The sequence below is a fragment of the Mastacembelus armatus genome, chromosome 6, assembly GCF_900324485.2.
Source record: "Mastacembelus armatus chromosome 6, fMasArm1.2, whole genome shotgun sequence".
Taxonomy (NCBI): Eukaryota; Metazoa; Chordata; class Actinopteri; order Synbranchiformes; family Mastacembelidae; genus Mastacembelus; species Mastacembelus armatus.
The window spans coordinates 19,072,743-19,144,831 of record NC_046638.1 but is presented as its reverse complement, the minus strand read 5'-3'; the positions used below and the strand labels follow the sequence as shown (position 1 = coordinate 19,144,831).

The following is a 72,089-nucleotide window of genomic DNA, read 5'->3' as shown; positions in this document are numbered from 1 at the left end:
AGATGTTTTGGAGAAAAAGCCAGGGAAGCCAGATTGAGATGGTTTGGACATGTTCAGAGGAGGGACAGTGAATACATTGGTAAAAGGATGCTGAGGTTAGAGCTGCCAGGAAGGAGGCCTAGAGGAAGACCACAGAGGAGGTTCTTGGATGTAGTGAAGGAGGACATGAGGATAGTTGTTGTGGGTGAGGAGGATACAGAGGATAGGGTTAAATGGAGGCAGATGATTTGCTGTGGTGACCCCTGAAGGGAGCAGCTGAAAGGAAAAGAAGAAGCTGTCCAATTTCTGTTTTACACTTTAGAACCTCCAAAGAGCTGGGTTTTCCATTAGTTGTTTTAGAGCACAGACAGACTCCTGATAGCATAATAACAGTAGAAATAGCCACAGTACACACCCACAGTGCCTGGCCAAATGACCTAAACAGATACTGATTTACTGCAACATGACAAATTAGGAATGTAAAGTTCTCAGCTAAAAATATTGCCAGGTTAAATGGTAAGACCAGAACTGGGGAGCAATGCAATGATTCTTTGGTGGTGAAGGCAGAGGTCCTGTAGTTAGTTTAATTATACAGCCGGTGTCTACACAGTGAAGTTTTCACAGCCTAACTCCTGCTTCATTATGTCTCACAAATGCTACTGAGTAAAGCCCCAAGGATCCCTTCCACCCATCTATTATCTATACCTGCTTATTTCTATTTAGGGTCATGGGGATCTGCTGGAGCTATAGATCCCAGATATTTTATTAGAAAAATAAAACATGCAGTCACAGAGGGTTAAGGCATGGTCACAACAGAAACTGGCACACTGAAGTTAATATGTTTGCTGACGTAGTGACTACACTCACATGGTGACCTAATGTGGCTGAAGAGCCAACTGCAAACACTCCAGCAAGCCCAGCTAGCGCTAGTCATTTGCAACAGCTCTGTGAGCTATTCTCCATATTTTTTATACTATGGTGGTATGTTTGCCATGATCAATAGATGTTTCAAACTTCAGTCATTCTCCTCTGCTAAATTCTCTTCCACTTTCCCTCTGCCTAACAAAAAGGTGCCATTCTCCCCTCAAACTTGGCAAAAGCTCACATTTATATGTGCACTTCTTGTGGCGCCCATCAGAGCAACCAAGAAATGGAAAGGGAAAATGAATACACTGTTAGCAGGAGGAATACACCATAAGCAGGTGAAGCTGAGGTGGCCTTCAATAGTGGCCAAACCAATCAGCTCCTCTCACCCCTCTAACTCCCTCCCTGCCATAACAAACTGACAGTTTTGTAATAAGCTGGTAGCCGGTTTCTCCTACAAGGAAATGCTCTTTCAGGCAGGCAGAGTCTCAAATGCAAATACTGTGCAATCAGAAATTTTGGCAAGCATGAATGATGTCTCTTTTGAAGTTGAATTCATGTTTTAGGTGACACTAAAATCCCTGTCACCATGTTTTCTGTGCATATAAACAATGACAATTCTTTTTGTGCTGTGAGACTATAGCTGCAGCACAAGAAATATGTTTCATTTCTGTCTGCTTGAACTATTTATATGATTGCATTAAGTGACAGTTCCCCATTCCCCATAATGCAGTAATGCTATTCACAGTAACATTCTGATTACCCTGAGAAACTGTTTTTGCTTCTGTCATGGCAGTCTGACCCACCCTATAAACACCTATTGTATTTCTTATGGTTTATGCTGCTTGAAAAATGGGATCTGCCAAACATGAAATTACCTTTGGTAATAATGGTCTGTTAAACTATAGGAGCACTGTGGCTTGCATCTGCACAATAAATTACACTTCTACTTGTCCTGGACGACTCGGCTTACCGTGCTGCAGAACAGAATGATACAGGAGATCCTTAATCTTCACTGCATTCAGGCTATACAACACTGCAGCTAGATGACTAATCAACATGAAATTGCAACTGGACTTATTTCTTTTCACTACAAAACTACCTGAATTTCCCTTCAGAGGTTAATTAAGTTTATCTTATCTCATCTCTCATCTCATCGCTCTTGTCTGTCGCTCTGGTCTGTTTACAAGGGTGATGTTACAGTGATTTTACAATTAAAAATGAAAACAGGTGACCTAGAAAGCTACATGTTTGAGAGATTTTCATCTGTGCTACATTCTTGTCAGTTTGACTTATGCTGTAAGAAATAAGTGTGTATATATATATATATATATATATATACAGTGGGTACGGAAAGTATTCAGACCCCTTTAAATTTTTCACTGTCTCATTGCAGCCATTTGCCAAAAACAAAAAAGTTCATTTTATTTCTCATTAATGTACACTCAGCACCCCATCTTGACAGAAAAAACCAGAAATGTAGAAATTTTTGCAAATTTATTAAAAAAGAAAAACTGAAATATCACATGGTCATAAGTATTCAGACCCTTTGCAGTGACACTCATATTTAACTCACATGCTGTCCATTACTTCTGATCCTCCTTGAGATGGTTCTGCTCCTTCATTGGAGTCCAGCTGTGTTTAATTAAACTGATTGGACTTGATTAGGAAAGGCACACACCTGTCTATATAAGACCTTACAGCTCACAGTGCATGTCAGAGCAAATGAGAATCATGAGGTCGAAGGAGCTGCCCAAGGAGCTCAGAGACAGAATTGTGGCAAGGCACAGGTTACAAAAGAATTTCTGCAGAACTCAAGGTTCCTAAGAGCACAGTGGCCTCCATAATCCTCAAATGGAAAAAGTTTGGGACGACCAGAACTCTTCCTAGACCTGGCCGTCCAGCCAAACTGAGCAATCGTGGGAGAAGAGCCTTGGTGAGAGAGGTAAAGAAGAACCCAAAGATCACTGTGGCTGAGCTCCAGAGATGCAGTAGGGAGATGGGAGAAAGTTCCACAAAGTCAACTATCACTGCAGCCCTCCACCAGTCGGGGCTTTATGGCAGAGTGGCCCGACGGAGACCTCTCCTCAGTGCAAGACACATGAAAGCCCGCATAGAGTTTGTCAAAAAACACATGAAGGACTCCCAGATTATGAGAAATAAGATTCTCTGGTCTGATGAGACCAAGATTTAACTTTTTGGCGTTAATTCTAAGCGGTATGTGTGGAGAAAACCAGGCACTGCTCATCACCTGCCCAATACAATCCCTACAGTGAAACATGGTGGTGGGAGCATCATGTTGTGGGGGTGTTTTTCAGCTGCAGGGACAGGACGACTGGTTGCAACTGAAGGAAAGATGAATGTGGCCAAGTACAGAGATATCCTGGAAGAAAACCTCTTCCAGAGTGCTCAGGACCTCAGACTGAGCCGAAGGTTCACCTTTCAACAGGACAATGACCCTAAGCACACAGCTAAAATAACAAAGGAGTGGCTTCGGAACCGTTCTTGACTGGCCCAGCCAGAGCCCTGACCTAAACCCAATTGAGCATCTCTGGAGAGACCTGAAAATGGCTGTCCACCAACGTTCACCATCCAACCTGACAGAACTGGAGAGGATCTGCAAGGAAGAATGGCAGAGGATCCCCAAATCCAGGTGTGAAAAACTTGTTGCATCATTCCCAAGAAGACTCATGGCTGTACTAGCTCAAAAGGGTGCTTCTACTCAATACTGAGCACAGGGTCTGAATACTTATGACCATGTGATATTTCAGTTTTTCTTTTTTAATAAATTTGCAAAAATTTCTACATTTCTGTTTTTTTCTGTCAAGATGGGGTGCTGAGTGTACATTAATGAGAAATAAAATGAACTTTTTTGATTTTGGCAAATGGCTGCAATGACACAAAGAGTGAAAAATTTAAAGGGGTCTGAATACTTTCCGTACCCACTGTATATATAATGTTAGAAGAAAATCGAAATATTTGGAAAACCTTACAAAATAAAAGAAAATGAATGAAGAAATGTGGTACCTCATGTTCTGAACCATTTATGTTTCAGCATGTTGTATTGTTTTTAGCTATGCAGAAGAAAATGACTTATCACTGGTGGTGACTTATCACTGGTGATAAGTTATTTCAAATTTATATTTAAAGTACCTACTATTCAAAATGCATCTGATATTGTGCAAATGTCTAAATCATTTGCTTGGAAACTTCTGTAAAACTGAAAGACACAAATCGTGCTGATAGAGAGAACGCAATAATTACTGCACTAATCATCTCCCAGACTCTTTGGCTCACTGTCATCCTAATGTCAACACTAAGTGATTGACTGATTAAGCACATCATTAACAATTAGTACAATTTGCCAAACTCTTTGTCAGCACATTTTTGTTCTGCCAGGATAAACTGTATATTCATTTTCTCAGTGTGGGACACTGGAATCACAAGCCTAATATGATATATGATGACCATGTAAACATTATACATATTGTATGAGTTTGAAAAAATACAAGGGAACAGAGATGTGCATATTGCTTTAAAAATATTGAAAGTGTAACTGCATGTATGCAGGTTTGTTTGTATATATCAAAAGTGCCGTACACAGTATGTGCTCTCTCTCTCTGCGCTCTCTCTCTCTCTCTGTACCTTCTGCAGTTCCTGGAGCTGTATATTGCTGATGTACATTTACTGACCCCACCAATTTGTAGTGTTTATTTGTTGTTTATTGTTGTTGTTCTTTTCTCTCTCCTCTAGCCACTCACCCCAGCTGGTCGAGGCAGATGGCCGCCCAAACGGAGCCCGGTACTACTGGAGGTTTCTTCTGTTACAGGGAGTTTTTCCTCTCCAATGTTGCCAAGTGGTTGCTAATAAGGGATTTGTTTTTGTAAAGGAGCCTTGAGATGATTGTATTGTGATTTGGCGCTATACAAATAAATGAAATTGAATTGAATTGAATTAATTATGATATGGGTTAGCCTTTCCTCATTGTAATTTAGTGTAGAAAAGAACACTGAGCAGTAATGTTTGCATTAAGCAGGACACTGGAGCTAATTTCCATTGAACAGCTACACAGTTTTCACCTCAGGACACAGCAGATGTCGCACAACAGATTCAAATCAAGACACTTCTGGCACACATGAGCAGACCCAGCTGGATTTGGATTCATGTGTATTTACAGTATGCACCAACTAACTGACTAACTGACTAACTGACTAACTGAATAACTCTAAAGTAGCACATGTACTGAGATGTAGAAATATGACACATTGTTTGCTATTAAGAGAAGTGAACTCTCACAGTAATCTAGCAGGATACTAAATTCTCAACTAAATACAGTTTTATTATTATTTAAACTTAATGAAATTGCAATTTTCATCTACAAGTCTAAAAAACAGCCTGAGTTTAAAACTTCTTGATGATTACAATCAGCTGGTTACAGCAACATGAAGATAACATTCATGTTATGAGTCAATATCAGATAACTGTCTGACAAAGCTCTGTTCACTGACAATACCATCAATCACTCATATGAGTAAATGGTTTTCATTCATCAAATGTTAATAAATGCATGAAACAAATATCAAAAATGTGATTAAAAAAGTCCAAGCATAATACTGATATGTCAACATTACCCATAGGTCAGTGACCACACCAAGTATATAATTAGATTAGTAAGTGAAAACATTCTGACTGCGCAAAATGAGTTATACCACTTGTAATTTGTTAGTGCATTGTATTCAGTCATATCAATATTCATATATCGTAAAACATGTTCTCCAATTTTATACTTTTGTCCTTTGCTTGTGCTATTTTTCAAGCTATGATCCATATTTTCAGAAAGTGGGCCCCCAGGTCCCATGGCAATACAGAGGGAGCAATAACCAGGTGACACACAGAGCTCAATGTATATTCTCTCTTGCATTAGCATCTGGCTGCAGGGAGGAACGTTTAATGAGCTTTTGGTGTTTCACGTTTGTCTATTAACTCTTCTCTTCATTTGGTTCTTGATGCATCTCTGACCGGATAGATGCAGGTACAACACTACAACACTACAAGATTACAGTGCTTTAGTTTAAAGGAAAGTTTGGTGAATTTTATGGGTCTCCTGTAAATGCACTGTGTATGACTCTGACAACAAGCATGTGAGTAAATCCAGTTAAACCCTGTTTAATCTCATAAATCCACTTTTAGGATCTCATTACTATTATTGTGGCAGATTATAGTTTTAACAGCCACACAATAGAACATGACAACAACAATCAACAATAAAACTCTAATGAGCCACTGGTAAATGTGGCAAGTTGGTCAATAAGAGTCCTAGAATGATTGTCTACGGCAGAGTATATGAACTGCTTAGACTGCAGCGTTGTGGGAGACAAAAAGTGGCATTTTATTTATTAAAGTATTTAAATTCCAATTACAGAGTCTAATTATCAGCTCCTGCTGGAGTAGGATTAATGAAGCTGCTCAGCTCCCATCTGCTGGTGACAGTGATGCTACATTTGCACCTGCATCTACACAAATTTGTATGTCTTTAACAGTGGTAGCTTAGAGACAAAGCCAAGCATAGGGAGGCAGAAATAGCATACTTCCTTCCCCCGCACAGTCGTCCATAGTCATACCACCCCCTCCACATGCTCTCTTCCATGTGGGAGCCATCAACACAAAAATGCAAACACATAAACTCGACATGTCTTAACATTGATTATCAGTTAGAACTGCAAGCAACACTGCAAGCAAAAAATCTATTTCTCTTCTTGCTGCCATCCCCCACAGCATCTATTACTGACAAGTAGTTTCATATCCACAGTCTCACTTGTTAAAAGTTTAAATAGATCATTAGGATGTGCTGAACAACAGAGAGACCTTTTAATGGATCCATGTAAGCTGAGGAGGTTTGATAACAAACAACAGAGACACCAGCCAGAGCACACACTATTTACATCAACCTGATGAATCAGTTTGCATGGAGCCAAATGGGAGCAATTGTCTTCCAAGTGTAGTCTTTCTATTAACACACCTTCAGCCAAAAAGGCCTCACTACCCATGTTGGTGGAACGAGATATGAAAAAAACTCAGAGATATTATTAATCAAAAAATATGAGCTAATCTGTGCTTCGGTCTTTATTCAAGATTAAGGTAGATGCGAAAAGTGATGCCATAGTTGTGTCTGTGCACTATGGAGACCAAGCCAATTACTCAAAGTTGAACAATTTGTTTAAAATGATTATTCAGACTTGTATCCAAAGTGCCTGATTAAAAGCCCATTTGGATTATGGAATAACCAACAAAAGATTGTATGTGACTGCTCCACTGTTTTTATTTTAAAATGCATCATCTGAACTTACTGCGTATATGGAGCACTGAGACTGGCTTCAGAGTAAAACACCCAGCATTCTTTTAATTATTATGTTTACTTTCTGTCTGTGACTGATTGGACCCTTCTATGGTGTGGAGCACAACGGTAACGTTCCTGTTTATTAAGAGGCAGAAAACTGCCTGTGTTTCTTGTTAGCTTCAAGTGACACTTAACATTAAGTGTCAGCTGCTCTGCTGGGCAACAAATGTGAGTCTAGTCCATTTTTCTTTCTGTTATTAGCAGTGTTTGTGATATTTGAGTTGATGTGACTGATTATGTAACCCTACACCTTGGCTAAATTACTGCAATCCATCTTCAGATGTATTCATTTATTTCAAGGGCACAACTGGCTGCAAACTATATCTACAAAGAATGTTAACATATTGATGTCTCTATAGGCTTCTAAAGAAAGTGGTCATTGAAACTTGGCTTTAACGTAAAATTTTTTCTTAGGTTTTATTTAAATCTGTGTAATGTCTGATGTATTTACCTCGACCCAGTCTTGAAAACAGCAGGACTGTTTTGACCTGGCCTTGTGAAATGCCTCCAGCAGCCTTGGATGGGATCAGCTATTGAAATGGCAATCAAAAGTCAGAAGTAAACTTTTTCTTCTAACTTAGTTCCCCTGGTTACTTGGCCTTAGGCTTTATCCTAATGAAACATTTAATAGACCATAGTAGTTTTACAGGCTTTGTTAAGAATTCATATAGAAGAATGCACTGTCCAGTATATTTTCAATGGAATTTTAACATCATAAAAATTCAGTAAATGTTGCCAACTTAGTGTAAAGGAATTTGAGAATTAATGTTCTATATAATAATTCATTTAATCATGTAAGTACAGTAGTGGAATTGTAGAACAGGAAGGTTTTATAATACTCAGTAAGACTTGAGTAAGTCTCAACTGGCAAACAGATCATTAATCTCCATTTGAGCACCTTAAACACTAAAAGAACAACTTTGTTTTTACATGCAGATTTTTTTTTTAAACTTTTATTTATTTTGGTACAAAGAAGCTCCATTGATGTGATGAATGAAGACAAAGAAGGTACATAAATGTCAGCCTGTGTACTGTGTCATAGCTCTACAGTCAAACCAGATTGCCCACGGCTAAGTGTTGAAGACCAGATGGCTTCATTTTAATGTCCTTGACAGAGGAAAAAAATAGCAGTAAACAATGAGAAAGTCCATTATCCTTATTTTCCCAGAAAATCACCATGTGTAGATATAAAAACATGACACTGTACAGTATGAGATTGCAATGTTTTCCATTACATGTTTTTCTTGTGTTTACAGTTTCTTTTTTATGTTGCACTGTCAAACAAACATTTAACATCATTACACTTTGCAAATGTTATTTTACATGTTTTTAGTTTTTATAATCAACCAGTCATCAGTGGCATATACATTAGAATGCATTAACTCTATTTGTTGGTGCATACAGGCAGAAAGTAAGCTGAATAATTAACACGATATTAACATAATATGGCATATACAGGGTAGGAATGTCCCCATATGAGAAAACATATCCTCCCTGTCTGACAGTATAGGTCTGGCTGTGCATGCGTGTGAGTGATGGTAAACCTCGGCTGTAGAGAAGTCTACTACTCCTGTAAGTGATACTGGGCCAGCAGGTTCAACAGCTTGTGATGACAGAGCTACAGCTCTGAGGGTCTCTGGTAACAAAGACTTCTGGACCCGAAGTTGTTTTCTCAGCCCTTGCTTTGTCTGCTCCCTGGGTCCACCTTTGCTCTCACTCACTCTCCCCAACACCATCTAGCCCTTCAGTCTCTACAACGAGCCACATCAGCCACTCTCTCCTCCAGTGCACAGTCTTCGTCTTTTTCTTGCTCTTTCTCTCATTTTCTTTCTTGCAACATTTATGGTTCCCTTTCACAGTATTAACCACAGAGAAATCTGCTCCTTGTCAGACAAAATGCTGTGAGACAGTCCCAGTTTTCAAATTTCCTGACATGAATGCTGATGACTGCTTTGTGTAGCGACTCACCAGGCTGTAGATAAAAAAAACCTTGAACCAGTGCATGGTTGCAAAAATTACATTGCTTCTCATTGTTATTTGGCCCTGAAATTAAAAAGTGACTGACAGGCAATGGGATTTTGCCACAGAGTGGGGGCGAGGTTAAATCTCCTTAATTTTAAGTAGTCTGACTCATATCACCTGGGTAATAACAGAGGCTGTATAAAGCAAAATGACTGCTCAGAGATGTGAGTAAATCTCATATCTCAAGCAGGGCCATGGCCTGGATACAGGCAGACACCTTTATTGTAAGATCACTGTAACATCAGCCAAGGTGGTGTTAGTTCAAAACCAAAACACAGAAGACATATTTATCAACAATGAAGTGCATATTCCAGCAGGGTAAGAGGTTTGTGGATTTAATGTTTCAATCTGTCTACAGCTATAAAGAAAACCTAATCTGCATAGTACTAGAAAGTGATTTAACATACATTGACTGAGTGCAAAAAGATCACCTGTGATGCAAAAGTAATTGTGCCTAGTTTCAGTGATATATGATCTGACAAACACAAAAAAGTACTACAGAGGAAAGGTCCTCAAGGGCCTAATAAGGAGGTGTGCTGAAGAATAGAGTGTTACAACCTGTAGCAAGTAAAGTCAAAACAGTCCAGTTCAACATGTCAGCCATCTCATGATGAGCCACATGGGACATGGTTAACCTTAGCTTACAATTCACTAACCACATCTGTAGTTTTGCCATGTGTTTGTGTTTCTTTATGGTCATATGTCTATGTATCCAGCGTTCAGTCCAGTATATATTTCCATAGCTTTGTTGTCATGTCAGTCAAAGGGCCTCTGTTCACTGAGAACATTCGGCACAATGTTAGACTTGAAAATTCTTTTACAATCTATATTAAAGTTATGACAATATACTGTAGGCTTTCTCTCACTCCAGTATTCTAATTGTCATCAGTCAAACATAACAAAGCACAACACTCTATAATCAGCATTGTGGTCCCCAATATTGTTATATTCAGTACATACAATGAGATTGTTGGATGGAGATCAGGTTTTTGTTACATTCTCACACTACACACAGTCCTCTGTGAGGGCGTTAATGTCAGTATGCTAAATGCTCGAAATGACAATGCTAACATGATCATGTTGAGCAGCTACAGTACAATAACTAAGTGCTGGCCAGCTTAGCTTAAAGTGTTAACATGCAATCATTTTCTAATTAGCACTAGCACAATCATTTGCAGCAATCTATATGTGTGTGTGTATGTGTGTGTGTGTGATTTGGTGCTATATAGTGTAATGGAAAAATGAGTTCCAATGATTGATTATTGTTACTGATTATGATTTTGACTGTTTCTTACTGTATTCTTGGTTTTTCAGGTTTCACAGGTTTCCATTTACAGGTTGATTCATAGAGTTCACCAAGGCTCATGTGTTTTCCATAATCATATCTGACGTTTATGTTTTTATGTGTTGACATAGTATAGTCTGACACTAAGGGACACAGTGTTCTCAAGGATGTTGGTGAGGAGTATCTAGGAGAAAGGTTCCTTAGGACACTATGTGTGAGGAAGGGACAAGTATAACAGAGCATGCTTGTTTGTAGAACAATAGGGAAGTACAGACTTAATTATCTGATTATGTGAATGGTTATTTGCATTTACTGTGCATGTCTGTATAAGTAGCGGCCTCAGCCTAATAGGAGCTGAGCAACTGGGGAACAACTGGGGAAGACTCTGATCGATTGTGTTTTATTCTGTTTTGCTCCTTTCTTGCAAGAAATATATTCTGAAAAGACAATCTGTCTGCACGCTCTTTATTGCTCATCCAACATTTTTTGCCACAACAATAGATAAACCAAACTAAAATTGAATTAAACAATGAATGTTTGTGCATATGTCCATGGTTTTCCATCCAATGTTTGACCAACCAAAGATATAATAACACAGTCCATACCCACTGTAAGGTTGTACTGCAGCCTAGAATTGTTGCTTATATTTAGTGACATCTTTTCCGCTTGCAGCCATGACATTCCAAATTAAGATGTGGCCTCTGCCCCCCACCTCAAACCGGACACTAGCTCAATGAAAATACCAGTCACACTTCCTTCCTCCTATCTACTGAACTACTAAACCACAGCCAGCCTCTCTGAAAGTACAGTTTATTATACAGTATAAACAAAAGCACCAACACTCTGACTATGTGTGAGGCCAGAAGCTGGAGAGATGAGCAGACAAAACAAACTATAATTTCCTGTCACTCACCACATGCTCACATCCTATAAGAAAAAAAAAAATCATCCAAAATTACCAACACTTGAGACTACAACGTGTCCTAAAACATACCAAGTACTGTATGCAGTATCTAGAAGGAAGTTGGCACTTTTTGAATGGGATTCAGTTGAAACCCAGACTTACTGGAACTATCACCTTGTGGCCAGTCCACTACAATATACTCACACACACGCGCGCGTTTATAGACAATATATGATGGACTGCATAGTTAATTAAAGGGAGCAAAGTGATGGTATAGAAGCACTAATTCTAGAGCTGATTAGCAAAATCTGCGAGTTAAACTGTGAGGAAAACGGGGAGACAGGTCTCTTCACAGACACTGCATTTTAACTTTATCCTCCTGTTCCATAATAACAGCACTTCACTGTCTTTGAAAGAACTGTTCTCCCCAGAGGCTTAATGTGAAAATCTGTGCAATACATTTAAGGCTCATAGTGCTTTCAATAAAGACACAGCTTTGAGCTACAGAGAGAGCTGTTCACAGCACACCACTGTATTGATAAATATTTCATTGAACTCATTTACTGAATTCCTGCGGCACATGACTAGAGTTTGATTCCAAAATGTATTCGCCATTTAAAGTAACAGTTTTATTCTTGACTTTCAGACAGATGAGGTTCTTCCAGACAATGCAGACTTTTCCATGTGTAGCTGTATACAAAATTATAACTGGCTTAGTTGTCTTCAGGCTAAAATGTACATATACACCTCTAACAGCTTCTTGGTAGTATGCATTACAGCGATGTGTTTTAAACCTTCAGTTGCATCTAATTTTTGGAGTCTTATGTTAAATTCCAATCCAAGTTGGTGGAGTTAAAAAAATGGCATGCCACATACTTGGCATTTTAAGCTACAGCACAAGCCCTGCCCAAAAAATGTCAGAGAGATGCGAGGGTAGGAATGGAAACAGGGAGAGGCACAGAGATATATCAGGGGCTTAGTGGCAAGAGAAAGAGGAAGGAGAAAGGCAAGGGGAGACAGTCGCAGAAAACAGGGAGAGGCTCGGGGAGATGCTTGGCATTGCAACTTCTCATCTGCAGTTGCCCTGGCAGTGACCCACTGGAGCACTGACTGCTATATTTACCAAACAGCTGATATTGGAAGGCATAGAAAACCAAGCAGTTCCAGTTAAGCTTGGAGCAAGTCAAACAATGTGAAACTAGAAGCACAAATACAACCAGACTGCATGGCTCTGAATTTGTTTCTACTGAGCCAGCTCCCCAGCACTGCAGAAAGAAAGATGGATGTCTCAATTTGTATCCATAAGATTCACTACAGGAACATTTAAAATGACACGCTGCTCAAATCGGTCTTTTAGAGTGAGAAACACTCCCTAGACTTGAAAAATGGCTCTAAAGCTTGTTTTTTTTCAGGGAGAACAGAATTTCAATAATGACAGGTTAGTTTTAAATGTGGAAAAAAGCCTTAAAACTTCCCTAGCTGTATTCCCTAGTTTCTTGGGATGGAATAGTCAGTCAGTCCGCTGCTTTAGTCTAGATTGAAATATCTTAAAAACCATTGGATTTATTGCCATGACAGTTGACGCAGTCAGAGGATAATTCTTACTGATGATCCCCTGACTTTCCATGTATTTCCACCACCAGCACGTAGACATATGTGCTTTTAAGCAAAAGGTCTCAACAACAATTGAATGGATAGCTATCAAATTAGGTACACACATTCATGTCCTCCTCAAAAGTCAATTGATGCTTCAGTGTCAAATATACAGAGACTAGGCCATAGGTAAAGCATAGCAGAATGCAAGAACTGTGATTCCACTCAATCTAAAATATTCATCCTCCTTCTGCCTCAGTAGGTCCAGACCATCTCCTCCAACTTATTCTGTCTTATTTGCAATAATTGAAAATAACTCGTATTCACCTGCTCCAAATCAAACATGTTCCACTTACATTCACTTGCCATTGTTTGTAATATTATACACCCCAGACACCCCACTGCCAACTAGTGTTTTGACAGTGGAATTGCAGTGTGATGCAGATGCAGTGGATAAATGGACTTTAAGTCTGGTTGAATTACCGCTGCAGTATCTCAATCTCCACTATTCATCTTTATGAATGCTATGTTCCAGTTACATTTTTCCCCAAATATGGTGAAATCCATTGTTCCTGTCTCAAAGCACCAAAGCACCTGCAGAATTTTACACACTGGAGCATGCTTTAGTGGATACACACGATTACTCTCCTTTTTCATTTTCAACTGTGTAGATTTAATTTGAAATTAATTTATATTTACATTGTCATGTTTGCAGACACAGATGTTACAGTGGCATAATTGCCATTCCTATAGATTTATGGGCTATTCATAATTGTCATACAGAAAACATTTCATCTGAGACAGAAGAATACATAATACAGCTCTTCCAGCAGATCATTCAATTCAATTCAATTTTTTTTGTATAGCACCAAATCACAATACAAATCATTTCAAGGCACTTTACAAAAATCAGTGCTTTGATTTCTGACACACGTTAATGCAAGACTCTTTAGATGGAGTCCCATAACACATCATAAATGAAGTAGGTCCTAAACTGCTGAGTAGGCTCTTATTCTAGACTGAACCTATCCCCTGGCAGTTCACTTTGTATTGTGCTTCGGGCCTGAGCTTCAGTCACAGCATCTAATATACAAATACCACTGCAGGATTCCTCTTTACCCCAGTATACTTTTACTTTTGGCCTTTTTAAAACTTTTGGTAATATCTCCCTTGGTGAGAACTGCTGTATATATGCATTTTGTGGATGTCAGTAGCAATCAGCTGAGTCCAAGGTGTATCCATCTGGAACTAAAAAGCAGATGGCCTCATTTACACTGGTTGTTGTTTTTAAAATTGCCACTTTTCCATTTAAATTCCTAGCGTTTTCGTTTCCATTGTACCAATTAGACCTCTCTCCAGATAACCTTTGAGCGAGTCGCAGAGAGGCAGCCAGCCAGCACACAGGAAATGAAAACAGCTGATAAACCAGCAGCCTAAGATCATTACATTACAAATGTGTGAAATGTTAAGTACAAGTTCAATAAATCCTCCGTTCTGTATGACTATGAGTTTATCTGTATGTGCATCAAATATCAATTATAAATTCATTCCAGTGTAACTAACAACATTTTGTACATAATAATGTCCAATAAAACAAATCCTACAACTTGTCTGTCATTATTTGAGGGAGAAAAAAAAACACCCTCCTGTTCCCTCCTCTTCTCAGCCACCTTCAGTGACACATGGCACCATCATTCACCATCAAGTGAATTGTATCAGAGATCCAGATCCCTGGATTAGTATTTCATCCCACGTTCCAGACAGAGAGAAGACAGCCTGAATAAACAGCAAATGGAGAACTCACCAAGGAAACAGAGAGAGGAAGAGACAGGAGTGGCAATGAGAATGGAAACAGAAAGGATAAAGGACAGCTTTAATCACAATGTGTTTCCACTTGGCTACCAGGTGGTGCTAAAGGGAACAGGCATGGGAAGATGATGGGTCTTGGATTGGTTGCGAGGGAAACTAAGAAAGAATTATATTCTTCTCTCTGTCCTGGGTATGAGCTCCCTAGGTGCTACACAGGAATGGGTTTTTGAAAACAATAATATACTGTGTTTTAGTTTCCAAATGCACAGCTGTCCAACACAATCATTAAAGTATATAATGTATAGTATGTTACTCACATCTAAGAGCACACTGATGCTGAGCCACAGTGGTCCTCCAGTCTACATACCTACTAACATTTTTTAATGGAAAGATGTGTGGAAAGTCCAGTCTATCTGTGGGCTGATTCACACTGTGGTCACCCTCTGTTAAGCTGGCAGCCTGTACACCACTACACTACACCAGCACAACAGCACCAACACAAGCCTCTGCTGGACTTTCAGACCTTTTTGTTTTTTTGTGGACTTTGGCAGTTCATTTAGATTTGATCAAAACACCCAAAGCTGGAAAAAAAAGAGATTGAGACATTTGTTTTAGTTCCAACTATCTGATCAGATGTACAGACAGCTTTTACTTGGAAACGCTCTGTGGGAGCACTCACTTATTTGGGATCCTTACTTATCTCTATCCATTTCTACTGCAGCACAATGTCAAAGGTTTCACCAGCCACTTACTGGAAATTTCCAGCTTTTCCCTTCGGAATAAAAAATTAAAGGATTCTTTAAATCTCCTCATTTAGATGTCTGTGTCACAGAAAAGAAGCATAAACACAATGTGGTTATTATAATTAATAATTAGACTCATGTTATCATAAGTCACAAAGGAAGCAAGCACAGTTTGCTAGTGGGGAATATGAATCAAATTGTTAACATTTAATCTGTCAAACAAAGAAGTGTTTGTAATACGTCCTGGTAATAGTTGAGAACGCTGAAAGGAAAAATGTATTTCACACCTCAAAGTATTAATATAGTAGAGTACCATGTAAACAATTATCTTTTTCCATTACTGTGAAGTATTAAGGCAGTAGTAATACTGTAGTGTACAAAAACATTAAATAAAACGCAGCTAGATTCTAGTTGATAACAGAAAGCCATGAACAAACACAAAGTTTAAAGCTGATATGATTAACACAGTCACAGTCTATTATAGTTTCTAAGAACCTGTTTTCAAATCTTAAGTATTTCTCTGTAACTTTAAATATTACAGTCTAAATAAGCAAAAGTGTTTTATTACTGCTGCGTGTGGTTTGAACTGATTTGACAGTGCTTGCAACATAAGCAAACATATCAGCTGTCATTTCAATTTGTTGTTGCCAGTTCATCATAATATGCAGCTACATTGTTTTCCAGTGGAGCCCTACCCATGTCATATGTCAATACTTTCATAATAATAATAGTTTTAACAGTAATTGTTGTGTTTATGTAATGCCTCATCAGATATACTGTAGTATTTTCTTAAATAAGAACATTTTTTTCAGGGCCTTTAATATAAAAATATTGATTTGTGCCACTGTAGCTGTTTTGAATGCAAAACATAATCTACACACAGAAATGCATGACCTTGTCCTTGCGCTGTAAAAAGATCCATCCCTCAGGGATGATAGAAACACTTTGAGAAATTAATTTGTGCTTCATTCAGGTTCGTTAGAGCATGAGGCTGTTTGTTGTTTGTGTAGCTCCAGACTGTGGCACTTTGACAGGTTACTGCATTGAACAACAGACCACAACCTTGTGTACTCTGACAGCTAAATACACACATAAGAACAATAAGAACAATAAGAAAGGCTGCCAGTTATTCAAACACACGTGATTAAGTTAAAGGTTCAAATTTGTGGTAAAACTAGCCCTACATATGTTACTCCAAACTTATGCCATGGCCCAACCGAGTCTTAACTGCATGACAAATTGTGGCGACGAAATGGGGCTATGGAGGGCAGTGGACACGGACTTCTGTCAACAGGTTGAAGCTCTCTGCTCTCACCATGAATAGGAAACAAGACTGTATTGTAAAAGCCTGCATGATAGATGTTGTGGAAGCATTAAGTTCATTTGATACCAACATAAATTTATCCTGACCTCTCCATGTTGCAATAAGAAAGCCTTTTAAAAAGATTTGTTCACCTTTGTCTCTGAGTGCTAGACGATGGAGACTCACTTTTAAGATGCACTGGAGGCCAAGGATGAAGATCGTGTGTTATTTACTGCTAATGTGGCTGCAGCACTGGGTGTCCAGGAAATTTAAGCCTACATAGGCTGACTGGGGCCTCGTTACTCATTATGGTCTAACAGAAACCTCTGGAAAGTATCTGAAAGCATGTAGTGAACAATAAAAAAAGTCACAGTATGGAGGAAAGTCACTCCTGTCCTAATTAAACCTACACATATTGTCAAATGTTAGATCCTTGGTGCCCTGCCATTTAACGATAATCTTCTATGTCACAGCAAAGTGAATCAATTGTGTAATGTGTAATCATCTAACAAAGATTTAGTGATGACAAAGAAAGACACCTTCTGGTAAAAAGCATTTGATAAATTTTGTTTTCTGCTAACAAAACAAATGTGCTTTGCAGCTAATCACACACAATGTAGTAATACTAGAAAAATGCACAAAAATGCTTTATAAGAATAGAGAACTGTCAAGGAGGTCTTTTTTAATTACCCATCATGGAAGATAACAGACCTAACTACTATTTTTTGTAATATTACTGCACATACACGCAACAAAACACACTGAAGAAAATTAGAATTCAACTAGACAGGAAGAGTAATACTGCCAATGCTCAGCTGGAGTTATTGTGGAACAAGAGATAGAGACAATTAGTTTAAAAATAATTGAAAAGCAACATCTCTAATGACTATCCACAGTTATCTGTCTGCTTTTTTAATGGTATGCCATACCTTCATCTCCCTTTTCCTTTTTATTATTCCCTGTTTTCTTTCACCTTTATGTATTAACCTTTTCTTCTTTCATGCTGCCCCTCACCTTTTCCCTTCCTCTATCTTAAGCTCAATCCCTATCTCACACCTGTCTCCCTCTTTACCTCCCTCAGCCTTCTTCTCACTCTTGCAGCCTCTCAGACTAATGGAGCACATTACAGGCTTACTAAAAATAGCCTTGCTGCAAAGTCAATTCATTTTTTTCCTGCTCCCTTTTCTAATGCTCCTATTTTTTCTGTTTTCTGTACCTCCCTCAGGAGGGAAATGAGTAACGTGGAGAAGGCTTGTCAGCTCATTTATCAGCTGGCAGCCTGTGTGCAGCACTCTATGCTATCAGGGCTTTGCGGCTGAGGCTATGGGACCCAGGGCCTGGGACCAGGGCCCTGGCTGTCTGTCAGTGTTCCTGCTATATGGCCATGGAGCTTGGGGGACTGGCTGGAAATGAATGAGTAGCCAATGTTTATGGGGAGCTGTAGACATGACCTTCTGGTCAGGCCAGTGGTCTTAAATCTCTGGGCAAAGCTGCAGGCAGACACCATGCTAAGAGGATATATCATGAGGTGAGAATGGATGAGACCCACTGGAGGAGAAAAGCCTCAGGCAGATGCATGAATAAGACGACAACATAAAATCTGTCCTATCCTGCGTGCAAACAAACAAACAAACAAACAAAAAAACAAGAATAATATTAGATCTAGCATAGTGGGTTCGAAGTATAACTTAATTAAAATCTTTTATGAATCGTTTATGATTTTATAAATCCTTGATTGATTTGCTGACACAGTATATAATAATATTTCATTGACTTTTTTATTTGTAGAGATCTGTGTTATGGGACTGGAGGTTTCAAACACACAAGTTAGGTAGGTTGACTTACTTGGAGAAGAACTATTCTGTTGAGTCAAATTCCATGTTTTATGTGTGTATGTGTATAATATTCCTGTGCATTAAGGTGCTGTAAGCAACATTTCAGAACTAACTTCTAAAAGTGATTCAGATAAACTGCCTATGATGCAACTGTAACTGTATAACTGTATTGTAACTTGTTAGGGCCTGAGGTACGAATCCCATTGTTTCTATAAGGATTATTATTATTTTTGAACTGTTTCCCATTGGTGAAAACTCACAAAATTTACCACAGACATCTGTTACCACTGTGAGCAGTCACAGACAAAGTCTAAGCCATGGGTCTGGCCCAGGGACTCCATGGCACGCCCTTATGTCATTGAGTCTTGTTGTTTGGCATGAAGTTTCAGCTACACACACCAAATTTGGTAGGTATATGGAACTCCCCAGTACGAACATTTTTTTATATATACATTACTATAGCCATGGCCAACAGAAAGTGAGGTATTTAGGATTTTGTGTGTTTTCACACAACAGAATTTAACATACTTCTCTTACAGCTTTCATGAGATTCATGTCAAATTTGGTATATGTGAGGTCAGCGTATTGCAGATGTCCGATTGTTGAGCATTTTTTTAATATGATGAAATATCACAATATAGGGTTATGATAAATTAACATATCTCGCCAAATAAACAGGAAATTGACTAGCACCAAACATCAGTGGTTACTGAGAATGACTATAACGATATACATGTGCAATGTGGCAGACTGACATAGAGCCACAGTGTGGTAAGCTAGCAATTAGTACTTCCTGTGTCTAAAGGTTGTGAAATTTGTCACACACTCAGTAGTTCTGTACATTTGAAAAAAAAAACAAACAAAACTGTGAAAACTGTCTTTCCAATGCAAAAAACTCATGGCCATAATGCTGCAGAAGCCCAGAGAAGCAACAGAAGCAGCAGAGGTTAATGATGCTAATCACTGAGCGATGGCTGTCTCATTACAACTGTCATCCAACTGTCACTAATGATGCAAGGAGTAAACAGAAATGGATGCACAGACACACAACACACCAGCACAGATGTACACACAAATAGCGAAAAAAAAAAGCCTTTCTGATGTAGTAGTACTCCAGCTCAGTCCAACACATTAACTTCTGTCTTGGGTCAGTGGTGAAAGAGTTTCTGTTTTATTGCATAAACCACCAGTGGCTGAGACCACAGAGCAAGCAAATACTCCATGACAGCAGAATAAGAGCACGTAGCTTCTCGATGTAATGAGAAAAAAATCTGCTCATGTTCATACAATGAAAGACACACACACACACACACACACATGCACACACACACACACACACAGTTTCTAGTTATATATTGCAATAAATTCAAATTATTTAAAAGAGTAAAGGAGAAATAGTTGGAAATAGCTTACAGAAATAGCTACAGAAGATTGAAATTTCCTTCTCTTCTTGATGGCAAACATTAAAAAAAGCACCTTGTAAGATAAAAGTTGATTGTTACTCTTGAGACAAATGCTCAGTCTTTGTAAAACTACAGTACAGTCTTGGTACTAATAGTCTTAACTTGTTAACTTGTGTTTTTTTCTGTGTGTACTGTGAAAGTATTTTAAACAATCTTTTTGTTTGTTTGCTTGAGGATAGTTGTAAAATATCTTTATTCATTTACTTCATGAGTGCATTACTGACTCCTGTTGACCTTATTATGAAATCATCCTGTGATGGTGCCACTCTGACAAACAGACATAACTGTCAGCAGCAAATGAGTCAGTGTCATTCCTTGCTCTACTTCTGTCTGATGGATTTGTTCAACTTAGCAAGAGTAATAGGAACAGCGGCGATGGAGGCAGAGGGAAATCTGTGTGTGTGTGTGTGTGTGTGTGTGTGTGTGCGTGTGTGTGTGTGTGTATGTGTGTGAGGCAGTCCTCCCAGTTAGGAGGTTAGAGAACATCTGCAGTGCCCTAACTGTGTCTCCTGGCAGATGGCGGCTGTGTCCTGTGAAACGATGCATCAACATGGAGATGACATGGCAAACATTATGTCCATCACCACTGGGACTTCTGAGCCACCTGCCTTCCTCATACCCAGTGGCATCCGACAGATGCTGCAGTGGTCAAAATGCTGCAGATGCACATCACAATAGTGAAACACATTCATGTGCTGAACCTTTCAGAGGTTTTTCAAAAGAAGGGTATTTAAAGGAACAGTTTGGGGAATTATCTTCTTTTGCCTTTTTTTGTTTGTTTGTTTGTTTGTTTGTTTTTTTCTTGATGTAACTCTCATGTCTGTACCCCAAATATGAAGCTACAGCCAGCAGGCTGAATTCTAAATTTAGCAAAAGGACAGGAAAATAGGGGGAAATTGCTAATGTGGGAGCATCCATAGATAAGATAATGTGATTAGCAGCAACACTATAGCTCAATCACCATGTTATATCTGGTTTGTTCAATGAGAATCTTTTTTTTCCTTTTTTAGAAACAGTCTAAGCAAATCTGTTACCCTCCTTCCAGTCTTTTGTCTCCTGGCTCTAGTTTTACATTTGATTGCCACATATTGTATAAGAGTGGTATTTACCTCCTCGTTAAGGACACTTCTTAAAATGTTAAATTATCTTTTTTAAATAAGATGTGTGATGAGTGTTCGTACATAGTCACAATATAGTTTGTAGCTACTATAATTAATGAGAATTAAATTGCTTCTCTCAGACATCAGCCTCTAAGAGTGCACTAAAAGCTAACCTAATAACAACAGCTCTGCAGACTGCTATGCCTATTCTCATAGAATAAGGGATTACAATGCACCAAACCAATGATCCTGTTGCATAAGAGGTAGGCTGAAGATAAGTAATGATTTCAGTGACTAAACTAAATATTTAAATGGATGTTCTGTGTGGTTAATTTCCTGACTCTCACTAACGGATGTCTTACATCTTCAGGAGTATATATAGGATTAACTTCACTTTGAGCGATGAGCTCAACAGTTTTGTGAAATATTCAGTAAACATTTAGGGCCTACTGAAACACAGAGGTCCTCTCCACACCTGGATGTATTTTCTCCAACCTAAGAATGAATCCAGATGCAGCTTCAAAGCTTTTCCCTGAGCTTTAATCACATTACAAGGAACGGGTTATCTTCAGCAGGTATAGAGAAGGAAGTGGAAGCAGCCAGTCTGAGTGCTTTGTCTGAGAGAAACCACAAGCTCATAGTGCATCGTCCCCTCACAGTCAGATAGAGTTAAACCTGATTAGAGAAAATTGGTAAGATTGGTTAGGAGCGACTGATGGAGAAAGAGTCCTCTGAGCTCCTCTTTCCCCATCGGCACCACTTTGTAATTAACTTACAGGAACCTGTGTGTTTTTCTGTGTTTGTGTTGTTGTTTGCCTGTAGATTGTGAGGACCACTTAGAGTCTTATGTTATGTCAGTGAGGCCATTTTGACAAGGTGAGATATAGGTTGTTTTGTGTAGCAGCTGTTGAGGTTAGGGTAATGGGCTAGGGAATGCATTTTGTCAATGAGTGTCATCACAAAGAGAGCTGTATGTGTCTGTCTGTGTCTAGGATCAGCAGGGTGGGGTTTGGAGCCTCATTCTTTAGATTAGACTTGGTCTAGACTCTAGACCAAGACCAAAGATTCACTGGGTCACTGACAAACTAGGATTTTGTCTGTCTGTATGTACATGCTTGTACCCTATCCAAATAAGACCCATGCTAGTGTGTGTGTATGCATGTGTTATGTTTCTGTTCTACCTTGTGTGTCTGATAATAAGCCTAACAGCAAGTAGCTACTTCCAGTTGAAAAGCCATAGACTACAGAAAATCCCATACCAGCATGTTCCTGTGTATATTGAGGATTAATGGGAAGCCCAGAATGACCAACACACTTTATGACTTAACTTTCTCATCACCATCTCAGATACACTGGCAAGAATCTCTCACATAAAATACTTGAATTAAATAAATCTGCAAGTAGCAGCACATCACCTGTTCCATTTTATAAAGAAAAAAACAAAGTATGATTGCTCTTCAAACACAATAGGTACAGTAACACACTTGAGAAATGAACAATGCCCAATCAGAACAAGCCATTTCACAGTCTGGCTTTGAATGCCTCTTTTACATCGTTTGGACATGAAATGTGAATGAGGAAAAATACAAAGAGGTTGTTTCCATTAACAGGTAATATGACTGATGACTGTAATTGACCATTCAATATTCCCAATCCTCTGACATTACTGTTGCTAAGCTCTCTATTTTTGCACTCTTCTATAGATAGCCCACCGACATTTGTCAGCTGTGCCAATAGCTAAAAATATAGCCTTACAGCAGTAGTTTCAGTTTCTTATAAGCACTGCTGCAGTAAACGGGTAAACTGTCACCAGAGGAGGAATCTTTTTTTTTTTTGGTCAAGGTCAGGTGCCTGCCATTGATTCACAAGGTGTACGCATCTTTTATGAGAACAGTTATCTGGGAGAAATGTGGCTTTTATCGCTAAACCTCAAGATCAGATTTAAGAGCCATCGAGTGACATCTTAAGATGAATGATCAGCTTTCATGTGAACCTTTTATTTGGCCTATCTCAGAGCCTGTACAGTCAACCACAATGAAAAAAGAAACAGACTGAATTCTGAGCAATGCTGTAAAATGTTTTGACCATGCTACTATAAATTAAATTAATTTAATTATAATTATTTATAATTAAATTAAATTAAAATATGTTCTTATTTTGAAACAGTGTCAAAATCAAATGACTTTGATTTAGAGCTTTTTCACTGAAATCTGAATCAATGAGCCAAATAAATTGACAGAAACAAAAGCTCAAGCCTTATTATACAAATGCTGGACTCAAGCAGACACTCAGGACTGCAGACAGCCCAATGCCCTTTAAGGTCAGGCTTCTGTATTTCTGATCCCCCTGATCTGAATGTCAAATTTATAATAAGGTTTGCTGTCCATCCTCCTCTGCCATCTGTAGACGTCAGAGTCAGGACGTTAGCAGCCAGGTAGCTCTTATCTTGCTGAGTTGCAGCTAAGCCCAGATAGACAGCCACCATCTTCACTTCCTCCACTGGCAAGATTAGACCCATCAATATACATATCAGTGGTTCTGTCAGTGGTTCTGTCACAAACTAGGATTTATAACCTCTGCTGTTCCAGCTGTTCCATAATCATAAATTATAATGTTAACTCATGTCTCAGTTTATTTATATCATTAAACACAAAGACTTTCAGAGTGTATAGGAATATGATAGAGCTATCTTTCCTCAAGTGTTCACATGAACAGTCTAATAATAAAGCAGCATTAATTGCATGATTTTCTTTTGTGCTTTTGTATAATGTAACTAATAACCCCCCCCCCCCAATAATTGCCCATAGGACTGAGTGTGTGTGTGTGTGTGTGTGTGGTTGTTTGTCTCTATGTGGCCCTGTGATGGACTGGTGACCCGTCCAGGGTGTACCCCTGCCTTTCACCCAAAGGGAGCTGGGATAGGCTCCAGCAGATCCATGTGATCCTAAATAGGAATAAGCAGGTATAGTTAATGGATGGATGGACTGTTTTAGATTCATTATGTTTTTACATTTATGTGTTGCTAAAGTCAGGAATCAGCATACTGCTTTTCCCCCATACTTTAGTGAATATTTCCCAGATATCATCTGTCCTTTCTTCAAGTATTTTTTATCTTTACTACTGTTTCCCCCTTTGAGAGTGACCTACTCTCGCTGATGTTCAGCCTCGTCATTCTCATCCTGGCTTCACCCAGACCCTCTCCAGTTCGCGAGGTGCTCCGCAAGACACTAGTGATAATTAATCAAGTCACACAAGAATGTGGTGATTGCTGATGTAAAGCTGGCTAACGGAGAAACAGTTTGGGCCTGCGTTTTCAGGCAGTCTCAATCAATCTGTCATGTTCAGCAGATGCAAGAGAGTAATGAATATGAATTGGTGCTCCAGAATGAATGAGTTTTCAGCCTTTATATTGGCAGAATGCCCTCAGGAGGATGTCACCTGCAATGAGCCATTTTATAGCCCTTCTCACTGCTGCATACCAAGTAGGGCCAATTGGCTGTTAGAGCCTGATGGATGTCCGTATACATTGTTGGAGGTTTTACAACACACTGGCAGCGTGATAATTATGGTCTAAATCTAAAGTAATTATCTCAATGATGAGTGTGAAGTTACAATGCAAACTGAGCAGTTGTGTCACTCGGACTGACAGGCACGTGGTTCTGTTAACTTCTGCCTTTCTAAATATTTAGGTTGTTGTATTTAATCATAAAGGGAACATGGTAGGCCTGCAAACACAACAGAAAATGTTTAATTCACTGCAGCCTAACTCTAAATGACTGCAAGAATTCACGACATAGACAATGAGTGCCTGCAGCTCTGTCAAGCTCAGACGAACACATGAAATGGGTTTCATGGCCTGGCTTTGGGGTTTTGGAAGAATTTATGCACAATTTCACACAGATATACATAAACCTACAATTGCACACAGCTGTGTGTCTGTGAGACATTATATTCATGCATCGTAATCAGTACTGGAACATGTCAAAAGAAAAACTAAATCGATGGATAATAATGCAAATCATACACCACACACAAGCTCTGTCATTCATTAAGTCTGCTGCCTAATTTTATTTTATTGCATGGCAACATTATGCATTTACATGGCAAGCTTTCTACATAAAGACTTATAGTACTGCAGCATGACACGTCACAACTTAAAGAGCTTTATATGTAGGTCTGAATAAAGTCTGCAACCGTTGTTTTAAGGTGTTAAAGTTTGGCATAAGCTGCCATGTATTCAGGATCTAAATGACTACAAACTTTTCTTCTGAGCCATCATACATTTGCTTCACTGGCTGCGCTTAAAAGGCACATTGTACATCAGTCTAGGTTTCTGTCTCTTTATAATGAGATGGAGATCAGTGATGATAGAGCTAACAAAACAAACAGCTGTGACCAAGCTGCATGTGCACACACACACACACACACACACACACACACACACACACAAACACCCAACAGACACAACACAAACACACACACAAAGATGGATAGCTCTTACTGAGTGATAAGCGCTGCATTATGAAGACTTACAATAAATAAAAGGTCAGAACAGAGAGATGGTTATTGTTGAAACCTTTAAATAGATGGGCAACCATTTGGCGCTGTTGGGGACATTATCCTCTCAGCTTTTGAAAGGTGCCAACAAATCCCACATACAGTTTATGTAACAAGCAACACACACAAATATAAAAAAATTATGCAGGTGCATTGTGAAAACCATTAGTTCTGTGTAGTTCACATGATATCTTTGTAGATCTATGGACAGGATGAGGAGGTTTACAATACAGGTGGAATTTTAATGTGCATTATAGGCCTTTGGGAGCACTATTGCATATGTGAAAAAAAAAAAAAATTGGATGAAGCCTTTTTGTGGCTTCACTGGATGCTACCCTAAATCTGATACATTGCCTCAAGTAATGTCACTTTAGTAAGCATCAGCTGGCAGCACTAGACTACTAAACTGTAAATATAAAATGTAAAAATATATATGAAAAATGGGTGATGTGGAGACAGAAATAAGTGAACTTAGCAGCCATCCTCATCTTTGCTTGAGGCTAGCGGCTTGAGGATATGTTAAGTGCTGTCAGCTTAACACTTTAAATATTTAATGACACTGCTGGGTTGCACTGTGGATAATGTATGAGCCAGATTTTGCCAAGAAAGAATGCACCAAAAAAGTCCAAATCTCTGGTGGATTTGATATTGTTTATATATTGTCCACTCTTAAACCCAACAATGTTATGAGTAGTAAATTAGTTCAGTCACTATTCTTTTAAAAGAAACCAGTGGTGGTTTTGCATCAGCTGAGAATGGATATTTTGACACACTGGGGTTGTCAGACTGACAGGAGGCCACAGGGCAGACCTAGAGCAAGAAAAAGTGAATGGAGTGGGTTTTTACAAATTGGTTCACACATTCTGCAAGAACATATTTTGTGGTTTGTGAGGTTACTTTAATATATAATGTTGAAAGCATCATGAATTAAATGAATAAAAAAAAAAAACAACTAATATTTAACTCAATGAACAATTGAAAAGTTCAATCGTCACCCTGCCGTACTCTTAGTGAATGTACATGTTTTCATAAATACAAGTTACTATAGCTGTCTTTCCTAAACTATCTTTGCAGGATTATAAGGAGCCAGTGGGCCTGTTGCTGGGTTCTTCAGTGGCCCATTTCTATGCAGATTCTGCTGGGTTATTAAATATGGATTCTCTCCCCAGAGAATGTTACAACTGCAGGAACTTGTGGGAGTGAGAAAACAGGAAAGAGGAAGAAAGAGAGCAAGGACTGAGTGCAAGAAAACTGGAAAAATGCACAAACATTTAATCCTCTGGTCACTGGCAATATTTTGCTACCAGCATACACTCTGTATCCTATTAACCGTGTGTTTTTATGAAGCTAACCTTCATAAAACCAGCACTGGTATGTTGCTTTACTATACCATAATACTATACCTACACTATACCATAATAATAATGATCTCACAGTCAAGGGTAAAATCACACCGTACTTTATTTTAAGCTCTTAATACTCAGTAGATAGACAGATTGATAGATAGATAGATACTTTATTGATCCCGAAGGAAATTCCAATTCCATCTAATACTTAATGAGTATTAATACTGAGTTTGTTGGCTTTTGAAACACATTCATTATGTTTCAGATACTCTAAAACTGTCATAATATGATTCATACTCCATAAAGGAAAAAGAACAGTATTGCAATTTCAGTCAGAATGAACTGATCAGAAATGCCATGGCTGTATTATTGCCATGCCAACAAATGCCACAGGAAGATTCTCCATCCCTCAAAATCTTTTATTCCTCAAGACCCAGAGGTTGTTGGATTCCAGGTCAAACAGTGTAGGTTATGCCCTTGGTGCCCTTATTCTGTAATATCACACAACTTTCGTCTTTCAGCAGGACCCAAATTCTCACAAAATGGGGTTACTGGAAAGACAGAAGATATAATGTGCAGTTTTAGTCAGAGCGACTGAGGTTTATCATTATATTACAATTATACAATTTGAAATTCAGTATTTACATTACAATTATGAATCCCCAAATCATCAGGGCTGTTCCCTAGTCAGAGGGTTGACAGCAGCATGACTTCTATGGTAGGCTGTATGTTAACCTGGCGCAGGAATTATATGAGGAGGTGGTTAGCCACTAATAAAAGAGGGGGGATGTGACTCCTGGTAATAACAACATGAACCTATTTAAGTGTTGTGTCTTCTTAGGTGTCTTCATAATGTTAATTGCTGTTAAGCCAACATGCAGAAATCACCTGGTTTTGTTGGAGGGTCTGTTAACCCTGCAACTTCACTGATGGACGGACTTGTGAAATGCTAACACATGCACTCACGAGGGTTATAATGCTGGAGTCACTAACTCCAGTATACTGTCCCATCAACATCCAAGGTGTAATTCTGAAAATCAAACATCTTTGAGAGCTCCAATTATTTCATTTGACACTAAAAAGTACGGGATAGCAAAAAAAAATCCAATCTTAATGTTATTAACTGCTGAAATAACATAATAAGATAACTTAATAAATGGATAGCATTCTAAAAGATAAACACCACTGATCACTCTTTATTTTTTCAAATTTCACTCCTGCATAGTAGTCATGAGTCTGAGCACATTATTTCAGTAAATTATTCCAAAACATATGGAAGCTTTGGAATTAAACCTTTGACAGAGCTGGGGTGAGTAACAGGCTCAACTATTATGGCACAAATATAAGTTTCTACCTGTGTTCTACATGTAATGCATGTTTCCATCTGCCACATGTACCTCCCATTATCACCTTTACCTTCATGTCAAAGCATCAAAATACAGCACTCAGTATGCAATACATTCTTATACTACTAACAGTACTGTCATACATTATTCTTTATCAAACAAACATCACTTTACTTCATTTGTATATATTTTTCACATATTATCCAGCTGTTTTTTTTTTCTTTTGTCGTCAGGGTTGCCCAGAACAAAGAGCCTGTTAGTTTACTATGTAGGCTCCAATCCCATCAAAAAGGCAACAACAAAAGACATAAAGTAATCTTAATGACAAAAGCCATTTACCCATTTTTGTGTATATGTACATGAGAGTTATTGGTGGGGAATGAAGCGAATAGGAGCCTGTCTACTGGCATGTGACAAGGACTGTATATGCCTTGCTTTCCTGCGAGTGAATCTACTCAAAAGTCAAAACACATGCGACAGTCAATTAATTCAGCCAGCTCCATTTGATCCATTTCTAATGCACAGGCCTGTTTTATGGAGGGCTCAGCAGAGCAGCTGATAATGAGCTGGAAACACAGGGCATTGACTTTGAAACAGCAAATCTAATGTGAACAAAAGCGAGTGAAAGTATGATACACATAACTTGGCACATTTTTGGTCTCAGGAATGTAAAAATACACCAGCATGCAGCTCATACTCACAGTGCTTCCAGCAAAGATCAGTATGTTCTGTATGTAGTCACTGATTATTATCATTTTCTTGTGGCTTCTCACATTGATTCCTGTCTTGTTGGGTGGATGTGGGGGAGTTAAACGAGAGCTTGCATTGTGATGTCTAAAATTTCCATCATAGCATAATAACTATACATACTTTTATTAATTACTTAAAGATTCTGGCTTTGTACCAAGACACACTTTTGGAATAATACAGAACCATAACCTCTGAAGAAAAATGTCCTCAACAACTTCTGTAAACCTGAAACATCACCATAACTTACACACAATTATTAACTAGAGGCTAAACACTGCTGCTATTACTAATCCATGACTGTGGGGTATCTAACAAAACAGCTAAAAACAACCTCATACAATCAGGCTACCTTTAACCACAACACACAGACAGTCAAGTTAACCTTTGATCTGTCAATCATCTCATCATATTGTGTTGTTAAAAACAGCTATTTCCATTCTTACCCTCAGCCTCATTTCACAACACTGAGGTCTAATCGACATGGAACAATACGGCTACCATGCTAAAACAGAAACATTTTACTGTACAGTGTGTGAGCATTTTGTATCTGGTACAGTCACCACTGATGTGAAAGTATTCAATATGTGTTCTAATGCTAAGGTAGCTGACAACTAACAGCACTGGTCTTCAAGGAAATTAAATGTATCAAATTTTAATAAGAAGCTATCAGATCTGTTGCTTTTTTCTTTTTGTTTTTTGTCTTACCTGTGTTTTTGAGTGAAAGTGTGTGGTATGGGCATCTTGCAATCTGTCTGGGAGATTGATGAATTGTGGAATGAAATCTATCAGCAGCAAAGCCTTGGAGCTCTCTCCTGACGAGTCGTAATGAGGTCCCAGGCTTACCTGCCTCACTGAGGCCAAAGATCCACCTGGGTACCTGTCAGACTGTGAGCCCACTGCTCTCATTTTGACTGGATAAGGAGACATGTGCTTTACAATATTTGTGTATGAATTACTCTGTGTAGTCCTATTGCGAGGCCAACACAAGGGACCTAATTATTAGTTTGTCCTTCCAGGAACCCAATATCTGTGGTAAAGCTGAGTTACTGGTTTGATTAACAAGTGGCCTTCATCAGGACATATAAAAATACTGATGCCACAGATGACTGGATGGTGATTGCTGTAGTGCCATGTGGACTTTACCTCCCATGAGTTTATACACAGTTTAAAGATAAGGAACATTATATCCATAAACTGTGCTATCAAAAGAAATCTTCCAATTTGCACAACTTAATGTGCAGTTTAGACATGATAAAAAAGCAGACTGTTGAAAGAACAAAATATTATACAGAAAAAAAACTTGCAATGATTTACAGTAAAGGTGAGCTATTTAAGTGCTTCACATATCACATATAGGAAAGAAGGTACCCTCCTCGGGCAAAAATCACACAGGAGTATAGGAAAGGTGCTACTTGGATATAAATCTCAAACCAAATCAATTCAGCTGCAGAGGAAACATAATAGGATGATATATGGGGTACTACCGTATAGTAATCGTAAAGCAGCTGATAAGGGTTGGAAAATGTTCAAGATATGCGGAACCTCTTTGCAGAACCTGCATATCTGATGTGGGGATATGCAATAGAAAAAATACAGCTGAGATGTTAAAAGAGGCATGTGCTCTTTGGGATGCATAAAGTTTCTGTAAGTTACAATGAAAGTGTTGTTATCATGAGGAATATGCAATAAAAAAAAGCTGATTTTCACAGGAGCGTCTGTGACATTGTGTGGTGATGGTAGGGCTGAATTATTCTGACAGCCTTGTCGCAGGGACACTTTATGCTGTACAGTCAACCATAGATGAACAACCTCACAAATGAAAAACAGCTGCAGCTTTTCTCACATTGCTCTACCTTTTGAAGCTGGAATTACTAATTCAGATCCACAGGCAGCAATGCAACATCAAAGCCAACCAGTGTTTCATTATGAAATCAGCTGGTTTCTAAACTAAAGCCTCAGATTTGTCACAAATTCATTTTTTTCAGGAAATGGTTATAGTATAATTCAAACCAGCAACAAATAATCATATTCCTCCACAGTAAACTGTTTCATGACGGTTTTATGACCTTGATGTTCTTATCAAATAATGAATAGGCCAACCTAAAGCTGTAATGTGCTAAAGCAGTGTATATCAATGTATATAAATGATGAGGCACTTTGGTTAGAATGGTAGATAAGAACTTATTTAGTTTTGCAGCTGTAATTACAGCTTCAAATGTCATGTGAAAGTATTTTAGTTGGAAATTGGTAAAAACTGGTAAAGAAATATGACTTGTAAGGTATGTCGTTGGCATAAGAGTAGCTTCTTCCTACTATATTGGATATATTTTTAGGTTCAGAGTATGAACCACAAACACGTCAGTACCCCCATAAGACCTTGGGTTTTTGTGTTATTTGAATCATAGAAGGAGACTCCAGTTGGGAAAGAGATGTTAGGTTAAAAGTGGAAAAAAAAAAACGTCCTGTTGACAACCAAAGTACACCCAAACAAACCAGACAAATAAATCCTTCTCTCAGCTGAAGCTGTGCCACAGTGAACTCTGGGTAAATCAACAAGGAAAGAACAAATGCTGAGCCAACATCAAACAAGCACACAGGAGGAGCGTGGGTCGAGCAAAATGTAGATGGAATATAGCTTGAATATTTATTAAATATGAGTTGCGAGCTGAATGAATAAGTAAAACAACAAATACAACAGTGCTAAACTTCCAACAGCTGCTCAGACGTAATAATAAACTGTACACTCATAATTACACATCTGACAGTTGTTCCTTTACTTCTCAGTGTATGATGAAGTTAATGATGCCCAAGCCATTTGTTGTTTCTATTACCTCTGTGTGCAACTACAATTCAGTAAGTTAATGTTAAAATGAAAGAGGCAGAATTGTGTAATTAAGCTTAACATGGTTGTACTGCCCTCTCAAACATAATGACTAACTCCTTACACACACACACACACACACACACGCACACACACACAGTCAAAACATAAGCACTCATGGCAATTATTGCAGCTGCAGGCAACCGACTCTTAGCATTGCTCTTTTATCAGGAAAAAAGAGGAACAAGGTATTTTCAATCAGCCATGCAATGATAAACGATGACAAGGTGCACATTGGTGGGAGGCAAAATGAGGTAATTTGAATGATTTTAGTGAATCTCAGATTTTGATCATCTCACTGTGAAAACTGAAGAGGAGCAGTGGCCCAGTGAGGGAGTCAAGTACTTCCACTGCCATTGTCAGAGATGATAAGGCACATTATAGGAGTGTAATTAGACTGAGATCAAAGAATGTCTTAGTGATAATCTGATTGACTGCATGATCAGTTGTCTTAGTGCTGAAATATTGACCATAAAGCTAGACCCAGAATTTGAGTTCTTGTGAAGTATCCATGCTGGCAGCATAGAGTTGGGAGCGCCAGTGTTGGTTGGCTGGCTCACCACACTCGCTCAGACTGAAATAGCTCAACAGCCGTTGCATAAATTGAAATGAGCTTTTGTACATTTATTAATTGTGCCCAGATGTTGAATCCTATCTCTGCTAAACAGCAACATGTCAACATATTCTGTTTTCATAACATACCACAGTTAGCATATAGCTCACATACATTCCTGCCCCACAGATCACGACTGTAGAATTCTAATTTTGTTTGCTTGTGTAAAGCTGTCGCGTTTATTTTCCCCAATATACACATCTGTACATATCACATTTATCCACCCTTTCATGCATTACACTGGTGCATATAACAGATGTATTTATGGCACAAGGTGTGGGCAACAAAAAAGAGCACTGGGGCAGGATTTCTATTCTGGTGCCTGCTTAATGCCTGGTGAGTGTCTGCCTACCCTCTATGTTGAATAATGTAACAAGTGGTGAGTGGTGTGGGTGGTAGAGAGGGATGGCCTCTCCTCAAAATAGACTCCAGTGCAAATGCAGAAGACTTCAGAGACAAGAGACAGTAGCACAGCCTTGGTTATGAAACAGTTCTGACAGTTCTGCAGTAATTTTCAAAAGCAAAAGTACTGCAGTGTTGGCAGAATCACTATAATTGTAATTACAGGTGATCTCAGCAGACCACCCTGGTTAACTAAAGGTACAAAATGAATATAATGTCATGGCAGCATTTTTGAGACTGCAAGGAGAAAGTGATTTTCATTAGAGAGGTAGAGTGTGGATGTCTGATAGCTGAGAGAAGAAGCAGGCACCGGGGAGAAGGGTCTATATATGAGTGCTAGGATGTCCTAGCTCATACCTGGAGTGAGTAGAGCAGGTGAAGCATATAATCGGCGTGCAAAGAGCAGTCGCTCTGAGATCTGCCCCTAGGCCAGTGGAACACGAGTGACCACTTCCTCACAAGCTCTATGTGTGTGTGCACACACGTCTATCTACGGTTGTATGGACACTCTGATACTATCCTTGTGAGGACATTCTGCCAGGTCCTCAGAACTTTAAATGGTTTTTGAAGGGTAAGACTAGGTTAAGAGGTCAGGGTTAGAATTAGGCTTAGGTTAGGGTCAGGATGGTTGGGGTCTAGGGAATGCGTTATGTCCTCAGAGTTATAGTGAGACATGGCTGGGTGTGTGTGTGTGTGTGTGTGTGTGTGTGTGTGTGTCCTGGCTTTTCAGCAGAGCGTGTACCAACTTTAACTTTCTCTGTATAGTCGACGTTCCGCACTTTGTGGAGCTGAGAGCGCATGAACCGATCAGAGAGCTAAATTCCGGGGGAGTTACATTAAAGGTGACGATCAGGAAGATGTGGGTGGAGGGGTGGGGGCATTAAGGCTGGCGTGTGTTAATGTGAAATTCGTGGGCACGTTTTAGGAGTCATCACATTTCTGTGCATGCAGCAGTAAGTCTTTCCACTCTGCAAGGCAGCAGCGGCTGCGACACTATTTTTAGAGACAATGTTGCCGGAGAGAAATCAATCAAACTCGGCTTAAAACAGAGCATTCATGAAAATCTGCCGCTTTTAACGCCGCGATCTTCTCAGACTCCCATCTGCGCTCGCCGGGTCATGGGATAGGACGCTGCGTTTCTATCCATTTCATCTCGGCTGATCCCAAACGATGCCTTTTCCCTTCTTGCTCTCCAGGAACCGGTGGACTGCAAACTTTTGCACCATGGAATCCACTACACTTTCTGGCAACAGTGGCTGCGGCGGTTTTGGGACCTCGTGTAGTTTTGTGTCTTTTCACAGTCTTAGATTTTCTAAAGGCAACTGCAGTTTGGACTGTGAATGAGAAGTGTTTAACGAGAAAAGCACATAAGAACCTGAGCATCGGCAGGCGCAGATATTTTCTTCTCTTCACTTCTATAAGCACATTTGTCTGGCCCTTATGGGAATTAAGCACTCGTCCCGCTGCATGCTCCTCAGGAGAAAAATGGCGGAGTCTGAGAGCAGTGAGGTAAGTGAGAGGCACCTTTGATTTTCCTAACTAAAATGAGGGTGCTCCGTTTTTTTCCGGTCCTGCCATGCTCCTGGATGCGTCCTGCAGCATGTGTCCTACCTTTAGTAGAAGTTGCACCCCGGACAAAATAGACAACACTGACTCCGGATGTTGAGACGGTTAATCTGAGTAACAGGCTTCTTCTTTGCAAGGATATTTCCACCCTCAAAGGGAGCAGAGTGCTGAGCAGGCGCCGGTCCAAAAAAAGTATTTCCAGTACAACTGGAACATTTCACACATCGTCTTAACTGATCTCATGTTTTTAACCTTGCAGCTCCAGGATTAGGATGCTGTGCAGCGCTTTCAGCGTGAGGGGCTGTATGATTTCACTTTTATTCCGACAGGACAGTGACAGATGTTACAAGAAGTAACATCTGCACCTGTTCTTGAATACAGATCTCAGGTCAGTACCGTAAAAGTCTATGTGCTACATCAAATGAGCCGGTTTGGACAGAGAATGCAGGTTGCTGTGAGCACAGTGAGACTGGAGGAGACAGGCTGCTGCGCTGACACCGGAATCTCTTGCGCTGTCCAAGGTACTGCAGCACATTGCAGACGAACGCTGGGCGACTTGACGTACAGTGTGTTTTTCCAGGAAGTAAGGTTTACTAAAGTGGTGAGATGTCATTATTTTCCCACTGAATGTGGCTCCTCAGGACGCAGGGACTATTTTAAGTCCACCTTACACCAAGAATCTTTAAATGCAGTTTCCCCAGTGCACATTATGGGATGCACAATCTGCCACATTCCACTGAAGAAAGTGGTGGTTTCTTTTGGTTTTTAGGGGCAGCATGCTCTTTATGCTATATTGAGTCACTGTAGGAGTGATGCTGATTTATCTGGAAGTAATGCTTAAGAGATTCAAACAGCCTGTGATGTTTGAGGCAGGCAAATGTTGCTCCATTATACATTATTCATCACAAATAGTTCCCTTAAAGTAGGTTTATACGTTGGAGAAATCCTCCTCAAACTCTCAACAGTTTATCAACACACTTATGCAGGATGTGTGAGGGTCAGCGGGCTTCTAGCAGATTATGATGAGAGGACACTGACTGGATGCATGAATCTTTCCCTACTGCCACTCTGATGGTTTGGGATATCTGTGCTTTCAGACAAGGCTAAGTGGTGTAATGGCAGAAGACCAAAGTGATTATTTTTCCTGATTCCTTTTAATGCATAGAATAACCACCCACTCACATTAGTGATGACTTCAGGAGTGGCAGCACACAAGAGGGCTCAACTTCAACAGCCTAACAGGTACAATATGACTGTGTTCCCCCACACAGACCATGTAACATAAGTACCAAGTGAACGTCCTTCTCACCTCAGCATAGAGACCAGGGTTCAGTCTGAAATAGAACCTCAAATGTGTTTATCTGTCTCGAGGGTCAGAGGCAAGGACATGTGCCACCCTCACTTTCCTGTGTAACGGCATCTCAGTTACACTCACTGCAGCAGCTCTCCCCTACTGCACCTTGAGTGGACTTTCATTTATCACTTAATGGCACCCTACAGCAGTTTTATGAAAGTTCACATCAGATCCTGTATTAAACTGTTCAGACTTAATCACCTTTACTGTGGCCCAGTCCATCATATTGACTAGTTGAGTGTTAGCATGGAGTCAGCTGTTGATCAAAACCAGCTTTTGTTTGCTTTTGTGGCTTCGCTCTATAACTGCACATTATAAAAATGAAGTATTAGCTTAAACGCATCTTCATAAAGTAACAAGGGTTTCCTTGATGATGCTAATGATGAACATATTGTGAGATTATTCAGAAGACAGAAGGTTAATGTGCTGTTCTGACCTGGTGTGCTCTCTCTGCAGATCATCATCATGGCTTAAAGGATTTAAAGAAGTTCAACAGTTGGTCTTTGCTTAATCACAGCAAAGTCACAGGGTTATAAAATATAATATATAATATAACAAACCCTAAACTTTAACAAGAAGGGACATAATTGTCTCGCAGTGTTTTTAATCATTTCTCACATGCTGGATGCTGGGTGGTTAAAGGTTTATATGCCTTCTTCACTTACATATTTTACATTCTGATATATATATATATATATATATATATCCATCCATCCATCCATCTTCTATACCCGCTTTTCCTGTTCAGGGTCACGGGGATCCGCTGGAGCCTAATATATATATATATATATATATATATATGTTCATTATTTATACCAAGGAAAAATAAGCCTAGTATATTGCAGTACAAATCAATACCAGATAGACATAAAAAATCTTCCCCTTAATAAATATCCAAAAAATTAGGCAAATTTTATGCCAGTTGGGTATGTTCAGACTCTTCACACAAGTCAAATCTGGCAACTTTGTAACTGGGAGAAACCTCAAGCTGACGGCAATGTCATGTTTGCAGATATTTGGTCATAAAAAAGTAATGAATTAAAAGTTCAATAGCCGGTGGTCAATGAAATACTGGAGGATCATAGGTTGTTCCACCTGCAAAGAACCAAATGACTGTAATCTCATGGAAATCCCTCCAAAAACTGAGACCAACATTGCCATCTTTAGAGCCACATCATTAGGGCTCATTGTTACCATAATATTTGACCTACCCAGGTCAGCCAACAGGTATTTTCACACATCCTTTTCTTGGTCTTGAGGTTCCCGGTTCCATGCCATTTAAGCCCAGCAGGAAGAGAGAGTGCAAAGATAAATACTGTATGACGGCTGTGTTAAAGGGAGAGATACAGGTAGGAGGAAAAGGAAGAGAGCAAGACTTGCTCAAATGTGGAAAAATCAATGCCACTGACGGAAATCCGACTTTAAGTCCACTAGATCTAGTGAACTGTCACTGTGCTGTCATTGTAAGTCACAAGAGTATGACTTCATCTGTTAGAGAGGATATCCACCTTATTGACTCTGTTATATGTCAGTCCTATTAGATTATATTGATAGATGGCAAATTACAAACTTTACCAAAAAAAAGACAAGGAAGTTAGGCTTTCTACTGATAGGTATTGTGCTATTTTCAAAAGTGAAGCTCAACATGCCTCTACTGTTCAATGTTAAACACCGAACATGACAAAGGCCTTTTTGTAAAAGCTACATGGTCTGAGTTAGAGGTCAAGATTTGGCAAATAAAATTCAGCTAGTAGAAAAAAATATGCTTTTGTTTGTTTCTCAGCTAAAATATTAAATAATGCATGTATGTACAAAACATAACTCTTGTGTGTCTAAAAACTCCCCCTATTATTGTCCACCTTATTTACCGTTTATTTTTAGAAGCGTGAGCGTTGGAATAAGAATAAACACCAGAGTGGCTCCCTGGCATCCATTTCTCCATCCCTCTCTCTCTGTCTCACTCACACAACAACACAAACACCATGACTAGACCTTCCCAGCAGGCCTTAGAGGTGATAATCAGGGCATTAAGGGCATACCTTCTGTGCAGAGCACAGCTTTTTAGCTTCTGTTGACAGGAGTCAGTGATCAGAGTTTCCTCCAGACTCACCGGGCTCTCTGCACTCACCACACTGAAGGCTGAGACATGAGAACAGACAACTCAGTGAATGTTAAGAGAAACAGTTAATGAGTCTAAGCCAATTATTGTTCATGAATGCAAACACAACCCACTGAGTTGTTGGCACATCCTCGCTTTGTTTCTTACCTTTTGTTTGGCCAACAAAAGCCCTGTAGCCTCAGCCTTAATAATGGGATATTCATCTTTATCTCTTCTCTCTAGCAACCACAGTTGCAGCAGCAGCCTATCCGCATAATTCCTTCCCAGTCGGCACAACCCACCTCGTTGCCCAAGCCTGTGCCTTCCATCCAGCATGCACCACGGCCTGCCCTTCCGCCACACACACCCCACGCCGCCAACCTCCCTAGCTGCCCGGGGCGGGGCAAAATGGCCAAGTTCCTTAACCCAGAGGAGATGACCTCACGAGACTACTACTTTGACTCTTATGCCCATTTTGGTATCCACGAGGTACGCCTATATGTGCTATCACCGGTAGAATCACTCAGAAAGATGTTTTCTGTTTCTTATTCCTATATCGGTTCCTGTGAACGATAATTAGACGGATGAATCATGAATGATTGTTTTTTTTTTTCTTTTTATCAAATAGTCACAGAAAGCTCAAGGACAAACAGGGGCTCTCTCACAGCCATGGTTATTACTTGAACTTAATCACTCTTAGCTAACTAATTTTTTATCAGATAACTGAAATTACAGCTCCACATAAAACTAATAAAACAATTTTATGTGATGAATATACACAGATGATCACTACAGAGGTGTATTAAAAATGTCATAATGTAACAACTTATTTTTTCTCATAGCCAAAGATGTGGTTTTTATGGGTTAGAAGTCGTTAATGATCCATTACCTTGTAAAAAAGCAGTGTAAACACAATTATGTTTAGAGCTGTAGTAGATTAAATCTGAACCAGGAAATATCCCTGCAAGATATAGCTGACATTTACATGGACAGTTATGTTTGCCTTTTCTCTTGTGGCTTAGTTAGATTTCTTGTTTGAGCACTGATGCATTTTCTTCATGCACCTTTAGCAGGACCCCTGTGGCTGAGACTATAAACCCATAACCATTACAATTACTGGGTAACAAAAACATGTCCAAAGTTTTTAAAAGTTATTTATTTATTTAAAAAAAAAAAAAATTTAGCTCTAATTATCTTTCGGACAAAGCAACTTAACATTGAAGAGCTTTCCAGCTTGAAAAGGCCACACTATAATCATTAGCTTTGTTTCTGCAATGTTGGTCCCCCTATTTTCAGACCTAATGCTTTCATTCTCCCCTATTCTGTTCTGCTGAGGTACTTTAATGATTGTGTGTTATGTTTTCCCTCAACCAAGCCTCAGTGGTAGGTCATCCACCCATTGTATGCTTCCACAACAAACGCTAACAACCAAATGCATGTCATAGATGTCGACAGCCTATGTTACAGTCAGCCTATGCTTTTGAAGAACATGAGCTCTGAACCAAGCCTGTGAGAAAGCTCACTTTAGGGTGCTCTACATTGGGTGTGGACTTGATGGAGAATGACAGCACAATTGTGATTAAGATGTGCTTGTCAAAAATTATGAAGCATTTTTCCTTGACCAACAGTGAGCCATTATTAAACAAATTTAATGATCTTTCTTTTTTGTCCATCTCACATTTCCATCATTCAAGATGATATTCATCTTTATGTGGTTATCTCCACCCTGAGAGTTCAGATCCATTCTGCGGACAGGAGACACAAAGTGGCTGTAGAAGAAGAGCACCTTCTTAGTATGACCTGTGAGATGATTTTCTGTAATGTATTTGGAATGTAATTCAGGTGCATTTTTGTCATTTTTAATATTCGTCCCACTCACACATGCATGCACACACTGAGAGAGACAGGGAAAAAAAAGATGCAGATAGGCTGAGCCTGAGGGCTCAGGGGGTTTGCTCAGAAACACCAGCTATGGGTTTGAAAAATGGAACCATATGTCTGAGATGAGACAAAGTAACATTAGGTGAAGCCCGTGTTTCACTGTAGATACCATAGCGAATCCAGACCTCCAACATCCAGCTGTGTGTTTCATTTAACACAACAAATTCCTACTCTCCATGGGGGTTGGCTATGTCAGCATCTTCTTTATATTATTTGTCATTTATTAAACCAGGAGATGCTGAAGGACGAAGTGAGGACGCTAACCTACAGGAATTCCATGTACCACAACAAACATGTCTTCAAGGACAAAATAGTGTTGGATGTTGGAAGCGGGACTGGGATCCTCTCCATGTTCGCAGCTAAGGCAGGGGCAAAGCATGTATATGGGGTAAGATCATTTTCTTCTGAGTGGACTGTTATCATGCTGAGCCATAAGCTTTTAATAACTGTTGAACCCAGTTGACAAGCTGCTCATGCTGCGTATAGGCCTACATGTACCTGCACGTAGATTTTAACCATTTTCATCAGGCTCTCTATAATCTTCCAGAAATATTTTGTCTGACAAGCAGGTGACAGACGTGTGTCTCTCAGACAGGTTGACAGGCTGAGCCAGAGTGGTTGGAGGACTAGTACTGTTATCGCGTACTGAAGCAGAAGTAATTGCTAGTCAGAGCATGTCAGAGAATACATTTTGGATACACACCACTAGCTTGGGATAACCATGTGGAACCTATTTTTGTATGGTGGCTGCATATATTTGCTGGAATGATTAACGTGGAATTGCCAAGAGACTTGTTCTGATCTTCTGGTTGACATTATGTGTTTATTATGTGTGAAACTTTGCCTTCAGGTTGGGTTTGTTTTTCTTCCTTCATCTGCTGTCTTGCTCAGCTTCTCACTTGCTCCCTCTATCATCCTGTTTTTTAAAATATCACTTTAGTTTTTTGCTTTGAGTTTGTAGATGCTGTCCATCTGGCAAGGTTTTAGCCACATAAATGGGGCTTAGATTTCAGGGATTTATCTCACTTTTGACTTTGATCTTCTCGGTTCACGTGATGTAGCAAAGCCTTGTTATTTTATCATAGCTTATTGTTAAAGATGGGCCTGTGAGGTAGAAGGACTGGACTCTGGGCCAACATCATTTTATCATATGGATCTCATTAAAGACAAAAGAAAAATGATAACCTAAATTATGGATCAACTAAGTACCCACAAAGGTTTTTTGGCACAGACTTTCATATGTCACACCCACTAAGTCCTCTTTTAATACCTTGCACTGGTAATATATTTATAAATCAAAATACATGACAATGAAACATTAAAATGAATGCTTAATAGATTTTACATAAAATAACCTTTTTTTATGTTTGAAATATTTTCTCGATAATTATATAACAGACAATTTTAAACTCCAGCAGTGTCTAAATGATAATGTAGACAGCACTAAAGCATACTGCTTAGTCACAGTCAAAAAAAAATCTGTAATACATGTAGCAAGTTGGTTAGGCTAACGTTATTTGTAGGAGGAGGGTACGTTAAACATTTCAGACCTGTGGCAAAGAGTCACTGGTTACAAACATTAAAGCAGGATGTGGGATTTTAAATGAACACCAAAAAGTACAGGACATTGTTTCTGTGTTTGGTAAGATCAGCCCAGACAGCTGAGTCATGTCAGTACTCGACAACCCCTGCCATAAATCATTGGACTGCAACATAAGCTCATCTGTTCTGCATATATGCTACATGCCCAGCACAAAACTGCACCAACCAATAATAACTATACCTGCCTCAGGCAAACATCCAAAGTGACTCTGATCAATAGCACAGTGACTTGGGATTAACACGACATATTCAGGAGTGTATTTCTTTGCATAGTCAGGCAAGCCGCATTGTAAATTGTCAGGATATGCTCCAGCCTTGGAATAAACAGGCTGGCAGGATATTTATAACTTGTTTTGCATTGAATTCACTAGTGTCTGCTTTGCACTTAAAACCTAAGACACAAAAGAGCCAGAGTAAATAAGTGGCTGGTCACATTTCTTCTTTGTTCTAAGAGATTTGACTTCAGCATTTTGTTTTTCTCTCAAAATATGTTTGTAAGAATGAGTATGTGCCAGTGTCTGGATCATCTCTAGCCATGGCACTTAAGCCCCACAGTCTCTAAAGAGCAACTTTAGGGATGCATTAGAAGTTGATGAATTAATAGTATATCAACATTTGTTCATGTGTTTGTTTAAGAAAGGCAGATTTAAATCACCATAAGTGTAAAAAAACTAAACTGAAGTTAAGAAGAGTAGAGAAGTACATTTTCCAACATTAGTGCTTACTTCAATTATGACTCACTATATACCTCAGAGAATAAGGGAGCACATAGAGTCAAATATAAAGTTAGAAACTTGCTGTGTCTCCAGAGAGGACTGTGGTGGGAGCCCACAGGGATGAATACAGTGACTGAATTTTGCTGTCAGCACCTGTGTGAGGATGCTGACTCTAACGCACCCCGACACCTCCCTGCTCTAACTGAAGTGTGACTCTGATGGACACATGCCTAATGGCTTTTCTCGGGCATTCAGAGACGGACGAGGAATCATTGCCATTTACTGGGGTTGGCATTGGCAGCCCCTATTATCACACATTGTCTGCACAGCAAGCACACAGACTGTATATACACTCAGTGCAACATTAGGCATCATTGTTTGCTTATGCAGTTGATACATCCTGATCTTTAATTGGTATAAGCATTAGTGTTGCGTGTGAGCAGGTTGTTGGTGCCAGCAGCAGCCTACTGACTGGGCCTCTACTGACAGGCAGCAGAGGACATGGCAGCTCCAGGGAGGCAGTACTCATGTACCAGCACAGGGCAAGACCTCAACCTGCTGAGTTTCATTCCAATATGTATGTTATACTGTGTTATAACAAAAAGAAAAGAAATATCCATGAATATAATCTCCCAACTGGCACGTTGCTTGCAGTATAACACATGTATAATCAGTTCCTGCCCCCAAAATAAAAGCCCCATAGATCTTATTTTTCCAACCACAGTCTGTGGCACAGCTGAGTGCCTCATTTTTCCAGCCCACCCTTTCCACAAGGGTTCCAGCCTGTCTCTGCCTCAGAGCATCAAGAGTTCATTCATGCCTCTGCTTGATTACGACCAGATGGATCTCTGCATAAATAATAGCTCTGACAAAGAGTCCCTTTGTAGGTGGAAAAAAGGTGAAACTCAGGTGAACATCTATATTCTCACTCCTTGATGCTGTAAAAATCTATTACTGAAGAATTTCTCCTGCTGAATTATGTCCCTGTGTTGTTTTAGAGCTGCTTACTGGAAGTGTCAAGTGTATTCAGATTAATGAAGCTTTATATTGTTATAACTTTGTTACTGCTGGCATCTCAATAATTCAGCCATGAGGTGTGCATTGTTGTAGTGAACAATATATGTCAAGCTCAGGACTCACAAAAAGGGAGAGAAAAGAGGGTGTAAAACAAAAAAAAAACATATTCCAGTGGGGAAAAATAAGGAGAACATCAGTCAAGGATACTTTAATATGTCAAAAGTGTAATGAGAGTGACTAATCTTGACCTTAATTACTTTACTTCAATATGTGATCTGCCAGTTTTTCAGGGACTCTCATAGACAATGGTCACCTTGTAAACCCCCTTAATATTGTGTTACAGTCCACTGTTTCCAGCTTGACTCCAGGACACATCTTGATGAAATGTTCCATTAACCTCAGTGCACAATGCCAGACGATAATCCCTCCCTTGCTAGTTATCTGCTGCTGACAGACTCACAAGTTACAAACATCCTGTGTGATTAAAAAAACAACTTATTACTATCAGATGCTACAGACAGGATTGTCCCTTGACAATAAGCTGTCACACACTCGATGCTCGTGTCACGTTTCAATTAGACATGGATAATGGGGGATTTGGACACAACTGCAAAACAGAGTAGGCAGACAGGAAGGCAGGTAAAACTACACAGTTCATTTATAGAACGTAAATGCTAAGCAAGTCCAGGTGGACATAGCCCAGTAGGAAGAGGCTAAATGCAAGTCCAAATGGGTCAGAAACATTCAACAGTTGAAGATAAGCAATCAATCCAAGGGACTAGCAAAAGGCAGAGCTCAAAATCCACAGTTCAAACACCAGGCCCATGAGAGTTTGCAGGGAGCACATCCGCTAGTCTAAAAATAAAGAAACTAAATACGTTTTGAGAAGTACAAGTGTCAGGTGCCAGTAGCTTAGTATTTCAATTTTAAGCAACTCTAATTCACTACAATTCAGAGGGCAATATTATACATGTTAGCTTTAGTAACTTTTAAATGAACATTTCATACTAAGAAACATATATTAACCTAATAAAATAGAACATATTGTTAAATATTAAAAAAGGGCGTTTCAAATTTTAGGGCTGGTGACCACCTACAATAAACACATATGTTTGGGACACTGGGACTCCTACTCACATTTCATATGTGTATAAGTTGTTACCACTGAACCAACTCTATATAAACTTTGTTATATTATAACCGTGTTTATTATACCATTTCATTTTTTTCTGCCAGATTGAATGTTCTAGTATATCAGAGTACTCAGAGAGGATCATCAAATCCAACCATCTCGACAGCGGTAAGAGCTGCAGCTGTTCTTTTCTGCCTCTCCCCATTCTGATGACACTGCATCTTCATCTGCAGCAAAGGGGGCAACAAAATAGGTTATGGTCATAATAGGGGTGGTCACTGTTGAGGTTTCTGAATGAGTATACTTCAGGATGATGGTGCATTTCAGAATCAGTTTTTACTATTCCATACTGCACTGGGCTGGCTCATTTATATTCATTTGCACACACATGCTGCCAAATTATATAACATGTGTGTTTTAATACACCCCTGCAACTTAGCAACAAATTTACTGCCAAGCAACTGACTGTGCATCTACCTCAATAACAGCTCCATAAACCACCCTCTCAGCAAATGTCCCATCTATAAACCTATGAATATCAAGCACGTGCAAGTAATTGAGAGAAAAGTTAATACTGTGCTCACTGTGAGTTTTGGACAATGAATAAGCAGATATCAATCACCATTTAGACCAACAGACTTCATGTCATTCTGACAGACACGTGTCACCAGAGAAAACCCTTCAAAATTTCTTGCAGAGACAGAACAAACAAAGCTGAAGTCAGCTAATCTGAGACAGGGCAAAGATCCACTCCTCCACTGTGAGCACCAGCTGGGCTGATTTCCATAAGAACACCAGGGCTGCAATGGTGGCACACACTATATGAACTGATGTCTTTCTTTATTTGTCACTCTCTCACTTACAAAACAATGATTTGAAGTTGATGTTGAAGTTTCTTTATTGCACATAGTGATATAATACATACTTTTTATTTTTTACTTAATCAACAGCTATTAATGCCCCCAGTCTGCATTATATAATAAACCATGTCCTATACCCAAGATCTATAGAGATCATGTTATTCCTTGATTTTTCACTATTAAGACATTTCAATAGAATCACTAATAATGATTTAAAAGACAAACAATGTATTTCAGTGATCACCATCTTCAAAGGCAAGGTGGAGGAAGTGGAGCTTCCTGTGGAGAAGGTCGACATCATCATATCTGAGTGGATGGGCTACTGCCTCTTTTACGAATCAATGCTCAACACTGTCATCTTTGCCAGGGACAAGTGGCTGGTATGATGTGTGGAGTCTGTGTATGTGTCTTTAAATGTACATTTTTATATCTCGCATTCATTATTGTTGCTTTGGGGTTTATGGCACCATAACATAATAAACAAAATATCCAAGGAACAAAATAAATCATCATGTAACAATAATGAAAAGATTGACAGTAGACAATCAGAAATGTCTACTTTTCAAATATGCCTGAAATGATTTTAGTTAAAATACAATTCAGACCTGTCATCCCTTGAAACTGCAATTCTCCTTTTTTTTTGTAGGTGACCACTTAAAATTAGACGCTGTTTCCTTGCAATTTCTCATCATTAGATGTTTGCCCATTTGTAACTGTGTTTCTTCTTCATTGCTGGATATCAGTTTGTGTTGAGAAAACAACAAATTATCCAAAAATCTTTTGAATTTGTTTTGGAACACATTTTATGCAGTAGAAATGTGTTTTTTCTTATGATTTACAAAACTATAAATGTGATACCATCTTTTAATTATAATATGTAATCGATAATTTGATCTTTGGATCTGTGTAAGAAATGGACGTTGATTCTGTTCAGTTGGAAATCACTGCTTTAAAATTCATTAGCAGATTCCCCATTATCTCTGTTAAAACCAGAGATAAAATCTATTATACAATAATCATTAACAGTGACATTGGGGTGTTTTATGGTATAAAGGAAATGTACCGTAAGACTGTTACGTTATTAACTACTACTTGACATTCTTCTTTATTAATTGTTGTCTTTTGAGAGAGATTGTATTTATCTGAGGAATGAAGTGTCACACTTTCTGTAGACCTTTTGAGATGTGTTTGGGATTAATTGCTGAGTTATTTCCTCGCCTTATTTGTCAAACAGAAACCTGGTGGATTAATGTTCCCTGATCGTGCCTCTCTGTATGTGGTGGCCATAGAAGATAGACAGTATAAAGACTTCAAAATACATTGTAAGTTCAGTGTATTCACAAAAAATGTGGGTGCACTCACACAGTACACGACCTTTACAGCGCTGCAAATGACTTTGAACTTTTCCTCAGACATAACACAGGGGACATCTCTGCAACATCCTACTCTAAAGACACCAGGACGACTGGCATTGTTTTGCTGCTGGACACAAAGCATACGAACAGTGCCAAAGTCAGTCTTCTTGAGCCAGTGCACAACCTAGATGAAAACAGGCAAGCTGAACAGCAGCCCATAGCCTTCCAGCTCACACTCCCCCACACATCTGGGAAATTATACAACCACACTGCACCAGATAATATCCTGAGAAAATCATATCACACTGGCTCACTGCACTGCAAAGCATTCCTATGACGTCTGGATACTTGGATTTAGTTAGTCTGTTAGTCTGAAGTTCGCACATGGCCAGGCTCAAGAGAGCGGTGAGCAGTGCACATATTGACCACAAGCTTCTTTCTATTCCGGTCAAAGATGACATTTAGACTGAGTTAGAAGTGGCCCTTTGAAGGATTCAAGTTTTCTAAGAGCATCCTGTGGTCTTTAGTGCTCCTCTCCCTTACACACTGTTTTAGTTAAGTGAGCAGCAAGAAATGCAAATACAGAACATTACAAAAGTCCCCAGGGGCGTGTGACCTGTTCATTATCAACAGCTCTCCACTGTGCTAAAGTAGTCCTTCCCTTTTGGGTAATGATAGAAATGTTTGTTCACACACTATTTCAAGGAGCTTAATGAATAATGTATGGGGCCATTTGGCCCAAGCAGAGGGGATATTCAAGGCGAGTGGAGTGGAGTCTGCACCCAGGCTCATGTTTACAAATGATCACCAAATACCATGTAACTTCTATCCGTCAAAATGAAAATTGTTCCAAAATGACAGGTCTAACTCGACGGTTGTAGTTCAGACTATTCTCAGAAACTCTAAGTGAAGCCTAAAGTTGTTTTATAGCTGCAGTCTAAGTTTTTACAGTCCTGAAGCTTTTCCCATTTAAAAAATGAAAAGAAGCATTTAATGCATCTGTAATTTACAAAGACCAAAAAGATGGTAAAACTCTTTAATGATGCTGTATTCACCAGGGTGGGAGAACGTCTATGGCTTTGACATGACCTGCATCCGTAACGTGGCCATGAAGGAACCACTGGTGGACGTAGTGGACCCCAAACAGGTGGTGACCAACTCCTGCCTGGTTAAGGTTAGTGAAATTCTCATGTAGGAGCTGAGAACTGGTTTATCACGCCATGTTGAGGACTTTTTACTAGTTGTTTTGGGGTTTTTAAACCAACACTTAAAGTGATGAGCAAAGACATTTAAACTGCTCAGAAAAATATAAGTCAAACAGCTACAGGCTGAGAAACTGTGCCTGCTGACAAAGGCTATGATCTACTGTTCCAGCACAGCTACAAAATGGACCTTGTTCTGAGAATGTTTTATACTGCTCATTACGAGGGGGTTTATGGTACAACAAACCATTACCATTATTATACCAATAATGACTAATTACAGTCAATTAGCTGCTGCTATGGGGATGCTGGGACGGCTACAGTGGTAAAGCAATCCCACATACATTAGCCATAAACTACTCAGTGACACTGACTGATTGGTAAACATATTGACTGACATGCTGCAGTTGGTGTTAGCTCGACCTTGATGTGCGGCTGTTGCCCCAGCCAGTTTTCTCTCACTGCGCGGATTAGACTTATCAAGCTGCTGTGCCATGCATGTCAATGGCAGATCATCCAGCCTTCCTGATTGTGCTCCTTGTCATGGTGACCTTCCTATCACTGGCATTAATTAGACGGTGCTGGTCTGTCTCACCTCTGTCCTGGTGGAATATATTGGTGTGTGATCATATCTTCACTTCAGAGCTTCTTCCTCCATGCTGCTGATTTTCAAGCACCCAGCTTTTGTTTACTTTGATATAAGACAGCCTTTCATTTTAAATGCAGTGAGATATTGCACAAAGCAGGCCAAGAGATCAGTGATGCGACTTTAATAAAAATCTCTGTGAAGCTGGTGGGAATGCTGCTTGTCTCAGGATCTTTTGAAAAAATACAACAAAATAAAAAACTCACAATGATGCCCCAGTGACAGGCTTTATTGTCTTTAAATGTATTACTGAATGGCCTCATTAAAGTTGAATAGCCAAGGAACAGTACACATAGGACCTCATGTTATTAAATTGCTGGTTGAAACTCTGGTAACATTACTCACTAGATCACTACCAAGTATAACCCTGCAGAAAATAATGAAATTAACATTCGCAACCTTGAACAATAGTGCTCTTAAAAATTTTCATTTTGCCTTGTGAGTAATTGCGAGGGAATAACATTGCAGTGCATTGTATTGTATTGCTTTCTTAAACTTTGAGAAGTTTATGCTGCATGAGCAGAGTAAATAACTGGTAAATGTGTTTAGGGGTGATTCTTTTTTTAAGGACAAAGGGATCTGACGTTAATGCTGCATTGTTTTTACTGCCAGCAAACATAAGCCACATTCCCCCACACAAAATGTGGCATCTGGTCCCAAAGCTGCTGAGTGCTGAATATCTGTTAGTACCAGTTGTAAATCAAACAGGATTATTACACCCCCATCTATATGTTTACCCTGCAGTGTAGGTTTCAGGTGAGCTGCAGTCCCCCCTCACTTACACAGTAATCAAAGCTAACATGATATGTAGGCGCAGTGCTGTTCAGACGACAGTAAAGCAGGACGGGGAGCAACGTGTTCTTCTCTGAACAAGGCCTAGTGGGACTATGAGCTATCAGATACTAGGGCTGCAGCTCGATTATTTTTGCAGTCCGGTATTCTACTGAATATTTCAGCGAAATCCTGAATCCTAATCTGATAAAACTGACTTCTGCATTAAACAATAATACCATTGTGTAATACATGACAAACGACAGGTTACCTTGAAATGACGTTGTCAGCTGGCAGGGTAGGTGTTATGCCGAGTTCTGCCTGCACCTTGATGGAGCGCGCTTGACCAAAGCTTTACAGACTGATCGTAGTGGTACAGTGAGTTTTTTAGGGATGAGCACTGGATGGTTTGTGTTAAATTTGCATGTAAATATCTGCTCATGAAACACGTGACTTGTTCAGTTTAAGTGCGAGGGGTGGATGCAGGACAGATTGTTGAAATGAGGCTGGATATTATCAAATGTATGAAATAAAGTCGTGACCAAATAGCCCCAATTATTATTAAAACCATAAGGTTCATTAGTGTGGGGGCATTTATTTATTTAGATATTTAGCTTAATCTGAAGAAAAAACTAAGACATAACTAAGGTTACTTAGTAAAACGTGTATTGTTATTTAAAGGGTATTCATGCAGAAGAGAGGCTGTAATGTGTCATTTAATGTCAAAATAGATTCTATTTTATTTGTCTGTAAACTATGTTTTGTTTTTGTTTTGTTTGATATTTGTATGTCCATCTCTTTACTCTTTCAGGAGGTGGACATCTACACTGTAAAAACTGAGGATCTCTCATTCACATCAGCATTCTGCCTCCAGATCCAGAGAAATGACTACATCCATGCACTGGTTACCTACTTCAACATTGAGTTCACCAAGTGTCACAAGAAAACTGGTTTTTCAACTGGTAAGCTCACACACTGTCTCTTACACAAAGGACGATAAACATCCAAGTGTTTTATTTTTATCTCATCAGAAATCATTACGACAAAAAGGCAGTTCTGCTTGAGCTGGTAGCTAACTTTACTGGAGAGATGAATCAAATCCAATATGTTATTTTAAGCAACATCCAAACATGAGGAAATATAAACCATCTGTACAGATCATTACATGCTGTCATAATGAGTTATTATTATTGGTGGTGGTAATATTGTTAATAGAATTTAGCCTATTTTTCAGGTTATTTATTAGCTTGTTAACAAGAAGCAAATTATTACAATTGCCCTTATTAATAATTAAAGCAAAATTAAAATCAACTGGTGTGAATATGATGAATCAGTCACTTTTTTATCTAGACAGAGAAAATATTTCCTGTTTCTTCAGTTTCTCCTCAGCTTTGTGCCACCTCTCTTTGTTTAGCTTCTTCATAGTCCCTCTTTGAAAGGTGAAATTATATGTTTGCTTGTAAGACGCAAGTCTGGGCCACTGGCGGAACCAACTTGTCAGCAATAAAAGAGGCAGCTAGTTAACTGGCTGTCAAAACATTCTGATTAGTTTTACAGGGATCTGCTGGAGCCTATCCCAGCTTGCTTTGGGTAAAAGGCAGGGGTACACCCTGGACAGGTCACCAGTCCATCACGGCGTGTAGGTTTAATGTTACAGTAAAATACCACAAACTTTGAGGCATGGGTTACTTACTATGGAGCGTATTGTTGCATCCACCTGAACGTCAGGTCTGTGTCTCTACACTGGAGGCGTTCACGGACCAATGTGAGTGGAGGTCAACTAACTAACAAAGTGTCTGTTTGCAAATAAACAGGGAGTTTACTTTGATGCATTTGCTACTGTTTCCTACATGTTCACAGTGACCACAATGTGTGTCAGATTAAAGCTACACTATAATTTATATAATGATATTTTTTGATTGTCTAAAAATATAGGCCTATGTTGTATGTTTTTCTTTACCTGCCTCCACAGGTAAAATCTTCAGCAATAAACCAGCGCCCCCCACAGTTCAGAGTCTGCATCTCACTGGAGTACAACTTTTCTGAACCAGCCTGTTCTGTTGGTTCAACATGAATATGCTGCGTTCCCTTGATGGCTTCAGTTAGTCTTGTAGAAATGGGATTTTCAATGTAGGCTAACTGGCTTTATTAGTTAGTTGAGGTAAGAGGTTTGGGTGTGTTTTGAGAAGGTTTTGTTCAACAACATCTTTCCTGATGGTCTTTTAGAATTAGCTCTGATCACTGGCACAACTTTTTAACATGGTCCGTGGTGACCCTTTAATTATGTTAATGTGTATCACACCTGTTCAGATCAGCACATTTTGACATGATTCAGGTAATGACAGCTTATCTTAATACTGTATGGCCAGCTCAGGTAGTGTGATGTCAAGATCTATGTGTGACTGACCTCTAGTGGCGCTGGACACCACATATAAAAGTGGGATGTACAACATCAATTTTGGTTTGAGCAGATCCACTTCCCCTTTATTGATTTTCTTTAAGTCTGCCAATCAAGCAAATTTTCCCTGAAGACAGCATGTCAGGCAAAACCTTTAAGACACAGATCTAAATTTGCACAACACATAGTGCTGCTGATTTCCTGTACACTGTTAAAAAAACAGTCACATCAGACACACACACACACACACACACACACACACACACACACACTCAGTCAAGTAGGGGTCAAGGATTAGACTGATGATGACCAGTAAAAATGCCATCACATCTACTGAATTAGCATAAAAAAAACACACACAGCTAGCTTGTGAGTCTCAGTGTACTGAACTGTGCCCAGAGAACCCTTGCAGAAGCCATGCTGATTGGCAGGCTCTTTTATCTGTTGACTCACAAAGAGCCCATCTATAAAGGTGAACCTACCAAGCTGGTCCAGCTGGCAGAAATTCGATTTAAGTGCTGCTGACCTTTTGAATCTCAGCCAAGCCATCTCTGACGGTCAGGGTGCTTGGGAAAGCTCGTATTTGTTTTGGGTTGTCTGTGTTTCCATTCACACACCAACACAAATGGATGCACACAAAATAGCTTGGTGGACACAAAGTGAAATGATGATGAAAGAGGTTTGACCCGAGCACCAGTAGAGAGGTCACGACGGCAGCCATGAATTTTCTGCCTTTTTTACTTCAGCGCTATCATCTTGAACTCAAGTCCAGCTACCTGCTCTTTTTGCATCCGTGCTTCACAACTTGAAGGACACTGACTCAGTTCCTTCCCTTGACATTTCTCTGTGTTTTTTCACATCTGAAGGAGAGGAGAAAGTAGAGGTATAGGGTTTCTTTCTGTTAGCACCGTAGTTTGAAACTCTGCGTGTGTCTCTGCCACAGAGATCAGAGACTTGGAAACACTGATGATGAGTCAAAAACATAAATATCGAGACATTAGGAGCCATCTCTGAGACATTAGTTGGGGGATTTCCAAAGTTTAAGATATTGTTATTACAACTTCCTTTTTGACAAATTGACAGCCTGTTAATCTTCGTTCTATTGGCTTATAACTGATCTGTCAAGCATCAATGCAGTAGGTGATTTACTGGACATTACTACAAAGTTATTACTTACTTAACTTATTACAAAGTGGTACAGCTTAATTTAAAAGCCTAAAATTCTTAATGTTCATTTTGGAACTGTGTGTTTGTATCTGTGTGTTTTTCCCAGCACCTGATGCTCCATACACCCACTGGAAGCAAACAGTATTTTACCTGGAGGACTATTTAACAGTGCGAAGAGGAGAGGAAATCATTGGCAGCATTGCCATGAAGCCCAATGAGAAAAACATTGTGAGTATTACATGGTTCATATTGTGTAGGGAGTATGTACTGTAACGACATCTGCCTTTAATCATTTGGGCTAAGTAGCTAAGATATGACTCATTTCCTGCTCTGCCTGTCCACAGCAGATTTTTTTTTCTTCACTGTTGGATAGTGGAAAACAAGCAGCAGCACTTCCCAATAAACAGCAGATTCTGTTATTGACCTTCACAGTGTCCTCTCCTCCCCCACTAGGATGGAAAAGCAGTGCTTTCTTTTTTTTTTTCTTTGCTTGTTTGACACAAACAGCCGGACTTTATTTAACACCATGTTCTGCTGTCAGGTCATACTGGAATATCTGCTAGTATTTTCTCACATATTTGTTGCACTTTTAGCTACCTATTTGCTTAGTCATCATCTCCCGTTCCTCTGCAAGCATTTTCTCACTCTCTCTCTGTTCACCTGCAGCGTGACTTGGACTTTACCTTCGAGCTGGATTTCAAGGGACAACTGTGTGAAGCATCCATATCACATGACTACAAGATGCGTTAAGCTAAATTTAGGGGACCTTGATGCAACCCCTGACCACTAGAGGGAGACAGACACACTCCCATTATCACTAACAGGCAGCATTGTGTTATAAAAGGGCCATAGAATAAGAGGAGAGACCAGGCCAAAGCCCAGGGAGAGTTGGCCCCAGTGATAATATCACTACTGTCACTTCAGTTTATGATGAAGGCAAGAAATTGCTGATGCTGACTGTTAAGCCATTCTGAATGTAACACTGACAAAAAGGGGCCAGGAATATTTTCTAGTCTTGATGAATGTTACTGATTATTGATATATGTATATGTGAGATGGAGTGATGTACCCGTGTGTTTTGTCCAGTATTGGTTTCAGAAAATTACTTTCACCTTGGAGGAACAGGTGGCATTTTTAAAACAGAGTAGAGCTAATCTAATGAATTACTGTGTCCACATCCTGTTATAGCTAGTCAAGTGAATAAATTTAAAATGTATTTCTTATGTCATATGTACTGTAGGGAATGATTATCAAAGAAGTAAATTAATTTAAAGTTACATTCATTTAGCAGAGTTGGAAAACTAAGAGCAACTGAGCATCACAGCCAAGGAGAACCCTGAGCAGGTGCGTCTAAGTGTAATGTGAAAGGTAACGTGTTTGCATAGTCAAGTGTACTAGTAGCTTTCTGTGAGTGTGTAATAGAAGGTGTTGTAGCTCACAGTTGCTGGACTCCAGACGTGCCCTGTGTTGTCAGTTTGAGCTGTGATGTTGACATGCCTTCCCCATCCTAAATGCCTTGACCAAGTGCCGAAGCGTACCTACAGTAGCTCTTTCCCACACTAATGGGTTTAGCTTTTATCTATACTTTCACATATAGAGTATAGCCTTCTACTGATTGGAGATTAAATAATACTGTATTTAAAACAGCTTTTTTAGTTTGTGTCTGGGCAAGATTCATATCAAACAATCTAGCCCCAAATATCCTATAAATTTCTTTGTATGGAGGACTAAAAAGTAATTTCCTTGAGAAGCATTACTTTTAAGCTTTTGTTAGCCAATTGGCGATTGCAGATTATAGTGTACATTTAAAGAGAAGCATAATACTAATCAGAACTGGACACCTGCAGTGTCCCTGTGCTACTATCTTGGTTTGTGTCTAATAGGACTGAAAATGTTGGGGTTTTACAGACTGTATCTTAGTCTCAAATTTGAAGGTAATAAAAATTATCTTTCCACTGTCTTTCACCTCTGCTCTTACTAAGGTCATTGCCCTGGTACCCACTGAAGGGTTTTCTTCAGTCAGGACATAGATTTGGATTATCTGAAAAGGTTTATAAGACTTTTTACTTTTGACTTTAATGTTAGTACTAGCCTTAAATATCCACTATGGATGAGAGTATATAATAAAATAATTTTTTCTTTAAATGCACTAATGAATCTTTTTAGAGACATAACCAAAATGTATGAACACTTGGGTGCAATGAAGGGAACTAGGTAATTTATTTATTATTAAAGCATGCAACCAACACTAGTACCCAAAAAAAAAAAAAAAAATCTGTATCAAACTAGGCAGCACATATATTTTCACTATTTCTTTAACCCTGTCCATTCTATGATCCAGGGACCCAACTGGTACAAAAAAAAAAAAAAAAGCAATGGTATGAGTCATCAATCAATTATACCTGAAATACAAAATCTGATTTATACAGAATAATTGTAGTAAAAGAGAAATATGTCGGAGGAAAGCTGCCCAGAATTAAACACAAACCTAGACTTTCATGTTAGTTATAAATCATACCAATTAACAAAGTGATATGTTAATTTAAAGTGTATTACTTATGTTAAATATGTTGGTTCACATATTTTCATGTCAACTAAAAACTGAATAAATGGCAATGTTCAAACATATACGCTGGGTGATGCTGTATAACTTGTTTTGACTTTATTGTACCAAGAACAAATTACTTAATTACCAGTTCCTTCACATATAATATAAACAAAAACAAATCCTTACTTATTTTATGCTATTTACATTTTAAATATATATTAAAGTGTTCTGTTTGACATTGGCAGTAGTGAGGCGCTATTCACGACTACAATATCAAACAGTAAAATCTGTACTTACCAAAAACCTTTAAAAATGTAACCTTCTCTTAACAGATAACCACTTACATGACATGATACAGAGACACAATTTTCCTAAAATACTTAGCACTGAGGCAGACTAAGGTGTTATGAAATACACATTTTTTTTTACATCACTTCATTTGGTCAGTTTGTGGAAAATCATATGTATTGACTTCCAAATATTAAAAAAGTACAATACAACTGAGCCATCTCCCAGCTAACTGCTCAGGTAGCCTAACACCTCCTGCACAACAAAAACAATACAACATTTCTATATTTGAAGGTAACAATTTTCATTCTGTGCTGTATGATAGTGAGTTTTTTTTCCCCCACTTTGTACACCAAGTGAAGTTGTACAATATCCTGCAATTCTGTATAACACCACCAAAAATCATCACCCCCAAAATAACAGAATTAAAGTAACATGTCTCAAATATAATATCAAAAAATAATTACTTCCAAAGGTTCCATTAAAGTAGTGCTTACTCCTGGTTACTATTAAATGTTATAGCTGTTCATGTTATTTTGTTTATGTGACGTATGTCTACAAATTGAGAAGATAAGCAGCTAAGAAATCCACATAACACTGAATGAAAATTAATACATACAGTTAAAAGCCCAAAGACAGATTTAACGGCCTATTTAACCCAAATAAACATTTGAGAGTTACAGTCAGTTTGACAGAATAGACCAAGTCTTAGTTTAACAAATTTGTTCAGTTATTTTTATATCTATATTTGAACTTTTATTATATTCTTCTTATTATGATTGTTTTATACAATCATAATAAAATAGCAAATTAAGGTTATCTGCAATTAATCATATAATGAATGGTCATATAATTAATTCTTAATAACAGTATATAACAGTATAACCAGTATATATTCTGGTGTTGGTTTTACCCAGAATGGTGGGTAGTGGGTGAAAAGTAGTTGTGCTAACATTCAAAACAATGTTTCCTCACTGACATGTCACACTGTGTATCTCAGTAAAGGGTAGTGCTACTGTGTGTGTTTACTGTTCAACTGCTAACAGCAGGACCTCTTCTTCTCTGAAGGGTTGTTCACCAGCTGGACTGTCTTCTCCTTCTCTCTGTCCTCTTGCTCCTTCAGAATTCTAAGAAACATAATGTGGCTTACAGTAAACACATTAACCAGTTGTGACAGCATATCTAAATGTGCATCAGTGATGTGTGCTTTGTGGCTGTGGCTGATGCTGCACTTCAGTCTGCACATGCTGCATCAGATAAGCATGGGCTGTTTTTTTTTTTACTGGGGGATTAGTTGCTGTGCAGTAAATGCAGCAAAACCATAATGTCAAGATGAGCTGCATGAGCCATTTATCATTTGCATCTGTAACCTACTAGATAGTATACATGTGGAAATGTCAGTGACTGATAATTGTAGCAGTAATACAGACATACTGTATAAATAAAGCACTGGCTCAGTGTTCCTGTGCAGAATAATGAAGCATATTGCAGCAGATTTGAAACTATGTAATTGAAGTAAACAAAGTCACTGAAATACATCAAAGAGAAACAGACAGTGGCACCACATTTATTCTAATGCAATTGTTTTTTTTTTCCTTTGTCTCTCTGTTATACAACCTTGCACACTAAAGCCATTGCTTTTGCTCACCTGGCTAAATGAACCATGGACTCCATCGTGCTGTGTCCAGAGTATGCACTGCACTCATAGAATGTCATTTGGCAGTCCTGAAAAAGAGCCAAATGATGATGATGGCTGTCAAACCACAAAAGAGAAAAGGCTCCTATTGCACATTGGTTAGGGAAATACACAGTATTAGCTTACACACTATCTATTGAATCTATGTTGACACTAAAGGAATAAAAAATGAAGAAAGTACTAAAACATCCCCTGAATCAGTCTGAGGTTGCTTCCACAAAACTAAACTAAAAAAAGAACCACTTTGTGACTGTGACTTCAAACTGACACTGATTTGAGCTTAGTGTAGAAATCAGCCACACACACCTTGGCTAGTCTTTCACCCAGTCCTTTCTGAACTTGTCTCTCAATCTCCCTGTCTGTTTTATTTCCCAGAAGCATGACAGGGATGTCATCACCTGCACCCTCCTGTAGGAAGAGAATGAAAGAGCACAGACTGATAGAAATTCATCTTAATGGAGTCAATTGTGGTTAATCAACTACCTTAGACCAAAAACCTCAAATGTTGCGTATGTTCATGAGATATCAACCATCAGTGAAAAGACATCACAGAATCATAACATATATATATATATATATATATATATAACAAAGTGTCAAAGTGTCTGTTAAAAAAACTCACTATCATACAGCACAGAATGAAAATTGTTACCTTCAAATATAGAAATGTTGTATTGTTTTTGTTGTGCAGGAGGTGTTAGGCTACCTGAGCAGTTAGCTGGGAGATGGCTCAGTTGTATTGTACTTTTTTAATATTTGGAAGTCAATACATATGATTTTCCACAAACTGACCAAATGAAGTGATGTAAAAAAAAATGTGTATTTCATAACACCTTAGTCTGCCTCAGTGCTAAGTATTTTAGGAAAATTGTGTCTCTGTATCATGTCATGTAAGTGGTTATCTGTTAAGATAAGATATATATATATATATATATATATATATATATATGCGCCCTGGACTGCAAAGATATTTGCCATATACCTGTTCTGTTTCTTACAGTGGACGTGATACAATTGACTGTGGGAAACCAAACTAGAGTAACAACAAAAAAGAAACAAACAAAAAACAAAACATTTCTAGTGTGTGTGTGTGTGGCAGAGTGGTGACTGACTGTCTTACCTTTACACTCGTCAGCCACTGTCTGACACTTGTGAAACTCTGTTCGGCTGTGATGTCATACATCACAGCCACACCGTCAGCCTTCCGAAAGAACTGTTTGGTGATGCTTCGATACCTGAATAAAAACGAGGAAAAGTGGTAATGTTTTCACTGGTACATAAAACCCCTGGAAAGTCCCTACATAATGTGTTTTACAATGTATCTCTACAACATGTAAACATACAGGAAATCTTTTTTTTTTTCATATTTGGTTATTGTGGTAGATTAGATTTGAAACAGATATACCAATTTTACTACCAGTCGGATGCCAAATGACACAGCACAAGGGAAGAAAGAAAAAAAACAAATAAAAGAAGTGGTGTCATACAATATCAAAATACAGACATGACAAAGGTGTATAAGAGATAATAATACACTTTTAAAATGTGTTCATCTCTTTGTCTTCATATTGTGTACTAAAGCCTCACCTTTCCTGTCCTGCTGTGTCCCACAGCTGCAGTGCCACCTGGCTGTTGTCCACAGTTATTGTTTTTACACTATAGTCTATACCTGCATACACAGATAATAATTTGATTTCTGTAGTTAAAAGAAAACACTACACATGTTTTGACAAATTACTGAAGAAATAGAAGAAATATACAAATTGAAAATGTACACAATGACCTGCATGACCTAACATTAATACATACTTACTGCTTACATAAAAGACAATTTCCAAGGCTTAGCTTTATAGTGGTCTTGTAGATTAATATTCCACAAAAACTAAACCGAGAAAATGTGCTCAAAACAAAACTGTCTAATAAAAGGTTGACAAAATGTGATTTTTTTTTTTCAGTGAAGTTCTCACATTGGCCTTGGGAGTATCTCACCCCACTTTATCAGATTCTAAACAAAATACCTGTCTTATAGCACGTCCTCTCACTACTGACACCGCTTTGTACTGGGCTCGAGGTCAACCACAATGCTGCGGGTTTTGATGCAGTTGCTCACAGGAACAGACATTAAGGTGAGTGTTTGCACTGTGAAGTACATACCCACAGTGGCAGAAGTGCCAGGGTGGAAACTGTCATCACAAAAACGTTGAAGGAAAGAGGTCTTTCCTACACTAGAGTTTCCCACCAGAACAATCTTGAAGAGGCGGTCAGGTGGAGAAGAACTACCTTCCTCCTGAATAAAGACAAGAATGATGAGAAAATTCTTTTTCCATTAGTCAAGTGGATCGCTCTTGATTTTGTGAGGCAGCCTGCAATAGGTTAATGATGTAACTGCACTGTTGAAATTTAACACCGTCTCTTTCTTACCACCTTTACTCCTGCTTTTTCAGTTAAAGGTACAATGTATGAGGTGCTCAGAAGGTTAAACTTCAGCGTCAAACTAACCAGTAGACACTACTAAATATTTCACATTGTACCTTTAAAAAAAAGAAAAGAAAAACAAGTAGAAGTAATTGCATTTGTGTAGTCTCTAAATGTTGATTAAAACTAAAACTCTTTATCTTACATGCCTTATAAACAGTATAACCCTCTGTGCCTATATACTTACATTTATGCTGGTCTCCTTGCCAACAGGTTGACCCCTCGGAGAGGTGGGGGTTTCTCTTTTCTTCGTATTCCTCTTTGAGTGTGCACAGGATGCATACGGGTAAATATCACTCATCACTAAGTCAATATTGTCCTCACTTTCAGAGGCTTCCTCTCCTTCACTACACTCTTGAAGCGGGGCTTGAGTCTGACAGTCATTTTGGAGCAGGTGTGGGAGATGGTCTTCTTCAATGGAGATGATCCTCTGGAAATGACCCCTTGTCTCTGCTGGGCAAGACGGCTGAGAAGATACACTGACTAGGTTCTGCCTGACACTGCCTGGGGCCAGCTCCTCCTCATCCTCACTGCAGATACAAAGTAACATTGCAAAACACATGTCAGTACTAAGGTTTGCTCAATTTTATAAAGTTGCATCACTTGATGATGGTTTACCTTTTGAAGACATTTGGATTCGTATGTTTCACAAAACCAATTACGGGCCTCTGCTTCAAACATGGTGTTTTCTTAGAATTCACTGGATTCTGCAGAATTAAAAGACGATTTTTTTTTTTTTTTTCATATTGGGATTGATTTAGGGTTCATTCTGAACAGTTCTGATGATCAATAACATTTTTTTCTATTTCACCATCTAACAGGTTTGGACAGTGAGAATTGAAATAGCACAGTGAATTCTTTCTGTCACAATAAAGAGCACGTACCTGATAACACATATCCCTTTCATCTCGTAAATGTTTGTTCATTTCCCTAGATACAACAAAGAATTGAATAACATTGAAGACAGTGAAAGAGCCTGAAGTCTTTTAATGACACCTGATACAAAATTCAACTTGTGTAACTGACCAAATCCATTATTAATTTGACTGCATAGACTTGTTTGATAGCTGTTGTGAACAATTAACAAACCATTATGGCTCTGATACACACAGGTGCATCAAAGAATGTCAGCATGTCTAAGGAGTTCAAAATGTTCAAGTCTTCCTTAAAATTAAGTTCTCAGTCCTACTTTGCACTAGAATGCAATGAAACAATATAATGATATAATGACATTTTTTCACTACATACTTTTACAAATTTGTGGATAAGGCTTCCTAACACAACTGCAACAATATCTCCAGTAATATCTACATATTCCCTGCACAACTGAACCTCTATTTTAGTTCAGATCATACCTCATCAGGTCCAGTTGTTTAAGGAGACTTGCTCGTTCTCGCTGCAGTCCCTCAGTATGTCTGTATATTTCCCTGTGTGGAACAGCAATGCATCCTTTATTACTTTATTACTAATGTTATATTACTAAGCAGACCGTATGTGGGTACACTGGTGGTTACAAAAACTGGTGCTAGAGAAATATGACCCAGTGTAAAGAAAGTAAGGACAGCAGCTTAATGAGCATTACTCCCCATCTGTATAAATGATCAATAGTTTTACAGCTTGATGACAAGAGCAACATCCAAATATGTAAAAAGTCAGTCCATACTTTTATTAGGGGTCACCAAAAAATCAAATTCATTACTCTTTGTACACAATTTATACTGTTAAAGTATGTGTCACACATACATAGAGAATTGAGAGGCCTGAGTTGAAAAGAAACCTGGGTAATTAAGATTATCTGTGGTAGCCTATAACTCACATCTCCTTCTCCTCATGAAGCTGTGTGGTTTGCTCCTCTAGCAGACTCAGCTGCTCCTGTGCCAAGGTCAGCTCTTGGCTGGTGTGCTCCAGCTCCCGTGCTAACTCATCATTGGTTTGCTTGAGCTTTATGTTCTCCACCTTGGTCACATGTTGTTCACTGTGAAGTTCGTGGCACTGACGTTCCAGCTGGAGACAGACCATTGGTCAAAAAAGAAAGGAGGAAAAGTGACAGTATAAACAGTAAGTAAAATTGGACTAACCAGACAAAGCCTGTCTGAACACCTGAAATGTGTTTATTAAGTTGAAGTTCCCATGAATAAAATGTCTGATCTGGGCTTCCTAGTGGTAAATACTCAGCCCTAAAATGCCAGACTGTTAATAGTCATACTAAGGAGTGGTTGTGAACATAAGAATTTAGCATGATGTAAAAATACCATCATTTCAAGCAGTTTTCTGCCCCTAATCACTTTAGAGGCTTACTATTTTATTTTAAATAAACTATTTTTGTAACCTAAACTTCTTCAATAGCACAGCATGCAAAACCACACTAAATGCATTTAATGAGGTGACAGCTGCTACCAGTAAACAGAGAAATGTTCTCAACAAACAGAAAACTTTATAAACAATCAGCTGTAATCAGCTAACATATTAATTAGGGGTGCTAAGGGGTTGTGAAGAGAAGTCTGTTGGTGTGACCAGAATTCATTTCAGCTGACTAATTAGCCCTAAAGGCTGCAAATGGATATGTGACAGCCTATTAACATCTTTCAATACTTATCAACACTAGCTGCTGCAGAAGCAACTCACTTGAGAATAATTGATTACATTGAATTTAATATAAGTACCAAAATGACATTTCAATATAACTGCACATTAAAAGATTAGTACTGCTATGAAAATGTGCTATTTCACAATATTTGGACTGTGGTAATTACAATGTTTGACAAACTTCATCTTTCGGTTTCCACATATAGAGTACATTAAATAGGGAGTCATCTATTCAGTGACACAGTATTCGATATTCAATATCACTAAATATTTTCAATTCACACGAAGGTTTTGTATCAGACTGTACTGTAATATAAAACTGTATTTGTACATGCATATTTAATCACTGTAATTTGATGATTTTTTTTTTTTTAATGTGTTGATAGAGGGGCACTAAAGCACTTGATTCTTTAGCAACATTCTGTTATCTGTCATTTTGTGCCTCATAATGTGCCCCATGTGTGTTACTGCTCTGACAAATGGAGTTCCACGAAGAGATTACTGCAGTGGAAGAGGGTGTAATGTCTTAGGCTGTGAAATTTTGATGTGAATACGGCAGTGCACTTTGGGGGAAATTCTTTTTCTAGAGCTCACTCACCCTTCTTTGTTTCTGGAAGAGTTGTTCCAACTCTTTCTCTTTGGTGGACAGCTGCAGCTCCAGGTCTTGACTTCGAGACACAAATTGTTCGTAGTCCTGTGGTGCAGGGATAAAAGATGGAAGTGCATGAACAAAGCATTAGAATGAGAAGAAGATGATTTTGTAGCATTAACATTACTAATAGGTCTGTAAGGTCTGTACCTGCAGCATAATCCTGTCTTTTTCATTTTTTATTTGCTGCTCCATTTCTTCATACAGGCGCTGGATCTCATCATCATGTGTTGCTGTTTTTCTGTATAGATAAAATTCAAAATGTTATAGCTTACTATGTAATTACCCCATATGATTCATGGATAGTACGTACAAAAACAGGCTAGATCAACACACTGTTATACTATATTATTGTGGTGAATAGCCACATGATCTGCAGTGGATACAGTACCTGATAATGTAACAAGCTTCTGATCACCTCTGAACTTTCCACCCTGACTTACAATCATATAGAAAAAGATGTCCTCCCCTGACCTTTTCAGAGCACTTTCTATCTCCTGCTTCTCTTGGTTGGCCTCTCTGATCTGCGATGTCACTCTGGCCAAGAAGTCCTCGAAATTGGATAAAAGGTGTGGTTCATCGTGGCGCAGCTGAGCCCACAAACTGTGCACCTCAGCAGGACTGATGAGATAGGATGAAGGAGCAAATGTAACTATGAACAGTCAATTTTTTAAAATGACATTTGCAGTCTTTGTCAGTGGGGCCTAACCAGGAATCCGTTATCCTTTTTAAAAAAAAAATAAAAAATAGAAATAATGTGGTGATGATGGGTGGAAATTGTAACACAGCAACAACTAAATGCAAACACAGCAGCCATTCAGGTACCAGATTATTGTGGCATCTAAAAGGACGCAATGTTTTCTGCCTTGAAAAATCTATTTACTGTTACAGCAAAAAAAGTCTGATACTTGTCATAAATGATTGTGTGTTCCAAGGTCTGCCACCAAGACAGCAAAACCCAAACACTCAGTATAAACAATAATTTTAGTATTGACAGATGCATTAAAGTTAGTAAAAGAAAAACAACGTGATGATGACAAAGCAACATAGTCCTATCCTGTCCTGTGACCTGCAATGAGTTAAGCAAAGTCAAACAAATCCTGGACAGACTTTCCAGTAGTTACAAATACTTCGGCTTAATGGCTGGTCAAAGTCAATATGAGTTAGTGATGCAAAACCTGATCTAAAATGTCATCTCAAGCCATAACCAGATAGGCGGAAGTCAACAGGATGTGTAACTCAAACACCCACCACTACTATTTACTTTTATTGAGTTAGAGTTGTTTGTTAAAGGTGAGTCTAGTCATGCATTTCCTGAGATCCTGTCATTATACAATTGGGTCTAACAAAGCAATGCATAAAGTACTTCATGTGTGTGTGTTGTTAATGCCCTATTAATATTGTGTGAAATACCAATTCAGAGAAAACTGTCATTACTCTCAATTTATTTAGATAAGTTTGTAAAATGTGGGTATTGTGATTCTGGAGATAAAGTTTTACAGTCAGTGTTTCATGTTTCAAATGCAATCCCAAATGTCATTTTTAACATTTAAGCAGCCACACTTCAAAAAAGACAGGTAGACAGTTGGGCTTAAGAGTGGAAACTTCCAACTCTTATTCAGTTTGCACAGCTGATTATATTCTCAGGCTTAAAATGAATTGTTGACACAAAGAAATTGTTGACAAAGTGTGTAGGGAAGTAAACCTAATAGCACAAGTTGTAATCACAGGCACACAAGTGAGTACTATACTCACTCTTCAAATACGCTGTTGGCTCCAAGGCTCTCCATAAGCATGGAAAAATGTTTCTCCTCTTCATCCTCATCTCCTTTTGCCAGGCCCTTTTTCCAGGGGGTCTGGTACAGAACCTCTGGTGGGCTCTTACAGGGTTTTTTCTCCACACTGCCATCCTCTATAGAAATTTTCCGACCAAATAAAAATTCACCTAGAAAAATCAAAAGCTTAAGTGCACAATAGAAACAAGAGACTATCCTCCATGATGATACAAGAAGCACTGTTCCAAGTAAAGAGTTTATAAACTTACTAAAGCCTGAGGAGAACTCATCAAGGGTAAGGTATCCATTGCCATCAGAATCAAGGGTATCGAATACATTCTCCAATTCCTCTGCACTGAGAGGAAGCTCGCTGTTTAGCCTCTGTTTATCAAGAAAAAAAAAAACAAACCAAAAAAAAAAAAAAAAACAGCTGCTATTGACAAGAACAAAACCTCAATGATATTAACAATACTGTAGCTATAACAACTGCTACTTATAAGAAATAAAGTCTTTCAGGCAGTCACTGAAGATGTGCTGTGGCCCAGTTGATGACAGTCCCTTATAGTTTTAAACCTCACAAGTCAAATTTAAACTAAATTAGCATTAATAACAAATAATGTGAGTTTTCAGAATTCAAAACAACATTGTTTTAAGTCTTATTTTCAGCTGAAAATATTTAATGTACATGCATCCTCTTCAATAAAACAAGATAGAGCTGCACACTAATAAAATGAAACACATTAACACCTCCACCACCTCGACTGGAACAGATGTTGACTCAGTAAGCTCTTTACCAACACATTTTGAGTAGGCTTAAAGATACAATTTGAGAGAGGAGTGACAGCTATTAAAAGATGTTATTCTGACATGAGACCCTTCCCAAAAGATGTTCAACCATGAGCAAGAAAAGCCAACGCAGCCACAACTCTGTAGCAACATGGATTTTATGCCTTGTTTACACTGCTCCAAATGTTGACTGAGTCTGCCCATACAATCCAAGGCAGGGCAGGGAAAGGATAGCATCAGTGCATCAGCTGTTTTGCAAAGTGTCTTATCAGGGCAGAACATATCCCTTATGTCAGCACAGCAGAACTGTAAAGATTGCCGATGGTGTCAAATGTACATTAAGCTATAAAAATTCTATATATAAAAATAAATTGTAACTGAAAATACATTGTCAAGAGTGAAAATAACCTTATTTAGCTTATTACATCATCTTCAAACTTTGACAGATGTATAGAAAGTATAAATATACTCTAATAAACAGTATCATGAATAGTGCTGAGAGGGATTGGACTATTGTGCCGCTCACTGTCTAATTTCCAGTACATTATCATTAAAACCAGATCAAAGCTCCCCGTCTATGTATTTATGCTCATCGGAACGAGAGCCTACAAGTGCTTGATCAAAGGTTTAGCCACAACACTGATGAATATGCGGAAGGCAAAGCAAATCTGCACAATAATGTGACTGGTTGCATGACAAAGCTTCCACATGGCTCGCTGTATGTTATTCTCTGTTATGCCGCTTTGGATGAGATGCAGAATGCTTCATTTTCAGAATTAATAAATGCACAAATCGTCCCTGTATTTTTTTTTTTTAAAACCAATTCTGGTGAAATACATTGTTATCGCTAAAAATTCTGACAATTAATGTAATGCCCTGTACACTGTAAATGCTAAAATTAAAATAAATGACCATACTTAGGATCAGGTGTATCCACAAGTTAGTAACATTGAGCTTCTATAATTTTCCAGGATAGTGTGACTTTATAAGTAATCGACACAAACATTAAATCAAAACAGTTAAACTCTTATTTGAATTACTTTTTGCAACAAAGATCATTATTCATGCTACTTTTTAGCTTGGTAGGAGCACAACTATAATCTTTGTATTAGCAACCTTACCTGCATGTCACGCCGGGTGATGAAGCCCTTGTTCTCGATGTCACACATCTGGAAGAACTCGTAGGTTTTCTCCAAAATAGTATTTTGACCCATGTCTCCATTCTCACATTTATCTGTATCTTCACTGCTTCCTTGCCATGCAGTCGGGGCTACCTTGGAGGTCGGGGTACTAGTGACAGCAAAAGCAGCAGTAAAAGCTGCCATGGTATTTGTAAATGTGCTGATATAACAACGTTTCCTGTGCTTCACACAAGCCAGCTAGAGACAGAAGTGTGGACAAAAGAGACAGGAGAAGTCGAGCTTCAAGCTGAACATAGGAGGCTTTCACCAATGTCACCGCTTGTCATCTCTTAGCAACCACCTGTTTAATTAGTTGCTGAAACCTAGGAGAGAGACAGGAGGAGAATCGTCAGAATAAATAAATACAACCCCTTGTCCAATTAATATAATTATTCCCATTTTAAATCTATATATTGCATTAAAAACATCTCTATCAAAAATAGGTCTACAAAAGATAGTACACTGTTTAAACCTAATAGAAAAGAGAGAAAAGGACATATCACAACTAGATGTAGAACAAAGTAATACACACGCAATAAAGAAGCAGACTTAAGAGAACCTGATCAGTACATTGGTGCCCAAGAAGAATGCATCAATACATCTGTGACAATGAAATTGCAATTAAAAAAAAATAAAAAAAAGAGGCAGATGGGCTACGTGGTCCACTCTGTATGATGTACACCTAAAACAACTGCCTCTCATTACTTCAGTAGGCATGGGACAGTGCTTGATCTGACTATGTCAGCTGAAAATCAAACCCAAAACTAAAAAGAAAGTGGTGGTATGACCTAGAGAGCCTTGTCTTCCTGGAATGTTTGACTGACATAAATCATTTCAGTGAGCACATCATGCGGACTGCAGTTCTATGTGCACTGGTTTGGAAGACTGGCTTCCAAGGGCTACTGTGCACCACGACCTGGCTCAGTCAATTCATGAAAAAGAACATCAGACAGTGTGGGTGTTGACCCACACAAATGTAGATACAATATGTGAAACAGGTATGACAAAAAGTGACATGCATGTAGGCAGATAGAAGGGCAGAGGAGAATTCAGGGTGTACAGGCCATTGTAGTACCGGTTGAAATATATATACAGTGGGTATGGAAAGTATTCAGACCCCTTTAAATTTTTCACTCTTTGTGTCATTGCAGCCACACTCAGCACCCCATCTTGACAGAAAAAAACAGACATGTAGAAATTTTTGCAAATTTATTACAAAAGAAAAACTGAAATATCACATGGTCATAAGTATTCAGACCCTTTGCAGTGACACTCATATTTAACTCACATGCTGTCCATTTCTTCTGATCCTCCTTGAGATGGTTCTGCTCCTTCATTGGAGTCCAGCTGTGTTTAATTAAACTGATTGGACTTGATTAGGAAAGGCACACACCTGTCTATATAAGACCTTACAGCTCACAATGCATGTCAGAGCAAATGAGAATCATGAGGTCGAAGGAACTGCCCAAGGAGCTCAGAGACAGAATTGTGGCAAGGCACAGGTTACAAAAGAATTTCTGCAGCACTCAAGGTTCCTAAGAGCACAGTGGCCTCCATAATCCTCAAACGGAAAAAATTTGGGACGACCAGAACTCTTCCTAGACCTGGCCGTCCAGCCAAACTGAGCAATCGTGGGAGAAGAGCCTTGGTGAGAGAGGTAAAGAAGAACCCAAAGATCACTGTGGCTGAGCTCCAGAGATGCAGTAGGGAGATGGGAGAAAGTTCCACAAAGTCAACTATCACTGCAGCCCTCCACCAGTCGGGGCTTTATGGCAGAGTGGCCCTACGGAAGCCTCTCCTCAGTGCAAGACACAAGAAAGCCCGCCTAGAGTTTGCCAAAAAACACATGAAGGACTCCTAGACTATGAGAAATAAGATTCTCTGGTCTGATGAGACCAAGATTGAACTTTTTGGCGTTAATTCTAAGCGGTATGTGTGGAGAAAACCAGGCACTGCTCATCACCTGCCCAATACAATCCCTACAGTGAAACATGGTGGTGGGAGCATCATGTTGTGGGGGTGTTTTTCAGCTGCAGGGACAGGACGACTGGTTGCAATTGAAGGAAAGATGAATGCGGCCAAGTACAGAGATATCCTGGAAGAAAACCTCTTCCAGAGTGCTCAGGACCTCAGACTGGGCCGAAGGTTCACCTTTCAACAGGACAATGACCCTAAGCACACAGCTAAAATAACAAAGGAGTGGCTTCGGAACCGTTCTTGACTGGCCCAGCCAGATCCCTGACCTAAACCCAATTGAGCATCTCTGGAGAGACCTGAAAATGGCTGTCCACCAACGTTCACCATCCAACCTGACAGAACTGGAGAGGATCTGCAAGGAAGAATGGCAGAGGATCCCCAAATCCAGGTGTGAAAAACCTGTTGCATCATTCCCAAGAAGACTCATGGCTGTACTAGCTCAAAAGGGTGCTTCTACTCAATACTGAGCACAGGGTCTGAATACTTATGACCATGTGATATTTCAGTTTTTCTTTTTTAATAAATTTGCAAAAATTTCTACATTTCTGTTTTTTTTCTGTCAAGATGGGGTGCTGAGTGTACATTAATGAGAAATAAAATGAACTTTTTGGATTTTGGCAAATGGCTGCAATGACACAAGGAGTGAAAAATTTAAAGGGGTCTGAATACTTTCCGTACCCACTGTAAGTTCTGTGCATTTTAAATTAATATATTACATCTAAAATGAGTTAACTGTCAATAAGGTCCAAACCGGACCTTAATCATAAAATATATTTTTAGAAATATTTTTTAAACATTGTAAAAAAAAAAAAGGTTTGCAGAGAGGTATTTGAAAAAACTGTAAGTTTTACGAAATGTTTACAAATTCTAACTATGTTATGCTTGGAAGTTTTAGACCTGAACATTGTGCAACGCCTTACATGACTAACCTCATGATGCCAACAGTGTTTCAGCATGAGGGAGGAAACAAGAAAGGGAACTCTTGCTGTTAAGAAAGAATGATGTAGTGTTTTTGTTCTCAGGAGCATGATAATATATAATTGTCTAATCTCTACAGACGGTCTTGTTGGCCTAAAGCCATAGAAAGGTTTATAGCTCCTTTAGTGAGTGTGTTGAGACAGGTGGCCACTGACCTAAGATCAGAGAACATGGATATCAGACAAGAAAAACACTCAGGTTTTATTTGGCAGGATAGCTGCTTCCATACAGAAATTGCAAAAAATATATAGATTTTTTTCCAAAGACCACATCTGGCACTTGATTTAACAGACTGGAGTTTTAATCGATAGGTGTCAGGAACTACAGTAGAAATATAAGTTTAAGGAACAAAAATCATGCTTTCTTTGAAACACTACTTGTCATTTTCCAGAAACGTGCGGTTGAATGCTAGAGCTTACTGCGTTGCTTTTTTCTTTAAGAGCTTGACATAAACTGGTCCTAGAAATACAGTAGTTATTACCAGGTAATCCAGAAATGTTCAAACAGAAACCTAAACTATGTTCAACAAAACACAAACTAATTAAAAAGCATAAAAATAAAACAGCAGTTCATCTATTGAAATTAATTATGGCTGGCCTACCACAGTCTCAGAGTTAGAACATTCAACAGGTTATACAATATATGATCAACTTGCCTCCCTGAATACACAGGTCACTCAGCGCTCATATGACTTGCATTTTATGTAGACACTGGCACTGACGTCAGGACTACACAGAGATAATTTAGTTTGTGGTTAGTATCTGTGACCACAACAGGTCTCTGCAAAAGTAACTGCTTGTGTATTCTGCACAAAGATACAAGAGGCACAAGTAATGTATATGACGTTTTCCACTAGTGTCTTTCCCTTCTGTAGTTGAATATGACGTTAAATTTTGGTTTTATGTGTCTCTGTAGACTGATAAATAACAGTGTAGACTGATAAATAACTAACTTCAGTGACTCACCCTTGTCTGTCTGTCTGTCTACTGTCAGATGTTTTCATATCCAGCTCTGTACAACAAATCTGTCGACAGATCGAGAGGTGATGTCCTGAAGGCAAGAAGTAAGCAAATTAAGCTTGTATCTACTCTGCTTCCCTGGGAGAGGCCATTTCCACATATGACAACTTTCAGTCATGGGCAGCTACAACAGGGGGACACCCTCTGAAAAACTGCAATTTGTCAAGCAATGTGTCAAGTGCTACTTCATTGAGACAACAAAGCCTCGCAGCGTGTAAACACAATACACACGGGGGGGGGGCAAAATACTGGGTTAGTTAGCTGAGGGGCAAACAACAGGTTCCAATTTCGCAAAACACGTGTTAACTTTACGTTAGCTTTAGTTAACTAGGATAAAACCGTTCGCCTCCCACCCGCTAGGCAGTCTTTCTTTTATTATGAAACTTCCTATGACACACAAAGCCTCGTTGACACGGGATAAATAACGCTACATCTTTTAACGCCATCTGGAAAGGACTTCCTTATGACACCCAGAGACAGTTGCTGTATCTTCAAGCTAACCATAACAGGTTCACTAATTAGCATTAAGCTAAAGTGCTTACTGCCGTGTTTAGAGGACAACAAAAGTTTGCTACGTACCGATGAATGAAAAGTGACATTCCGCTTGGAGGAATTCATTGCTTCTGGCTCTGCATCATCCTTGTCCACTTCATGTGAGGTTCACTGTTGAAAAGGGTCAAATAGTGCGTGTATACGTTGTGTGTGCGTGTGTGTGTACAGGAATTTGACTAATCGCTCAGAGGGAGGGGCTTCAGCCAAGTCATCGTGGGTAACCATAGCAACGCTAACAAGGAACTCAACACAGCAACCAAGAAGCAGATGCTGTCTTATTATTTTATTTTTGTGTGTGTGTGTGTGTGTGTGTCTAACGAACAAGCTTTCTCCCTCACCAAACAACATGAAACATACTAATCTCATGGCATTGTTTCTTTATTTTCTCCTTTAAAGGACCAGCTGATGTTAATACATTGTTTGTTGAGGAAAACATGTGGAACTGTATACATGATTTTTGTGTCTGGAAATAGCTGAAAAATTCAGCACAATAATAGTGGTTACGTTGGCCTTGTTCAGAGCTCCTGCTGTTTTTTTTTTTTTTTTTTTTTGGCAGTCAGTG

The 72,089-nt window shown here is 38.9% G+C and overlaps 2 protein-coding genes across 2 annotated transcripts; one reads left to right on the top strand and one right to left on the bottom strand.

Annotated features, from left to right (window-relative positions):
- The first annotated feature begins 34,361 nt into the window (after nt 1-34,361).
- Nucleotides 34,362-53,876, top strand: LOC113133138 (protein arginine N-methyltransferase 8-B). Its single transcript, XM_026311731.1, has 10 exons — nt 34,362-34,701; nt 38,454-38,699; nt 40,384-40,539; nt 44,723-44,786; nt 45,716-45,858; nt 46,713-46,800; nt 47,892-48,007; nt 50,264-50,414; nt 53,124-53,245; nt 53,684-53,876. The coding sequence occupies exons 1-10, from the start codon at nt 34,633-34,635 to the stop codon at nt 53,765-53,767; spliced, it is 1,239 nt and encodes a 412-aa protein (XP_026167516.1). The 5' UTR covers nt 34,362-34,632; the 3' UTR covers nt 53,768-53,876.
- A 2,390-nt stretch (nt 53,877-56,266) lies between these two features.
- cracr2aa (calcium release activated channel regulator 2Aa) lies at nt 56,267-71,687 on the bottom strand. Its single transcript, XM_026312266.1, has 18 exons — nt 71,555-71,687; nt 66,942-67,324; nt 65,304-65,415; nt 65,015-65,204; nt 63,734-63,880; nt 63,410-63,500; nt 63,209-63,304; nt 61,841-62,028; nt 61,380-61,451; nt 60,909-60,954; nt 60,643-60,731; nt 60,212-60,554; nt 59,704-59,836; nt 59,137-59,218; nt 58,670-58,784; nt 57,856-57,957; nt 57,502-57,578; nt 56,267-56,980 (listed from the first exon to the last, which is right to left on the bottom strand). The coding sequence occupies exons 2-18, from the start codon at nt 67,143-67,145 to the stop codon at nt 56,893-56,895; spliced, it is 2,175 nt and encodes a 724-aa protein (XP_026168051.1). The 5' UTR covers nt 67,146-67,324; nt 71,555-71,687; the 3' UTR covers nt 56,267-56,892.
- Between the last annotated feature and the right edge of the window lie 402 nt (nt 71,688-72,089).

Bases quoted from the DNA above. Each gene is read 5' to 3' on its own strand.
- LOC113133138 (XM_026311731.1), top strand. From the start codon at position 34,633: ATGGGAATTAAGCACTCGTCCCGCTGCATGCTCCTCAGGAGAAAAATG. The intron at 45,859-46,712 runs GTATGATGTGTG...TTTGTCAAACAG, and splicing joins TTGCCAGGGACAAGTGGCTG to AAACCTGGTGGATTAATGTT. The intron at 46,801-47,891 runs GTAAGTTCAGTG...TGTATTCACCAG, and splicing joins TAAAGACTTCAAAATACATT to GGTGGGAGAACGTCTATGGC.
- cracr2aa (XM_026312266.1), bottom strand. From the start codon at position 67,145: ATGGCAGCTTTTACTGCTGCTTTTGCTGTCACTAGTACCCCGACCTCC. The intron at 63,305-63,409 runs GTACAGACCTTA...CCTGCACCACAG, and splicing joins AAGACAGGATTATGCTGCAG to GACTACGAACAATTTGTGTC. The intron at 60,955-61,379 runs GTATGATCTGAA...TGTTGTATCTAG, and splicing joins AAACAACTGGACCTGATGAG to GGAAATGAACAAACATTTAC.